The sequence below is a fragment of the Podarcis melisellensis genome (genome assembly GCF_964234715.1).
Source record: "Podarcis melisellensis genome assembly, chromosome: 3".
NCBI classification, from domain to species: domain Eukaryota; kingdom Metazoa; phylum Chordata; class Lepidosauria; order Squamata; family Lacertidae; genus Podarcis; species Podarcis melisellensis.
In genome coordinates, this window is record NC_138530.1 from 59730063 (window position 1) to 59802151 (window position 72089).

Sequence of the window (72089 nt, forward strand, 5' to 3'; positions counted from 1 at the left end):
GCATACCAGATGGAGCTGGTAGACAACTTGTCAGGATTCAACCTTAAACTGTTAGCTGCCATCCGTCCTCCAACTGCCTCCAGACACTCACAAAACAAATAAAACCCACCAGCTATGTACTGCACTGTGACATGCAAGCATTGGTTGTCCCTCCCCAGCTCCCGGGATTTTGAGTTTGAGGCAAGCATCAAAAACCCGGTGAAAGGTGACTGAGTCTGCAGCAGGCTGGATATATATTTCTTAGACTGTGCTAGGGTCCTCCCTTTTCAAAGGGTTTTCTTGTCCAAGTCCAGTATAAAGAAGAAGAAAGGGCTGGGACAGGTTTCATCTAATGGCCCCATCAGCAGAAGCTTTGTGCAAGGACTTCTGCTTCCACAACGGGGCTTCCCTCTACATACTATGCCCCTGAAATTGGCTTTTTTGGAGGAGCAGAGGGAGTCGGGGGATGGGAATGGTGGTTCATAAGTCCATTGTGGGCATGGGGGCTACCCCTGTGCTAGCGTTTCTTTAACCAGAAAAGCAAACACTAGCTTGGTTTTAAAACTGTACTGGACAGACAAAGTAAATTATATGCACCTGCCAGACTATGGGTGCCTCTCGGGTGGGGCTGTGGTCTAAACCAGTGAGCCTCTTGGGCCTGCCAATTGGAAGGTCACCAGTTTGAATCCGTGTGATGGGGTGAGCTCCCATTGCTCTGTCCCAGCTCCTGCCAACCTAGCAGTTCAAAAGCATGCCAGTGCAAGTAGATAAATAGGTACTGCTGTGGCACGAAGGTAAATGGCATTTCTGTGCGCTCTGGTTTTGTCACGGTGTTCTGTTGCACCAGAAGCGGTTTAGCCATGCTGGACTCAGAAAGCTGTCTGTGGACAAACGCCGGCTCCCTTGGCCTGATGGGTGCCGCAACCCCATAGTTGCCTTAACCATCCAGGGGTCCTTTACCTTGACATTTTACCTCTCCTATCTGAGGTAAGACCGACATCAACAAAGGTGAGGACGTTGGGGCTGTGGTGTCCCAGCTATGGAATATCCTCTTCCCAAAGATGTTCACCTGGAATCACCACTGCTACTGTATAGGGGCCAAGCAATAACATTTTTATTTACCTGTACATTTTAATGTTGTTCCTGATCTGTTCTGAGCTTTTAACTGCTTTTAATCTTCGGTTTGTGTTTATTGAATTGCTTTTTTGTGTGCTTTCTACACTGCTCTGAAATTTACTTATGACAATGGTGGCATATCAATGTTTTGATTATTTAAATAAAAGAAGTAGCTGTATTTCCTATGTGAATGGGCCCTATGATTAGGGGAGTTTTTTTTCTTTTTAAATGAATTGTATAAATAGTCTTCTGTTTAAACCTCATGCTAATTTCCCCCGGTAACCTTTCTCAAAGCAGCAGTGTGAAGAAGGGATTCTTAACAAGTTAATGAAAGCACTACATGCAATTTGCTAATAGCTGTGTTGGGGCAGAGATGGCCAATTGGTTGTGAAAAGTCTGATATTTTGAAGCAACCAAATATTTTCTAAAAGGAGCTCTTAAAACATATGGGCACATTTTGCTAGTACATAGCTGTGAAGAATCCACCTGTATTTCAATTAGCCTCCTGCTAATTCATCTGTGATATTCTTAATTTATTCATTTACAGTGATTAAACCTTCAGCAGGTACCATCTCAGACTCGACATTCACAGCCTCTGGTACAGCATCTGTAATACTTGGAGGACTCTCGCTTGCTTCAAATATTGCATCCATTGTGGAGTGGCAAGCGCTGATGTTTTAATATGGATGCCAGGTATGCGCTTCATGTTAGCACAGCAAGCACCTAAGAACTCAATAAGACAGGTGGCGAAAGGTATTTAGCATGCATCTCAGTATTAATGTCAGAAAGCGAGGACAATAAAATGCTGGGAGCATATCCCCCCCCCCTCTGTCAGATTTCAAGTGACTTACCTCATCCAAATGGCAAACTACAACTCAGTGGCTTTTTTTTTTTTGCAAGGCCGAAAAAATAAAAATAAAAAGATTAAAAATAAGCATAGCTACCTTAGCAATGCTTTGAGAGAAAAGCAGGTTTTATGAGACTAACTTTAAACACCCTGTTCACCAAACTAAGTCAGGGATAGGGAATCTGTGGTCCTTCAGATGTTATTGGACTCAAACTCCCAGCTGCCCCAGCCAGGGTGGCCGATGGGAGCTGTCGTCCAGCAACCTAAGGAGAAGAAATCTCCTGGTTGCATATTTGCAGACAGCCCATGCTCCAAGTACCAGGCAAACACAATTGAATGTGTTTGACTTATTTTGATGTCCCCAGCAAATAAGGTTTCACAATGCAAACATCACAGAAATTGGGTACATCCAACTCTTTGTTGAGAGTCTGGGCCAGTGGCGATGATGAAAGTTCTGTTGAGCAGCTGAGCAGCTACACTGCATTTGGATGCAATTACAAAACAGATGTGAAGTGGGAAGAAAAAAATCAATTGTTCCTGGTACTCAATGGCTAATTTTCTACAGTCAGAAGGAAGAATGCAATATGAGGCATTTGAAATGAAGAGCTAATTGTTTCTCCTCTGTTTATTGTTGTAATGCAGCTCCATCCGTTTTCATGAGCTGACACTTATTCATAGTTCTCCGTCTTTCTTCAATGCACAGGCAGCCTGATCCTGCCGTTCTGCTATGCCAGCAGTTGTTGTGCTAGCATACCGTAGCTGCAGTCCTAGGCACTCCCAGTGGGAAGCAGAAAGCAAAACAACACCAGGAGAAACAAGAGGGAATGTGGAAATGCTGACAGTGATTCCAGATGCCTGCTTCCCTCCCGCCCCCTGCTGTTGCCGTGATCACTCTGCTACCACCCACCAAGCTCAGTAGTTTGCACTGCCAACACTTGCCATGGTAGAACATAATATTGTGATAGTGGGATAGCAGGCCCAGGAGCAGTGAGGTGGGCATCACTGGGGTTTGGAGGCCGGGAGGTACCAATAACGGCAGGACAACAACTTGCAATTGAAATGGCCGCAACTTTTACTGATTACAGATGTTAAGTAGGCTTTGGCATAGGCAGCGGGTATCAGTCTAGCCCAGTGGCTGGCTAATTGTTCCACTAGAGTTGATCCTAGTTTAAAGATTCCCCTCCCCAACGCAGATCAAATGGGGCAAACCTACCAGGCTGCCCCTTAGCGAGTTTTATGGCCCATTACTCCCCATTTGGGCCTTCAGCTCAGACTTTCCTCATGGACCCCTTTAACCGGGGTATTCTAAGCCTTTGTTTTGATTTTGGCTAAGGATCCAAAAGTCATGACAGTTGCTATGAGGTAGGCAACCCCACACCTCCTGTAAAATAGATTAGGCTGAGAGGCAGTGATTGGCCCAAGGTCACCAGGTGAGCTGCACCAGGTGAGTGAAGATTAGAAAATGGTCTCCAAGGTCCTGGCCCAACACTCTAACCACTACAAAATGCTCCACAGAATGCATGCATAGTGAGGGCTGTGTGAGGTGGGCAAGCATTTGCAATGGAGGAGGCAATATGGACCATGAGAAAGATAGTGCAGGAGTGAGATCAGTGCAGATAGTGCCTGGAACCACCAATGAAAGAAGCACTGGTAATACTGCACCCTTCAAAATTCACACTTCTCCAAATTTTGCAGTACAGTTTTCCAACCAAGTAATGTGAACAAAAATGTATATACTCTGGTAAAATGAATATATTAGTGAAAATATCATACACAAATGTATTAAATGGGGGGAGATTGCTCTGCAAAAATGTGTATATTGAGAGATATTAACACTAAAACACTGGTGAATTTTTATATGGGTATTTTTTTAAAAAAATCAAACCTATGTGGAAATGTGGAGAATAAATTTAAGAGTGGAAAAACGAGAAGCCAAAAGAATCCAAAATTGACAGATTCACCCATCCTTATGCATGCACACACCATATTTATTTTATTTTATTTAAAGCCCTTCTACTCTGCCTTTCAGGAAAACAGCTTCCAAGGGGGATAAGAACAAACATTAAAATAATCAATTTTAAACAACTCAAGCAATAAAAATGACTCAACAGCAGACAGAAGAATGCAACAGTAAAAACAGTTGAAGATGTGAATGGATGGGGGAAATTGCATGCTGCTGCCTTCAAATTGTAAATAATGGATAGCAGGTGGAAACTTTGCATTTCAGACCCAGAAGTCAGAGATGGCCCAGAGAATTCTACATTCTGAGCAGACAGCTGAGCATTAAGTTGTTATGCTACTTTATTCCTCTGCATAGCACTTTTGGTTCAATCACAGTGGTGGGGGGAGGGGAGCCAGGCTCAACACACAAAGCTCTGCAGATTTTGGTAAAGGTGAAAGCATTTTCAGAGCAATGTTTTGTGGCTGTCAAAACTTTTATATTCAGGCCAAATGTCACTTCTTGCAAATGAGTTCAGCTGATGTCCCTGAGGATTTTCACTTTCCAAGAACGGCTTGTTAATAATAGGGCATGTATTTTAACTAGCAGGGCTGTGCAAAAGCTTCTGGGATGGTGTTTGTGACACATTATAATCTGAACCATATAAATTAATTTGATTCCCAGATGATTGACTGAAAGGTACATATAGTAAAAATAAAGCCCCACACCATCCGGTCCTCCAAAACACTCCAAACCCCAATTCTGCCGTCTCTCAAATGCATTTCAAGGTGAGCTTGAAAATGAGGTTTTACCACCCACATACTTCAAGCTGGTATGTCTCTCTCTGATTAGGACATCCAGTTCTGAGTAAACATGTATTTATTTGTCATTTGTGGCATCTTTATTGGGTTTTAAAGTTTCTTTGGTATTAGAAACCACTGTGGACATTTTAATGGAAAGACAGGGGAGATATATATATATATAGAAATAGTTTATTTTATTTCTAAAAATCATTTTTCAGTACCATTTGACACATTTCCTCTTTCCCCCAATACCTTGTATTTGATGCTCCCCCCCCCCTTTATGTCTTTGTTCTTCTCCTCAGGTTCTGAGTTCACTGTTGTGTTTCTTGCCCCTAAAATATTTGTGTGGGGGTCTTTGCCCATGTCTTTTCGTCCTGCTTATTCTTTTAGAAAATAAATGACTTTATTTTTTATGGCACCATCACTTGCATGAATAGAAGTGGACCAGTCTCATGGAGCTTACAATCTAAAATTTGAGAGGAGAGGGAATTGCCTGCACTTTTCTGGGCATTGTCAGTTTTTCTTCTGTAAAATGGGCATATATATTTTTTGGTACCACCAATAGTGTTTTTTTATTTCTCCAGGCCAATAAATGTTGAGGGCCTGTACCCAATGGTCATAAAAGGTAAAGGTAAAGGTACCCCTGCCCATACGGGCCAGTCGTGTCCGACTCTAGGGTTGCATGCTCATCTCGCTCAAGAGGCCAGGAGCCAGCGCTGTCCAGAGACACTTCCGGGTCACGTGGCCAGCGTGACAAAGCTGCAACTGGCGAGCCAGCACCAGCGCAGCACACGGAAACGCCGTTTACCTTCCTGCTATAAAGTGGTACCTATTTATCTTCTTGCACTTAGGGGTGCTTTCGAACTGCTAGGTGGGCAGGAGCTGGGACTGAACGACGGGAGCTCACCCCACTGCAGGGATTCGAACCGCCGACCTTGCGATCAGCAAGTCCTAGGCACTGAGGTTTTACCCACAGCGCCACCCGCGTCCCTCCCAATGGTCATAGGATCTGTCTTTAATAACTATCTGCCTAAAGTATGTTTCAAAAACCAGTACATACATATTGATGAGCTATGTTATTCTGTTTTTAAGTTTTATCTCCAGAAATTGGACTTTGATCATTTAATACCCCTACCCCTTAATTACTTCATGAAGCAAGGTTTGTTTTAGACATTTACAAGCCAGACACTATCAATTCTCCCTCTATAAGGATATACAATGAAAGTAAGGATGAATTTGCCTAGGCTTTGATAGGCCTGGATATTTTCTTCTGGGTTCCTAAAAGCTTAGGAATTAGCCCCAACATTTACAAGGTTTCTGGGACAGACAGCGGAACAGAGGAACAGACTCCCACGAGAGGTGGTGGACTCTCCTTCCTTGAAAGTTTTTAAGCAGAAATTGAATGGGCATCTAGCAGGGATGCTTTAACTGAGCTTCTGCATTGCATGGGGTTAGACTAGACTAAATAAGATCTTTGGGCTTATGTAACTTCTGTGTACACCAACAGAAACGTAATCAAAAATATTTGGATAAAGTTCGTTCTTCTCTTCCTTGGATAGCATGGATTGTAAATTAAAGTAATGTATTCAGAACATATGCATACCAGAAGGGATTGTGCAAGAGCCCATATTTATCTGAGTTAATCTAATCATGTTTCACCTTTATTTGCTTGTGACCCCTGTGCTCTCTTTTGGCAGGTAATGGCATAAAAACCCCCAAGAGTCCAGGCGAGCATTGCGATTCTTTGCAGGCAGTGAATGAAAGGCAGCCCATTGATTTGGGTGTCATTTCGCAGGGCAGCCATGCAAAAAGAATGTTGCACACCAGAGTCAGATCAGGGAGAGCAGAGACAGTCCTGTTTGATTGGGAAAATATGTAAATGTTATATACCCCTTTATTATGGGTCAGAGAGGCTTGGGAACCTAACATTGTGCTGTTTGTGGTTAGAAAAGCTGGCTAACACCCCCACTCCCAAGAACTACCCTAGCTTAGCCTGTCAGCCAGTGAGACAATTGCCATTGATTCGTCCACAGAATTTTTAAAGTGAAGGAGATGCAACATCTGACTGTAAACACTGGGTTGGGGGTGCGGGATGATGTAGGCAGAAGAAGGGAGAAAAGCAGACACTTGAGGTTTTTCCCCAAGCATGATTCTTTGTCTTCTTGAACTCTGATTTCAAGGTTGCCTAGCAACCAAAGCAGTAACAGCTGGGACACCCTTGATCTTGTTGTGTAAACTATTAAAAATAGGTGATGGAGATGGGCACCATGGAAACAATGACAATTCCAGTGCAGGTGTCTGCAATGCCTCTTTGCAGGTTAATGTCAGAGGTGCAAATTGCAAAGCACCTTCCCTCCTCTAATCTGAGGCTTCGGGGAGGAGGGATTATTATATTACCTTCAATTTTATCTAATCTGAGTGCAATAACATTGCCTCCTTTGTGGCACTGATACCTGATTTATTGTTTTACATAGGTGCTGCCAAGGCTGAAAGGGGAAGCTTTCGGAATTTTAGTTTTCTTTCTACGCTGGGGTTGCGCCACAAACTATTGAATATTCACACCGTTAATCTCTGTTGGGAGCAGGAACATAACCTGGATTTCAAAGTTGAACCCTTCGCTCTGGATTATTGCTCTTTTAATAGTAACTTGAGAGTGCTTCCATTTTATGGAGTAATAACCATATCCTTGGCTGAATGAGCAGAGAAAATAAAGACTGGTCTGCTTGTTGCAAATAATGGTGAGACGTTTAAAGCAAGTACCAGGCAGGGCTATTATTTCATGTGGTCTTGTTTTTCAAAAGTTGAGTGTATCTGTGTGTATGTTCATAAATATCTCCTGAAAAAGTGTGGGGCCCCTGAGATGAACCATTTTCAGATTGATTGGCATGCTTCTCTAAGGCTACTAGGGAAGTGTGAACACAATGGGTCTGAATATTTCTGAATAATCATGCATATTGCTCAGCACAAAAGCCTAAAGCAACAGTTTCTGGAGGCTAGCATTGCTGGTACATCAGCACATCAGAGGTCCCATCCTCTGCCTGAATTAATTTATAACGTGTAGCCGTGCCTTCTATCATGGAATTTTGCATTATGGAAGGAAATCAAAGCGGTTGTGTGGAGGAGCCAACAGTGATGGACTCTTCCTCTTTCCTCACATTATCATTTAGTGGAATTGTTTTTGCTAAACTGAGAATCCTTCATTGGCCTTGTTTAGATTTGGGCCCTAAGTAGCCTTCTGAAGGTCATGCTTTTTAATTCCTAGGTTGAAGAACTTCAAATTGAGATAGTAATGGCCATCAACTTGGCGGACTTTGAAAGAGAATTAGACAAATTCAGGGAGAATAAGGCTATGTTCTACCTCCAGTGTCAGAGGTGGAATGCCTCTGCATACTGGTTGCTGAGATTTGTTAGTGTGGAGAGTGTTTGCCTCCTGCTTGCAGGCTTCCCATAGGCACCTGGTTGGCCACAGTGAGATGGGCCTTTGGTCTCATTGAACAGGACTCTTTATGTTCTTAGATTACTTTATCAAGCACCAGCCAAACACAGCTATATGCCTAAAATGATGTGGGTAATAGTCCAGGCATCTTCCAGTCCATGCCTCTGGTTCTTTTCCAGTGCTCAATAGATTACCATGCTATACTGACTTATGAACATTGGTATTGGCAAAATGCCTGTTGTCTTTGTCCATGGAGTTTTCTTGGCAGGGATACTTGCTGGTTCCTCCTCCAGGTGGATCACGTTTGGTCAATTTTTGACCAAACTGCGGGAGGCAGTGGAGGACAGAGGTGCCTGGCGTTCTCTGGTCCATGGGGTCACGAAGAGTCGGACACGACTAAACGACTAAACAACAACAAATTGGCAAAATGGATCCATCTCAAGGAGAGATACCCAGAATTAATACAAAACCTTATAGTTTCATTTAATGAATGAAGGAGATTGCCACATGCTTCATCCATAACATGGTGATCCATAATTTTGGATCGATCTTTTTCTACAAATCATATAGAAAAAGGATCATGCTAGATGTATGTTGGCAATGAAACCAATATCTGGATGGGCAAAATGGTTTGGCAGTGTTCCATTATAAATAATTCAGTATCTGCCTAGCAACAGCATCATTACTAATTCACAAAGGAAATCTCTTTAATAGAAATTTCATCAGGTAATGATGTTTATTTAAAGTAGTTACAGATCTAAGAAAGTATTGAGGCTGGTGGATACCAAGAGGGCCTGGCCTTTTGGGAAATAGCAGTCTGCTTGAGATGAAACTATTTAAACATAAAAACAAATGGAAAGTTAGCATACAAATGTTCCCCTTAAGCACACTGGCGTTGCATGGTGCAAAATTCTGATACTGATGAGAAGTCGGCTTGTTGTTATTTTGTTAAGGTAAAGGTGTTATCTGGAATCCAAGGAACATTCCACAATGCAACCTTCTGGCTTGCAGAGCTACATTACAAAATTCAAAGAAGTGTGAGTTTTGAAAGGTAGCTGCATTTCAGTTCACATATTGATTTGGGAACTGCAAATTAGGTCAGCTCGCTTTAAAGTATAAACCGAATTAATCTCTCCCCATTCCTACTCTTTATTCTAAACCTTCCACCTTTATACCACTTAGGCTCTATTGATCTGCCTGGCAACTTTCAGCCCCATTTCCCCCCATAAAAATGAAATAGTCATGAATCGGTGCATCTCAAAATTTAAAACAGATATTTCAAGTATTATCAGAAATGCACTGCTTATAGCTTGCATGTTCAGTGACCCATGATTTCGTGCATTTCACCATGTGTTTCTATTCTCCTAAATTCCTCTTGCCACTGCTTACTGAGTATCTCAGTGTCACCATCCCTTTGAGCCTCCCTCTGGTTATTTTCCACATACCTGGGAAGTGCTAACTAAGCACAAGACTTAGGGCCATCCTGGGAAAGAGTGACAAAGCATAAGACCATCTCTACACTTCATCTACCCCCTTCCCCCTTTATACCACATACCTGTCTGGAGGCTCAGTCTCAACCTGCTTTTCTCCATGTTTGGCAGGGAGCTTTTCCTCCCTCAACTGTCCCAGCTGTAACCCAGTTGCCAGTCCTTTTTAAAATTCCACTTAGTAATCCATATAAGTACTGTATTTCTCCGTGTATAACACACCCCTGTGTATAAGACGCCCCCTATTTTTGGGGACTCCAAATTAAGAAAATGGGGTGAGACTGCCCAGAGTTATTGAGCTTTTTTGGGGGGGTTGATTTTCAGAGGGAGAAATTGCTTACCCGCCTGAACTATGCATCGCAAAAGCCACCTATTGCCTGTCCCATCACCAGCAGAAGCCGCCAATCACCTGCCCGCCTGCCCAATTGACACAGCGACAGCCAATCAACACTAGCCCTTGCCGCAGCAACCAATAACACACCCAATAGCTGGTTTGCGGAAGCAACCAATCCCACATCCCCCCTATGCACTATCCATGTATAAGACGACCCCCAATTTTTAATATAATTTTTTTAGTAAAATTTCCTTGTTTTATACACAGAAAAGTATGGTATGTATTCGTCAAAAAACTGCGTATTTTGATTGGTCTGTTGTTTGGATATTAATTCGCACCTTTACTAGTGTGCATTATAAATCTCCCCATGGTGCACTGAGATTCTAAGTTAAATATTTCATTGTGTGTGTGTGTGTTGAGTTTACATGTGCACATTCATGATCATGTGATCAGGGACATATGGCACCGCCTTGCAAGGGTCTCCAATGATTACTACCTGGGCATGTTCTGGAAAAGATTCAGCAGGTCCAAATGTTTATAGAACAGTGGATGGCCTCATCATTCCCTGTAGTTAAAGGTGGTGGTGGTTGACAGGATTTCTCTGCATTTTGCAGCCCAGAGATTGAAGGAGTTGTCACAGATTATTTACACTCTTATTTTTAAAAAGTGTTCTGGCTGCTTTTCCACAGCAAGCAAGAGATCCATTTCCCTCCCCACTGGGTTCTGCACTTTCCCTCCCCCACTGCCTCTCGTACATTTGCTGCATTCAGCATTTTCACAGGCTGTATGTGTTGCTGTTTTCTGTACAAGCTGGCAAATAAACATATGGAGCAACCCAACAAGCCCATGATCTTGCTGATTTCTCTGCCTGCTGGGCAGCATAATGAATCACTGAGTAAACTGCTTGCCTGTAATATTTTAGCTTTATTTTTTAAGAAAACAAAATAAAACAATCAACCTGTGCCAAGAGAGGATTAAAGCCTATCTTAGCCTTATAGCCTGATCTTTAAGGGTGTGTGTGTGTGAAGGTGCTTAAAAATAATAATTCTGTATTACGAAAACAGTCATCACTTCCTTCTTGCTGTTACTCGACAGCTGTCTCCCCACCAGGACTGGGAATTGCACTCCAGAAATTAATCAAATGTGTTGGATAAATTTAGAAAAATGTTCCTTTTCAAGTGTTTGTGTGACTCTAGCTTGGATTTTTCCAGTGTTTGGGGAAATAGTTTTTCCTTTTACCAAACACAGGAAAGCCTATGCTATCTTAATATTTATTTTGAAAGAAACAAAGGTAGACCTGCAGATCCTGGTCAGTTATTACAATGGCAATCTGTCTAAATCATTTTTTTAAATCATTCTTCACTCTCAACTTAGTAGAAAAAATACATATGGAAAAGATAAAAAGCAGGGATGGGGAACTGATATCTGGTTGGACATTCAGTGTTTGAACTAACCCCATCCATGGAAGGGAGTCTCCTGGGTTGCTGTCATGGAAAGATCAGAAGTTGTCTTATAGTGAGTCAGACTCTTCAAACATCTAGCTCAGTATTGCCCACACAAGCTGGTAGTTGGGGGCAGGGGACATTTCCAACCATACGTGGAGATGCCAGGGTTTGAAGCTGCATGCATAGCAGATGTTCTACCACTGACCTATGGTCCCTTCCCAAATTGTCATCCAGATTGGTGCCTTCAAAGGAACCATCATCTCAGGTGGCATGAGGAGATGTCTGGTCTCTACTTTCTAAAGGGTAGCACACTCATTGACTCCAGTTTCCCTACCCAGTGTGGACCATATGCTGCTATCTCACACCATCACATCCACTGGTCTGTCTTGCTCAGTGTCATACAGTATAGTCAAATTTGCAGTGCCTCTCCAAGGTTTCAGGCAGATAGGTCTTTCTCAGTCCTGCTACCTGAGAACCTTGAAAGGGAACAATTCAAATATGCCTAACGTTGATCTATGTGAGCATGATCCAGGCACAGTCGAGCATTTTTACATCTCAGCGATTTCAGAGGGGGAAATTCATACTGTAATCCTAAATTCACTAGGGAATATATTCCATTGAGCTCAGTATGACTAACTTCACTGTAAACAGGCTTAGTTTTGAACTGAACAGCCTATGCTTAATCTTTCCACTGAAATCAGTGAGCTGCAAAAGTGCCTAACTGTGGCTACATTGTGCTCGAAAGCATTAAAAAGGAACAATGGAAAGGCAAAGTTCAAAGTTTTTTTAAAAAATACAAGTGCATAGTTTCCTGACCTTAAAAGAGGTCCCTAAAATGGTTTTTAATTGAAAGAGACTTCTCAAATGTAAAAAAAACCAACACTTTCAATAAGTATTTAAGATATAAACAATAAGTTGAAAAGATGGCTAGGGGTATAGATTTGCTGAAGTGATAACCTACTGGAGTTACCATTTGTCAAAATTAATTACTGACAAAATAATCCTATTAAAGTTGCTGATTACTGCTTCCAATTATATGTAGTTTGTCAATCAAACTAAAACACTTCTAGCAAAAAATATCTCGTCTATGCATGTATTTCAGAGCTGCTAGAGAATCTGTTTTTTCAGTGTGTGTGGTGTGTTTGCAAGCAGGTGTATATAACTTCTTAGCAGAGAACTGGGAAAATAGATTTCTTTATTAAAATTAATTAAGCTCAGTTTAGATTCTGAGCCTAGGAGAATGTTCAGGGCTGCAGAGGAGACAGAGGAGAGAGTTTGCTTGCCAGTCATTTATTGAAACTCACAGCTCTGAAAAATTAATCCACAAGGACGGGGAAGCAGAAGATGAAAGATCTAAAAGCAGTTTTGGTTCTGCACTATATTTTGTTTTTGCACTGTGAAGCTGCTTGAGGGAATGCATCCATAGCAGCATGCCCTGTTGAGCGCAAGCATCCTTCACAAAACAAATGTCTCCTTCACTTGTATTTGATAGGCATGCTTTCTCGCTCTCTGTGTGTATGTCACTTGGGAATTTCTGACTGGCTGACATGGTACTGAAATTGTCTGGATACATCCCAAACAGCCAAAGTCCTGACATTTGGTAAATGCATAATACAGGACACTTTAATTATTAGAAATAATGACTGCTGGACATTCATATACCACTCCCTCATAATATCAGACTCAAGTATACCCCCAAAATGACTAAGGGTCACCCATCCAGAAATTTGATTTTAAAAATCAAATTTAGGGTTGCCATATGTCCGCTTTTTCCAGGACACACCTTCTTTTTCATGGGTAGAGTCGTTATAGCGAAGTTGGCAAATAGTAGTAGGCAAATGGGTCCTCTTTTTTTGTTCTTCAAAATATGGCAACCCTACTTATTGTTTACTTCAAAATAGAGGTCCACATTCCAGCATACAGCAAGTCAACTCACATATTTGCTTCCGGCTCCAATTCGAGATTTGTGAAAATCCAGACAGACAAAATCTCAAGAAGGCTGAATCCCAGCTATGTCTGGGAATTCCTGACATATGACAGCCCTACAGTTTCCCATCTTAGCTGATTGTAAGGGCTGCAATTTGACATCGTAACAGTCAGCTGAACATTGGCTGTCTTCAGGCACTGACAATCAATTGAAAATCAAGGATTTAAAGTTTCTTGCTAAGTCCTTTTTGGCACAGTGACTTTTCCTGTCCTACACCTGATGTCATATGTCAGGGCTGTCCAACAGGTTGATCACGATCTACTGGTCGATCGCGGGATCCTTCCCCCACCCAAAAAAGCTCAACAACTTTGATGAAGCTTTCCCAAGAAAAGCTCAACTACTGTGGTCAGTCAATGGGTTAGATCACTGCCAGTTTTTTTATAGTGGTAGTAGATCGCCGTCTCTTGGAAGTTGGACAGCCCTGTTATATATGACATCATATCTGTGAAGCATCTCGGTGTGCAGTAGGTGGGTCAAAATGGCCTGGCTGGTCAAATGGAGAAGCCTGGTGGGTCCAATTAGGCCCACAGACCGGAGGTTCACTACCCCTGGCCTAGGCACACAATGTTTTAAAGAAGTTGCTGCCCCCCTCCTGCAGTCTTGTAGCACTGGCTGCTGTTTTAACTATGGGTTTAGCTGTATATTATTTTACACTTCATTATGAAATTGTATGTACTCTGCCCTGGGACCCTGTGATGAAGGGTGGGTTATAAATTCAAATAATAAATAAATATTGAGTGCCAGAGTTAAGTTGGATTTGTGAGACAGATCACTGCCAGAAGCTTTCTGTGCAAGGAGACTCACTCCCACATAAGTGGGTATAGAACCAAGCACAAGAAATTAATTGACATGCTTTCCCAAAGCAGTATTAACCTTCTCATAGAAGCCTAAAATTTTGAACACAAGTGGACCCAAACACAAGACTGAATGTACTTCCAGGTCACCCAAAAGGAAGAAGAAGAAGAAAAGTTTGGATTTGATATCCCGCTTTATCACTACCCAAAGAAGTCTCAAAGGGGGTAACATTCTCCTTTCCCTTCCTCCCCCACAATAAACACTCTGTGAGGTGAGTGGGGCTGAGAGACTTCAGAGAAGTGTGACTGGCCCAAGGTCACCCAGCAGCTGCATGTGGAGGAGCGGGGAAGTGAACCCGGTTCACCAGATTACGAGTCTGTTGCTCTTAACCACTACACCACACTGGCTCCTTTAAAGGTAATTTCAAGGATGTTTGCCATGACAGTAGCAAATTAAAGTTTCACAATGCTAAACTGTGAAATCCTGTCCTGTGCAGCATTTGCCATTACAAAGTGGTGGCAGTATAGGTGCTTTCCCACAATGCCTTGTTCCAAAGAAGGGGCCTTTGTGCTTCACCCTAATGGCGAGATGGCCCCAGATGGTTGTATTCAACATAGCACAAAGGTGACACATCTATGCGAGGGTTACTCCCTGAACAATGTAAAATTTCCCCTCACTGCCCCACACCATGCACTCTCTAATTTTTTTCTGGGTTGTTCTCCAGCTTTCCAGAATAGATTTGCAGTTTGCACTGGGAGGGGAGAAGGGAGAAATCCCACTGCACTAGCACTAATCCTTGAACTATTGGATACATTTAGCTGAATATGCTGCTGAGGCCCTAGGATCGGCCCTAGTTTTGCCATTCACAGGGTGGCAAAAAAGGAGGAGGTTGGTGGGGAAGGTGGTGGTGATGACTGGTCCACCTCAGCTCTAGCACTACAATGTCTTGCACCAGCCCTGCTGATATTGGGCAAGGTGTTTGTATTGAGTAAAATACATACATGAACTCCTTCAATAAAGTTCCCCATAGGCTTAGCTATTTTCCAAATGAGAAGCAAGCAAGAGTTTACAGAGTCACAAAATGCAAATGAAATTGCTATCGTAACTGAATTCTTAGAGTGGTAAACAAAAACAGGAAATATTCAATTTTCTCCTAATGCGGCAGCCTTTTTGAACCCATTAGGAGGGGAATGCGCGGTTGCCTTCCGATACAGTTTTGAATAACATTTCCTGCACCTACCACAACACAGTCACAGAAGATGGATTTTGTTAGGCCACAGGCTTTGTGATGTATCAGAGAAAGATCCTCAAGGAAGCAGTTTGTGTTTGGGGCTCCATCAAGCTGTTCAGCTGCTTCAGAAACCTGCAGGGAAGCTCCAGAAGCTGTTGAAGAGTTTAATAAAGAACAGGATCTTTGACACTGTAGTGGCTCTTGTCACAAAGCACAGGATAGATAGGCATGACAAAGCTTTTTGAGAAAGATTCTCTTCCCAGGCATAAGAAATAGGTCCTTTTACAAAAAGCCCTATATGGAAATATTTGGGATTGATAAACACTGTGCATTATATACTCCCTGAAAGTTTTTTTTACATTCTTCATTTGACCTAGCGCTTTCAAAAAGGATTTCATTATACAATTGTGCTGGGGAAAATGTGCTGTCTCTTGGTGTTTACCCGTTCTTAACATCTTAATCCTATGGGAAACAAATCATTCTGGGGGAAAGTTAATCTGTGCTATACCATTGTCTGGCCTCAGTAATTTACTCAATATCCTGCAGCATCACCATTCACCACCTATCATAAGCAATTTAACAAGACTGCATGGTCCCTGACATATAGGGACCATATATGTTGCCATGACATGTCACCCCAACACCATTCTCCTCATACACATTCACTGTATGTATGATTATCATCAGAATAGCACTAAGAACTATGATGATGTATGATGAAGCAATGCAATTTTTATGCATTTAAATTACAGCATAGCAAACTAGGATCACAGCCAATATTTTCTCTAGGACACCGGTCAAGCTCCTTCCTTGGTCCTTCCTAAGAGAATACTGTTTAAGTTTAGGTCAATCTGTTTTGTAGTGTCTCTAAAAATGATGTTTGGAATCCATTTTTTTATTTTAAAAAAAATCACCTAAAAAGGAAGCAATTAACCCCCCCCACCAATGATAAGGTCATAATTTGTAGTTTATGAAAACAACTTTCCAACAAGAGCTAGCACTGGTTCAAACAGAAATCAATATGAGGTTTGTTCATATTGAACAAAGTGGTGGCTGTCTCCATGATGTCATCACAACTATGACATCATGCAAGATGTAATACTATGTAAGAGTGATACCATGGATATTCTTCAATTGAGAGGTTATGAATCAACCTGTGTGCAGTTATCCTTAATTCTGTCACTATGTTGTTGTACTAGAATGTAAGTTAAGATTTTGTTGGAATGGCATAGGAAATATTTGTTAAAGAAGCCAGTCTTAAGGAAGGAGGGCATGACTTGTTGGATAGGGGGAGGAGGGCTCTTCTATGAAGAGGGAACAGAATAACAGTGGGCGCAGAGATGCAAAGAGATGCAAATGACATGAAATAAGCTGGCATTATATCAGCTTGCCTGAGGCTCTATATCGCAAAAGCTTGTATTGTACATTATATGTGGCAATGAAGCATTTGATACCAATTGGCGTAGCTGATTTGATGACACAGAACGTTCATAAACAGTCCAACTGCTCAGAAGCAAAACTATCAGATTCGTTGAAATCTTCTGAGGTAAAGAAAGAAAGATCACGTAGGCCCCAGGGACAGGAGGAGCTTTGTGCAACAGGCTCCCTAGAAGGGGTCCTGGGCAGAAGGAAGGCAAGGGGGCTCAGAAGCAAGGTGCTGAAGAGAGACTTGCAAAGTAAATGAGAAAGAGGAATCCTTGCAAATCAGTAGAAAAGAAATGATCCACATTGTCAAGGAATGCCCACTAGCAGGCATACATGCTGACTGATAGTGTTAAATGCTGTCATGAATTTGACATTATCTGCCTGGTTGGATGTGTATCAAAATGATGGATGGGCATATTTGTATAAACATACTTTATATTTCCTGATGTCTTGGGAACAATAAAATGCCCTGTAAAAATTGTGCATATGGAAACAGAAGGGAAAGAAGGGAATGCTGGTTTCGGTCTTAACTGAGCCCTATATAATGTTATTGGTTAATAATCAGGTAAGCAGCATACCTTGGAACAGTGGCCAGAGCCTATGCATTCTACTCCTGTTTCCCATTGTTGTGAATTGTACCACATAATATAGATTCTTATGCAAACATAAACTCAACAGAAAATGGGAAAGAGTTACAAAGAACAATGTACCAGCACTAGCAGGTTCGGAAAAGGAAGCCGTGAATTGACAGTGCTGATAGTGCTAAAATAAGCACTTTTGCATCTCAATAAGCAATGGCACCTCCAAAGCTTCAGATGCTAAATTTCAATCCCATCCCAAGCCTCGAGAAAGGAATTACAAACAAGTATGGAGAAAGCAATATCAGAAGAGATGAGGACATTCTGAAAGGCAGCCATTTCATCTCTGGAAGCATGAGAACATAGGAAGCTGCCTTCTGCCAGCTTCCTTTGCATTGTCTAGCCTTTTACATGTATACTCTAACTGGAAACATGTCCTCTAACTAGGATCTCGGGCAGAGGTCTTTCCCATCATCTACTATGCAATTCTTTTAACTGACAAGGGTTGAACCTTGAATCTTCTCCATGTGCTTTACTTCTCAGCTAGGATTCCTCTAGTTAGCTTTGCCACAGAATCAATAAAGCAAAGACTCAAAACAGGGATATTCAAATCCCTGGCGCAGAAGCACCCAGAAAATCTCAGTACAGGAAAAATAGCCTTGTTGATAAAATGTTTAAGTAGGGCAAATTAAAATGGAAATGAAAAGATTTATCACTGCTGTATCATGTCAGGATCATTCAACCCTATAACTGTAATCTCGATTCACTTCTTGAGAATAACAATTTGTTCTTGTGATGGAATATATTTATTATTATAGCAGATTAAACATAGATGACAGATTATTTGGGGGAACCAAAACAAGCTGGCAATCCAAACCTATGGAAACATGGGGACCCAAGGTAATTCATATAGTACATGCGTCATTTTTAGCTTCAAGAGTAATTCCAAATGCCCTGCAGCAAAACTTGGAACAAATTCACGCGCTTCTGTTCCCATTAAATACCTGAAAAAAACTATCATTCTCCAAACTTGCTAAACAACATTTCTTAAAAAGCGATTAGCACTTCCAGCAGAGTCCTCTTCATCTGAGTAAGCACCAGAATAACTGAGAGAAAATACATGATGATGATAATCATAATAATGTAGAATTGTTGTAATAGCTCGGAACACTTACAATTTATTATCTTGGTAATCAATGCATTCTAAGGCAGAACACAGCTGATACGCTCAAAATCATCACATTGGGTGGAATTCAGTGTCATGCTCTTCCAATAGCTTGCCTGATGGAATGAAGTACCCTCTCCTCCCCGCACCCCATGCTGTACCGGGGGCCCTCCAGACCCACACAGGGGGTAGGGGGTGGAGGGAGGAGAGTGGAGAAAGTCATTGTGCTGGCTCTCACTAGTGCATCCATGGAGCCTTTCCATAGCATCCTGCTGGTACCTTAAGTTCAGTCAGTTAGAGCAACTCCCTCGTGAGGAAAAATTACTGCATTTGGGGCTTTTTAGTTTAGAGAAAAGGTAAGCAAGAGAAAGGTCATGGTATAGGTTTGTAAAACTATGCAGGGTGTGAATAAAGTGCAGAGAGAAATCAACCCCCCTCCCCAATGCTAGAATTTAGGGCCACTCAATGAAGTGAAAAGTTAGAACATTCAGAACAGAAAAAGAAAGAACTTCTTCCACGGCATATAAACTATGGAATTCGCTGCCGCAAGATGTACTCATGGCCACCAGCTTGAATGGCTTTGAAAGAGGATTAGAAAATGTGTGGAGGATGAGACTATCAATGGCTACTAGACATGTTCTACCTCCACTGTGAGAGGTAGTCCAAATGTTGTAACCTTTCTTCATAGAGGAGTTGCTCCATCCTCATGATAATTTTGTATGTTGTTTTCTGAAACTTTTCTAGCTCTACAATGTTCTTCTTGAGGTGAAGCAACCAGAACTCTACACTGTATTCCAACTCCTATGGTATAATATATTTTTATAATGGTATTATAATATTATTATTTATTAAATTTCTATACCAGATGGTTTACAATATAAAAACACAAAAATACGTACCATAATAACAAACAAAATCAATGGTCCTTTCCACATTTTAAAAGGCCATAGATTGTTTAATTAACCAAAGGCCTGGAAGAAGAGGAGGTTATGAGATAGGGATGGAAGTATCTGCCAATTCTGGTTCTCTCTGTTTTTCCAATGCTAAATTCAGTTCTCCACATTTTGCAGCAATTTGAGAATTTAAAAAACAAAAAACAAAAAAACATTAAAAATCATCAGCATTTAATGCAAATTTCTCCTAAAAACACATTTTTATATGCAATTTTGACTAATGTGCACATTTTGGCAAGCATTTTTCCCAAGATAATGATTTTTTGTATGTTATTTTCATGAATGTATTTTTGTAAACATTGGTTGGAGAACAGCATTGCAAAAGTTGGCTAAGTGCAAATTTCAAAAGATAGCTGTGTTTCAAGTTCACATACTGTTTTGGAAAAAAAATTGATAGATTCAGCTTTCAATGCATCATGAATTAAATTTCTCTTCCATCCCTAGTCTGACAGTTTTGTGGAAACATTCTTGTCCCATCTCCCTTAGGCAGCAAAAAACCTCAGCCCACCAGAGTTTGGATTTGATATCCCGCCTTTCACTCTCCTTCAGGAGTCTCAAAGCGGCTAACATTCTCCTTTCCCTTCCTCCCCCACAACAAACACTCTGTGAGGTGAGTGGGGCTGAGAGACTTCAAAGAAGTGTGACTGGCCCAAGGTCACCCAGCAGCTGCATGTGGAGGAGCGGAGACGCGAACCCGGTTACCCAGATTACGTGACTACCGCTCTTAACCACTACACCACACTGGCTCTACTATCAGGTTTATCTTCTTATGAGTACACAGTACACTTCTTATTAATTGCTAAATATAAAACAAAGAGGCACATTTTTGTATCACACCCTGTAACCTCATAAACTCAGCCCCAGATCATAGAAATTGGCAACTTAAGATGAAAGCTACAAAGAATGGACTTTGGACATTAACACACTTACTGAGGATTTATATTTCTGAATTCAGAGGGATATATTTCTAAATAGACATTATATTTATGGTCCATAATCCACAAATAAATTTTATTCTATTTGAGTATGCTTAGAATTGTATTGTGAATGCCTTTAGACTACTACAGTAGACTTTTGTTCTTAAGTTTAGCTATTTTATTTTAACATTTTTAATTGCTTTGGGCAAACCCTCTTCTTTAAAGTGCCACTTGACATATTTCATATTTTTGAAAAGCTAAATGGGAAGATAATGATAATAAATGATTACTAAAATATTAATTTTCTGTCAAATCATCAAACTTCTGTCTTTCAGTCTGACAGCTGAAAAATTGGTATTTGATATGCCAAAATTTTAAAAAACCCAACATTTTAAAGTGTTTAACTGCTTTTCAGAGTTTTCTGTGCCAGTATCAACATCAACTTTTAGTAACTTATGCTTCATCAGAAAGTTTTAAAAAATAAAACAGATGAGTTGGAAGCTTTGAATATTCAAAAGTCAGCATATTGGATGGGTTTAATGAGCAGTATAAAATATTAGGGGTTTCAAAAATAAAAAAATGTTCACCATATGAAGTCTGCAGATGGTCATTGTTTTTACTTTCCCCAAGAAGATTCATAGGCTTGCAACCTTAGGTCCAGCTACATTTACCTGAATAGGTGTAGCAAAGGTGATTAGGTCAATGAAGATTGTTGATAATGATGACCCATCTTGTGAGGGAAGCTGAAACACATTCATATTTTAATACAACCAAGGATAGCACAAAATGGAATTAATCTATTGTTACTGTTACAAGCTGAGCTGGTATGTGTGTCAGACATATCAAAGTGGCAGAGGAAATGCGTTGCATACAGAATGTCCCATCTGAGACCACTGCAGAGATAGATGGTCTAACTTACACGTGGTGTGGAGAAACTGGACGTTGGGAATTTTTTCTCCCTCTCTCATACTATTAAAACCTGGAGTCATCCAGTGATGCTGAATGATGGAGGATTCAGGACAGGCAAGACAAAGCACTTCCCCACACTGAGCACAGTCAAAGTCATGGCACTTGCTACCACAAGATGTGGTGATGACCACAAATTTAGATGAGATTAGGCAAACCCATGGCAAATAAGGCTATCAATGGCAACTGGTCCCAATGGCAGCACACTTCCTCCATTACTGAAGGCAGTGTGTCAGTCTTAATGCCTGGGTACAGTGGTACCTCGGTTTAAGAACAGCACTGTTTAAGAACTATTCGGTTTACGAACTCTGCAAAACCAGAAGTAGTATCCCAGTTTGTGAACTTTACCTCGGTTGTCAGGAGTGCATGCAGGAGCCAGGCCCTGTGACCAGTAGGGCCCCGCAGGACTGGGGCCTTCCTAAGTTTGTTCTGGAGAGGCAATGCGCAGCCACACAGGTGAGGCCACTTGGTAACTCACTGCACCTGGTGGCAAGAGCCGGGAAGGGATATAAGGCCAGCATTTCCCTTCAGTTCTTTGCCACAGCAACACATTCCCTGCCTTGCTGCATTTGGCTTCTTGACTCCCTGCTTCTTGATCCTCGGACCCTTGCCTTCATGACTCTTTGCTTCCTGACCCTTGGACCCTTGGCTTCCTGACTCCTGGCTTCTGGACTCCCGTTCCTGCTCCCTTCCCACCATCTTGCCCTCGATCCCGGCGTCTCTAGCCGGGATTTTGATTGCCCTTGAACCAGACTGTGGCATCAGTCTAAAAATGGAATCCGAACCATGGAAGGGCACTGGTGGCAGGAGGCCTCATTAGGGAAAAAAGTGCCTCGGTTTAAGAATGATTTTGGTTTAAGAACAGACATCCGGAACGAATTAAGTTCGTAAACCGAGATACCACTGTACTGCTTTTGAGGGTTGTCTGCCACTTCCTTATTATGTGTGCGTTTGACTTCACAGGGAGCTTTCTGAAGTTCCTAAGCTCTCCCTTTCCTTGCCCTCTCTCCCACCCAGAAATCTAAGACAAGAGCTGTGAGGAAAATTCCATGGAATTTCCAGACACAGAGCAAGGGAACTCAGCATCATTGGGAACTGCTGCCTCAAGGTGCCCCAGAGTGGTGGTTCCCAAAGGCTTCATTCATGCCTTACCTTCCCCATCAAAACAGGTGTTTCAAAAATGCTGCAAATACCACATGACAGGAAAGCATTGCTCATAACAGAGGCAATGGCAGTAGTGAGCTATACTCAGCTCTTCCTCCGTCACATGCAAATGACAAATGGCAATTTTAATTATTCACTATGTTAAGTAGCTAACATCCCTTAATGTCTAGCTGAGTGGTTGGATCCAATTACTGAAGAACAAAAGATCCTGACAATACTATATCTTCCAGCACAGAGAGTTTATGAAGACAGTTGTCATCCATTATTTGTACATTTCTAAATTGTTTGGTGTAAATAGGAAAGCATTTAGTATAAGAAACAAAAAGCAGTTTCTCTTTATAAGAAACGTGTGCAGTTATCATGTGGCGGTTTGAGGACAAATGAGACAATATGAAAGACAGTAACAGGAAGGACAAAACATTTTGAAGGCAAAATCCAGAACAAAATACAACTGAGAGGGTGACTAGTAATAGGCAGAACTCTCTCTCTCTCTCTCTCTCTCTCTCTCTCTCTCTCTCTCTCTCTCTCTCTCTCTCTCTCTGTGTGTGTGTAAGTGATGACAGAATAACTACAGCCCTATCATCTCTGTCAGGCTGGAAACTGAGGGACAGTTTTTCCTTCACAACCCATTGACCACAGTTTGTTATATATTTATTTGCATAAGGTCTTTGTACACCACTAAATCAGTCTATAAGCAGTGTTCCTAAACATACATATACTGTATATAACATACAAGGGATAAAGTGCATTACATTATTATTAATCATAAGAACAGAAAACTTCCTTAAAATGCCTGTTGAAAAAGAAAGGTCTTTATCAGGCACCTCTTCGCTGTGTGGGCATTCCACAAAATCAGGCCCACAAAATTGAAAGCACAGCATCTGGTTTATATGAGCCATGAATCTGAGCTACTGGAGACCATTAACAGAGGCTTCTTGAAGAGAGCTCAGTGATCCGGCAGGGGCAATAAGGGATTAGACAGTCCCCATGGTATCCTGAACCCAAGTTTCTAAGGGCCTTGTAATTTAATATAAGAATGTTGAACCTGTCCCAGTAACGTATGGGCAACCCTTGCAAGCTTTTGAGCCCCGGTGTTATGTGATGGTGGTAGTCTGTCTCCACCAATAGTCTAGCAGCAGCATTTTTCACCAGTTGGAGTTTCTGGACTTTCCATGAAGGTATTAACCAAATTATAACAGCTCTAAGGTAGTGTAGTTTCAAGGTCCATTTGGCTTCTCCTGACACTTGCTCTACACCAGAGTGTACAGGTTCAGCCCCGACTGCCAGTGAACAGCAGGCAACTCAAGCACTTAATATCAATAATAGAAAATGCAGTCAAAAACAAAGGTAAGGAAAACATATTCAAAATATACAAAACCATTTATTACAAAAATAATTAGCATGGCCAAATCCCATACTGTGCATTTTAACGGAGGACAAAGGTCTCCACCAGTGGCCTAATACAACATTAAAAGAACTCCAAAACAGAACAAATCTATGAAAAATAAAAGAAACTAACGATCAGCACTACTAGAATCAAGAACAACAGTGTCTAAGGAACAACAAACTAATATTCACCAACTGGATTTCATTCCTGCATAGAAAACCGTAAAAGAGGAAGACAGAACAATTAGCTTCAAAACTTACCACTTCAGTGGGTTAATTTTGTGGTTTAAAGCCTGAGCACGCAAATGTTTATATGATTTTAATTAGTGACTGTAGAACATTGTCAGTTTGTTTAGAATGGCTGTTTATGACAGAGGTTTGAAGAGAGCTGTTTTTCTTAAAGCTTGATATACAAGAATCAAAGCCTATTGGTTAATATCTGTTTGTTGTTAAGAAGACCTGTGCTCCAAAATACATTTGGATTATGTTGAAATTTGTTAAGGTTCTGTTATTGGGAGGTTTTTTTGTATTATGACAATTTTTGTAATAAAGAAAATTGCAGGTTTTGTACACATTGTCTTCCCTTAATTTTGTTTTTGGCTACATGAGTTTTTATCACATATTAATTTTGCCGTGGTTGATTGAATAATTAAGACACCTCTGAGACAGCTGAACTGAGCTTCTCTTGAGTTTTCCCCATTCACTTCAATGGGACGTGTGCTGCAGAGAGTCCCAGAAGATTTATCTAATATCATACTGCAATTCTCCTCAAGTAGCCTTGTAAAACTGTACTGGGGAAAAGAAGGCTGGAATAACCACACATTTTTGACCAGCTGAGATGTTTATCCTTTCTTTTTAAGAAAGAAGGGAAATGAAGAAAAATATAAAAGATATGAGATAGCAACTAGAAATGCTAATGCTCCACTCTATATCTCAGATGAAAAGAAGAGTTGCTCACACAGCATGTAGCTAAATACAGAGGAATCTTGAGAACTGAAATAGGATTCTGAATAAAATGTGATTATTGTATAAATATTCATAGATGTGAACAAGACACTCTAGAAGTTAGTTTGCTCATGCCAAATAATAGAACAAGGAGACCATTCAAACAGGAAGATCCTAGATTGATTGGCATGAGCAATATCTTTTTTTCTTTTTTGCAAAATACAATTGCCAAAATGTGAATTATGTTATTATCATGACAGTGTTTTTAAGCCAAGTAGGGGGAAATTGTATTTGTGGCTCTATGCATGAAACATAAAATATTTCCCTTTCTTTTAACCTAGCAGCATAATGCCAGTATCAACATATATGCATCCCATGTTTCAGACAAGGGAAGAACTTGGGCTGCCTTGTTGTCTCTCCACATGGACTGACACAACCACAGTTTGCTGCAGAGGGTATAGTGTTGGATTAGGAGCTTGAAGCTCACTGGGCCACCATGGGTCTGTCACTGTCTCTTAGCCCAGCCTGCCTCCCAAGGTTGCTGTGAGTATAAAATGGTGGAAGAGAGAAGCATGGACGTCCTCCTGACCTTCTTAGAGGAAACATGGGATATAAATGGAGGAGGAGTATCAAAAAGATGATTTCAGCGAAGGCATTGACCGAAGAAGAGAAAGTTGAACAAAGGATGTGTATCAGTAGGAGGGACATCATAGGAGTCCAGACAAGAAACTGCAGGTCACTGCAAAGGTTTAAAAAGCTGAGATAACAATAATCACAAACATAGTTTTGCTTGCTTGACTAGCACATCATGTTTCAATTATTCTCAAGGGTATTGGCACACATACATTCCAGTCCACGTTTGCCACACATTTTTGACTTTTCCAATGACTGAAAATTATATATAAACAGATCCAAATGAGCACACTTTCCGATCTTCCAGGGACAGGGACTTTTTATGTCATTGGTTACTATTTTTACTAAATCTTCCCAGGACTGGAAGTCTACGAATACAGAATAAAGTGAAAAGTCAAGGAAAGAGCCCTGCTGTGTGTGGAAAGTTAGAAAGAAGAATCACTGAAAGAGAGACAAAGGTGGAAGTGAGAGCAATAGAACTAAGAGGGAAATTTTGTAGACATACCCTGGAGATGAAATTGTGGAAGGCAGAATGGTCATAGTGTTAAAGGCTTCATAAAGTGAAGAATGAGAGCGTAGATCCTGCCCTTATATTAACAGTATTGTCCCTTTACCATTTCTTTTTCAATAATAATAATAATAATAATAATAATAATAATAATAATAAATTATTTATGCCCCGCCCTCCCCAGCCAAGACCGGGCTCAGGGCGGCTAACAACCAATAATAAAAACAAGTTGATTGAAATACAATTTAAAAAGATTAAAATACAACATTAAAACATTAGGATGCAGCCTCTTCATAGGAGGAGAAAGGGAAAAGAAAGAGAGGGAGGGAATCAAACTGATTCTAAGCCGAAGGCCAGGTGGAACAACTCTGTCTTACAGGCCCTGCGGAAAGAAATCAGATCCCGCAGGGCCCTGGTCTCATGAGACAGAGCGTTCCACCAGACCGGAGTCAGAGTTGAAAAGGCCCTGGCTCTGGCTGAAGCCAATCTAACTTCCTTAGGGCCTGTGACCACTAAGGTGTTGCTATTTATGGACCTTGAGGCTCTCCGTGGGGCATACCGGGAGAGGCGGTCCCGTAGGTACGAGGGTCCTAGGCCGTGAAGGGCTTTAAAGGTCAAAAGCAGCACCTTAAATCTGACCCTGTACTCCACCGGCAGCCAGTGCAGCTGGAAAAGCACTGGGTGAATATACTCCCATGGCAGAGACCCTGTGAGGAGCCTCGCTGCAGCATTTTGCACCCAATGGAGTTTCTGGGACAGCTTCAAGGGCAGCCCCGTGTAGAGCGAATTACAGTAGTCAAGCCTGGAGGTGACTGTTGCAATAGGAGATCTGGTCCTTTTACCAGGTCACCTGCATCCATGGGTTATATCCAGCTAAGTTAAACTCAGAGCAGACCATTGAAATTAAGTCATGCCCCAATATGCCCATAGTATATATTTCCCCCCCATAGAATCATAGAATTGGAAGGTATATTCAAGGGTCATCTGGTCAAATCCCCTGCAATGCAGGAATCTCAACTAGATCATACATTACAGATGGCCATCGTACCTCTGCTTTAAAACCTCCAGGAAAGAAGTCCACCATCACCTTTTGTTGGAGTCTGTTCTGCTGTTAACAGCTCTTAACTATTAGAAAGTTCTTCCTGATGTTTAGTCGGAATCTTCTTTCTTGTAACTTGAAGCCACTGGTTTGGGTCCTACCCTCTGGAGCAGGAGAAACAAGCTTGCTCCATCTCCCATGTGTCAGCTTGCAGCAGCCTATGCCTTCTCAGTTCTGTTTACAGGAATTCAAGGAATTCAAGCCCTTTTTGAATTCTCACAGTATTCCTATTATCAACCAGGGCAGCCAAAGCTTTCTCAATACCCAAACCAGGCCAGAAGCCAGACAGAGATATATAGTGAAGTTGCTGTATTTTTATGCTGGATTTATTGCAATTCACTTTGCACATTATTTGTGTGTGTGTGGGGGGGGGGGATGACGACTCATAGCTAGATAGATATTAATATCCCAGTAGGCAGGCTATCTGTTGGCATCATGCTATACAAACAAGTATGTTTTATAAAATATGTTTCAATAAAAGGCATAAAAAGATGATCATATGAAATAAACAATTGAATACTTCAATTTCTAAAGTAACTATTGTTTTGGAATCTCTCAGCGTTTTCTAAAACGCAGCCTCTCAAAGGAATCTCAAACTAGTCTTTGAACAATCATTATATTGATATTGGAATAATCAGCATGTCTGGAACATTCACCATAACTTCATTTAAGTGCCATGTGTGGGCTTATAAACAGGGTACAAAAAAAATAATAGGTAAAGGAACAACAATTCCTCTGGTATCTGTCTGCTTTAACAATCAAGGTAGCAAATTTCTTGACTTTTTGAAGTTGTAATGCAGAAATTTCCTACTGTAGCTGCTGATGTCTTACCATCCCCTCATACTATAGAGTCTAATGTAAACTATAAATTTTTAAAAAATGAAATAAAAACAGCCCACCACTGGAGTGTCATAAAATAGAAAAAGTAAAAGCTATGTAATGTACCCAAAATGCATGCTTATTGAATCCACTGAGGTGATAATGATCTGGGCATTCGGAATACATTTTGTTTTTTTATTCTTCGTTTCTTTAGTATACATAGCTGTATGTTTTTATTTTTTAAACATACAAGTTCTAGAACACTGTTATATTATCTACGTGTGCATGTGAAGAGTGTGAAGGGGAGAAGGTATAAACGAAATAGGATTATTCAATAATTTTTACATCTTGGCTTTTGTTTCTGTTCTGAATAAGAGTGAAGAAGAGGTCACACACATTAGTGGCATGGAAACTGGGCAAAGCAATTTAAATCTGGGCAAAACTGGCTAAAGTTAAGGACCACAAATAACTTCAATCCAAATCAAACCTCCCTTGACACTGCAAAAATATTTAGATAACTTTTTGCTCCATTGTTTTGCATGTTCATTTGCTCCTCTGCTGGTGAATTCTAGCCAGGTTTAACACTAAATTGAACTGACACAGCTTATAAACGTATATATCCAAGGTGGAATGTTATATTTAAAAAATCAGACAGAATGTGGAAAAACTCAAAGACGACGGCTGAAAGTACTGCACTTTTGCTAGTGGACCCAGAAAATAGTTTTAATACCAAAACGTCAATTTAAGAACTGTTCTAAATAACAACCCCACTTCCAGATTAAGAACAGGCTTGCACATCATGGCAGGCATTTTGCATAAGAGTCTAAGAATTGTGTGGGCTTCCCATCAGATATACTACGTCCACATGGGATGTGTGCTACACATGGCCTCTGGGGTTTTGTAAGAATATAAGAAGATGCTTGATGGATCAGATCAAACACCCATCTAATCCAGCACCCTGTTCTCATAGGGGTGAGAAATGAGACTAATGCTTATGAGAGAAGAGCGCTTAGCCTGATTTAGTTATCTGGACAACATCCTCCCTATTTGTGAGTTTTTAAGTTTGTGCAACCAAATTGTACCACCCCACCAACCCCTATCTCCACCGCCCTCACACACAATGTATCTACTGAGATTGTGACTGCTCTCACTTCTGCCCATTAGGTTCAAGGAAGTGCCGAGGCCCAGAGCCATGAAGATGCCCAACTGTTGAGTGAACAATCCTTTTAGCTTTGCTTTTGCAAAAATCAAAGAAAACTTCCATTTTTTAGTGTGCTTTTGTATGGACCCATTAAAAAAACACACACCTATTTTGTCTCCATGTGTCCAACATTTGTCTTAAATATGAATCAGAAACAAAATAAATGAGGCCCAATGAGGAGGCATACATTGCAGTTTCAGGAGCATCTGGACATCCTGCATTGGCCTGATATCAAGAGGGTATGCTCCAAATTCAGGCGCCAGAACAGCAAATAAGAAGCCCCAGTGTGTCTGTATTAACAATATGGAATAAAGGGAATGTCTAGGGTCACCACTTACATATTGCCAAAATAGAGGATGAGGAAGAACATAAAATTTGAATCTGCTAATTTACGTGGATATGAATTATTATAGAAATAGAAATGCATTGTGCCTTAGTGGAAAAGACTGATCAAGTAGAATCATAGAATTGTAGGGGTGGAAGAGAACCCTGAGGAACATCTAGTCATCTAGTCAATCCATCAACGTGTGTATCTCCTCAGTCTGCTGTCCAGGTGCTCACTCTTTAAGAGCCTCCTCTAGGGCCCTTGCTCTCTCTTATTGCTCTTGTTCTTTCAACTGGACTTGAACCAGACAGACAACATGGCCATCCTAGGCAGGTCAGAAATCCTCTTAGGCCTTCTTGGCTCCTCAAAGGAGACCTCAGAAGCTAACCTACTTTTTCAGCCGGAACTCACCGGAACTCAGTTCCCATTGCCATTGTAAGAGAACAAATGAGGTGTTAATGGTGAGTTCCAGCACCTCTTTTTCTACAAAAAAAAAAAAAAAAGCATTGGGTGTCACCCAAGTGTTGGGAAGCTTAGTTACTTCTGGCCACAGTGTGACTGTACTAGCTATTTGTGCCAATCAGTCAAATTGTGTTTTATTTATATATTCCATCCTGCTCATTAGAATCCTTGTACAGAATGTTTCCTGGGTACATGTTTGTAACCGGTGCTTAAAATCTAGTAAAGACTTAGCAAAGCGACGTGAAATATAATCACAAGCACAAAATGCAGCCTTGCATTTCCCTTCACTTGTTTGGCATAGAATAATGACAGCATTGGCAATGCAGTTTCATACTGATCTCTCCCTCTCCCTTCACCAAGCCCTTTAAAGTGGAGTGTTAACAGTATTCAAAGTTGTTTCAAAAGATCAGAGCACCTAGAATCAAATACCTGTGATCACTGAACAAAAATGGCTTATCATGCTGATTCTAACTACTGGAGGCAGTTTTCAAATGGCTGAATATTTAGGGATATGAGTCATACCCATTAAATCATTATTATAATAATTCTGTCCCTTTTGATAATCAGATTCAGAACACTCCCTGCTCCCCTTTGGACTACCCCTCTTTGAGCTTGTTCATATTTTATTTCCCCATAATTTTTTGTAAGAGCACTCAACGACTACAAGTTTTGTGGAACTTTAGATGCAATGATGGGGTTTGTTAATCATTGTGTAGTTCACCATGGGGGAAAAAATGTTTTTAATTCAAAAAACCCTTCAGTGGGGATAGGGGAAGGAAGGGAAGCAAAGCAAAGCAAAGAGGGCAGTAACTGTGGTCTCTAGCAGGGTGGAGATAAACACTCACAAGTCTGATGTTTATGTCAAACTACCATGCACAATTTGATACACTTATCTCATATTATGACCTCCTGGAATTGGGATGAAGGATCACTTTATTCACATAGAACAGGATATGCAGCTATGCAGTAATAAGCCATGGATAGGTATTGGTGCCAGTATCTGCAGGAAGCACCCCTGATTGCCTGCTTTTGTGACACTACCCTTGCTGATCTAGCAAAGCAGATCAGTGCTAATCACAGTCAGCCTGAGTCAGGCTGAGCAGCTCAAAATTTCCCTTACCTGCCACTGCTGGTTGGCATTTAACCGAGTGGATGCCAAGGTCTGCCTCCTTCTCCTGTCCTCAAGTCAACAGGTGATAGGAGGTTGGGTTGTTAGTATCCATTCACCCTTCAGGTGCCTCATAGTGCTCACAGATGTTATATTCCTACCCATCTAGTTCCTGCATTGCCTGCGTAACAGGACCAAATTATACAGAACAGCTTAAAAGAAGGCAAAGGTAGTGAGGATCAGATGAAAAAGGTGGGCCTGGTGGCCAAGTCAGCATCCACCTTAAACTCCTACTCAAAGGACAGTCATCCATAGTCCTCACAGAGCCAGTAGAAGCCACATTGAGTAGAAGACAGGGGAAGTTCCAGGTAGGCCCACCTTAAGTAGCACAAGGTCCCACCCAACCTGATAAGGAGTATTGCATGAGGATGCGATCCTAGAGCATTATTACCCTAGTCCCTACCTAGGGGTGGGGGGAGGGAGGGACAGATTCAGCCCCCTCACAGCCAGAGGAGTGACAAGAGGTTCAAAGAACAGGTTCAAAGAAAAATTGAGGCTCTTAATTTCTTATTGAGACCATAAAACGCATGCTAGGATAAAATCATAATAACCCTATTACATTAAACATAACTTTTCAATCCTGAGTCTCACTATCATAGGACAAATAATATTATATTATTATTCAAGTGCAATGTTTGTGTTATCTTTAATGAGTGTGGGTAATACATGTTGCATTGGTTACTTATTAATGTGTTAGTTAATTTATTTATTTATGGTGGGTTATTATATTAACTTAATTCAGCTTTATAAAAAAATATAGAGAGGAAATACAGTAAATAGTGGCTTGGTCACCTGTCCTTATCCTCCCATTTAATATGGAGACTTACCACACAACAGAAGGACATGTATAATATAATGCAGGGTAAGCAGCAGAACTGAATTCTTCATCCTGAACTAAATTGACCCTGTTCATGTTGGCTCAGGATTCAGCTGGAATAGGTTGAGGCAGCCCTAGAATACCCTGGATCAGATCAGCTCCACCCAGAGCAATCCAGGGTTATCAAAAGAGGTGCAGTCTAGTGGTGAGGACTGGGGAGAGAGGTAGGCAGATGCAGGAGCCTCTTTTTTCATTCCCTCCTGACCACATGTTGGGTTTCAGCATGATAACTCTAGAATCAGGACTTGGATTGCCCCAGGTTGGATTGAGGGCACTCCAAAGGGCTGGACTGGGCTGTGAATTGGACTGTGCAGAACCTTAGTAAGCAGTTCTCTGTAAATATCCATAGACCTTCTAAACATTATAGGGAACACTGGTTGCTTGATGGATACCATTTGTGATCTTCTTTTTAAGAATGAATACAGGCTCAAATATGAATACAGTTTCTTCCTGTCTTTTATAAATATTTCTTCTGGGGTCACAGAATAAAAAGCAAGATATGGCCTCACTTCTCTTTTTGGCTTCCTTAAGTACACCTGTTGATTGCAAAGTGGCTTTAAAGTTTAAAACCAAAAGGTTTGTCAAGGTGATCATTTTCCATCTTTGTCTTGAATCATTTCATGTATGTGCTACATTATTTGAAAATCTAGATCTAGTGAAGTATAAAAACTCATTTGTATATGGGCATCATTGTAGTATTATGAGAAACTGGAATGACCTTATAAAGTGGATGGGTGGGTGGGTTAAGTAATAAACGATGAGTGCCATAATATGATCAGATTAATTGATTATAACTTGTACCCTGATCAAATCTTTATTGCCTATTTGCACAAATTTGTTTAGCACAATTTCGTTTTAGTGGATTTTCACTGGGATCGTGTTGCTGTTTCCTCCCTCCTTCTCTGTCTTGTGAGCACCAATTTAGCCAAATGAATGGGAAAGGCGGGATAAAAATAACACACCAAAATAATAAATAATAGAAATCCTTCCCCTCTCCTAGGAGCCAAGACATTCACTCTGGTGCTTCCTGACACGGGAAAACAGCAGGAGCCAGCTAATGAGGCAAGTCATCCATTATCATTGCAGTGCTTAGCTTGATTTAGTTATCTGAATCAAAATGACATATTCAGGAGGAAAGCTCCTGGGAACTTGACTGAAAATGTTATGTTGATGTAGCCATGCATTGATCTGTCAGTAAGTGCCTCTTGGTTACCATGCCAACAATGAAAAGGCGCAACAACATCAAAAACCAGCCCAGGGGTTAAAGGGCAGCCTTTAAGGAAACTATTATTGGGGCTGATATTTTTTCATTATCAACAAGTTTTGTTAAACATTGAAATGAGCTACACAGCCCAAACACTCATATGAAAGGTTTTGTAATACATTTTTGTTGTTGTTCTTGCCACAAACAATTTTCTTCTTCTCCTGTAGGATTATTTTAACATCCGCAGCCCCAGCCTGTGCGACAGGTTGCTTATTCACTTTGTTTCGAAAGGGAAACAAATACCAAAAGCAGTGGTTCAAATATTCATTGCCGTGCAAGCTACACCTACCCCCCAAATCCCCCTCTCCTTAAAGGTTCAGGAGCCCTGTCCTCTTGTGATCCTGGCCATCAGACTACCAAATAATTTTCTCATTACTGGATTTCATAAGAGACCTTATGCAGAACAATAAACCAGACGTTTGGAGCTTCTAACTCTTCAATCCATTCAGGCCTGGCAGGCTTCTGGATTTGGCCTGCTAGGCCATTTTGGGTAAACCATGCTCACTTGTCAATCACCTGATGTTGTACACCATCTGGTACAGGGAACTGTTATTTCCAGTCTCGGCATGTAGTGCAAGGCTTGGAGATAAACTTTTGACTGACAATATGGGGTCCCCACTCACCTGTCAAAAATGACCCACACAGACCAGGCCAGTTCTGGATCAGGTCCTTGGGCTGGTCCTTCCACCCGTTTTGTAAACTGTTCATTAATCATCTGTGCATATACCACCACAGCATCTTTTCCACTTGGGCAGCACCTATGCAATTAACATTTTGTGTGGATGATTTCTTCAAAACAAACAAATAGAAGGCATGCAGTGATCTGAATCAGGACCTTGGCAGGTAGAGTTTGCTCTGCACTGGGCCCAATCCACATTGCCTCTCTGCTATGCCCTCCATGTGATACACATGAACATCCTCCATGTGAGTAAATGCATGCATCAGACTATGAGATATAAGTGGTGCTACAGTTGTGTGTGCTGTCGGCATGTACCATTGCCATGAGTTCATTGGCTGTCTCAATGTGTGAGAATTATGTGGATATCAGCAGCAGCAGCACAGTCCCAGCACAGCTAGAGTTTTCAGGGACGAGTGGGTGTGATTCCATTTCCCCACTGCTTTTTGTTTATTTGTTTTGTATTTTCTGTGTGTACTTCATTCACTCACAGGCTGAGTAGTCATTCCACAGGTACAGCAGCAGCTTACCTCCAGTTTTGGCATGATGCAAATATAGGATTTTTCTGACCCAAATTGTACCTCTTGTCAGATACAGTCATATCTTAGAAGTCAAATGAAATCCATTTCGGAAATCCGTTCAACATCCAAAATGTTCGGAAACCAAAGTGCAGCTTCTGATTGGCTGCAGGAAGCTCCTGCAGACAATCGGAAGCCGCAGAAGCCCCATCGGACATTTGGCTTCCGAAAGAATGTTGGAAAACTGGAACACTCACTTCCGGGTTTCGATTGTTTGGGAGCCGATTTGTTTGGGAGCCAAGGCATTCAAGATCCAAGGTACGATTGTATTAGTTAAGGGAAACTATCACACACACACACACACACACACACACACTTATTTATTTATTTATTTTTCAAAGGGGGGATTTTAATACTAAGGATGAATTACAATAATAAAAGATAAGTGATTCCCTTTTTGCAGTCTCGGTATTAAACATGACACTGTGTCACTGTTCAAAGTAAAATCCCTTGGGCTGTGTGGATTTTGAATTCAAAGCCTGTCTCATTTTGAAGGGGGGGGGGAACACTTTTCAGCTCCTTTGCAGTTCTGGCATTCAAATCACCTTTCATAATAATACTTCTTCTAGGAATCATTTGCTACAATGTTGAAATCACCAATGAGCAGTTCCTTCGAGTGCTTTCTAAAGTAGTTGCGAACTGTGGGGAAGTTTAAATTTATGTGATATGACAATTTGCCCACTAATTGTCAGGGATGTGAAAGGATTTCGACCCAGGCTGGATTTTGCTACAACACCCCATTTGTTTCCATTGAACCAACCATTGAATTTTGTGGTTTAGTCCACAGATCTATGAACTTTTCTGAGGGCTGGATAGTTCATTGTCCTTATGAGGTGAACCAAGAGCTTGCTTAGATCAGCTTCAAAGCACATTACATCTGTTGTACTGGGTAGCAAAAGCTTTTAAAAATTGCTTCGAAAATGGCTACTCATCACTTTCTGTGTAATACTATGCATGAAGGGCTATGTACAACAAAATGGCTTCCCCCATCAGCCATTTTGTTCAACATACAAAGACCCTTCTTTTACAGAAGAAGCAAGATGTGGTTGCTTTGTGCATTGTCTGGTGTGTATGCAACCAACAACAATTATATAAATATATCTCCTAACATGTTATGCATAGATTTTTTAAAAAATACCAAAACTCTCCACTAAAAACACATGAAACAAAAGGTTCAATAACATCATGTTACTATACAATAATGAATGTAGCTATTGACTACATTCAACCATACATACATTGATTACATTCAACCATACATACACATACATACATTGACCACTCCAATATTAATGGTCTGGAAAGGCTCAGGCAAATAAATGAATTTTATACATACACAGAAAGTTGGCAGAAGCCTTATTCATTCTTTTTTGGGGGTGGGGGTCGGTTTGTTCTTTTTTCCCTAAGTCACAAATTTTAAATAATCTTTATTGTGTGTTCAGACCCAGAGACCTCCCCCCAAATAAAGTCACATTTGACTCAAATTTTAGTTTTGGTTTTTGGCAGAATTTAGGCCACAACTTTATTGATTACACAAAGTGACTGGTTGCATAGGCTCTGGTTCGACTAGCTCCCTGCACCCTTGCAGGCAGCGCTGACCCGGGGCACCAGCATAGGTCAGCCAAGGGTGAACACCCAGGTAGGGAAACAGCCGGGAACAGACTATGTTCACCACCCAGATGCGCCCCCCTGGACTCAGGCATGGGCACAACCCCCTCTCAGGGGTTGACCAAACAATTGAGTCCCTGGATTCCTTTAACGGAATACCCTTCACATAGGGATGGCAAGACCGCTCTCCCATCCCTATCACTTGAACCAGAGCCTATCCGCAACCTTACAAGTTGTGACAGTTTGCTACACGGCAGGCAAAAACCCAAATGGCAACAGCCAATCAGCCAGGTGGGGAAAATTCCTGCTGTGCCCCTGTCCCAACGACAGACGACAAAACGGTATAGCAAGGTCAAGCGCAAAACCCTAAAAGTAGGGAGAGGTAGGCGGGTGTTCCGAATGCACGAGCCGAAAGAGGAAGCTCTGGGCACGTGCAGGGGTATATATAGGTCCCTCAATCCATTTGGACTGTGCCCCATTGGCCAGATTGAACCCAACATTAAGGGACCTACCAATCGGGTGTTGTGGCTATCCAATCTTACCCACCCACAACACAGGAGTTCGGTCTCCAGGTCTCACACAACACATGCCCTCTTTTAGGGAGGACATGATTTGCTAGGAACATCTATTACTCTCCTTTTCCTGTCTTCACTGGTATCCGTTGAGGACCTGTCCTTGGCCCTTTGCTTTTCTCTCTCAATATACAATTCATTGAAAAACCAAATACAGAGAGAAGAAAATATGGGTTCTATTGGATTAATTTTTTAAAAAAATGCATGTCTCTTCCCAAGTCTATACTGATATTTGCATCCTGTCACACTCCCAGTGATGTCACTGGAGCATTATAGGTCTCAGAATAATCAGTGTCTCCTTGATTCTACCATGACCCTTCCTCATATGTCTCCTTTTCCCCATGTGGTTGTTGTTGCTTAGTCATTTAGTCATGTCCAACTCGTTGTGACCCCATGGAGCAGAGCACGCCAGGCACTCCTGTCTTCCCTTTTCCCCATATCTGCCTACTATGGTAAGAGTCTTGATGAAGACCATCCATCAGGAATGCTATGGCTGCTGCAACCAAGGAGACTGCATTTCCCACTTAGTAAACTGTGGGGGCAGCCCTTCACATCATGACTGCTGCAACCAAATATAAATGGGGGGGGGGAGCAGGGCCAGATTTAGGTTTGATGAGGCCCTAAGCTACTGAAGGAAATGGGGCCCTTTATATGTCCAGCTGTCCTTTCTCAACAACAAATTGTTGCTGTTTTTTTGTGTTGAATATATGCTATATGGTAATTTATAGATATGGTAATATCTAAAGCCATTTGCACATAAGAAAATATGTATTTTATCAAAGTAATTGTTGAACTGAAATACAATTAAGAAGAAGTATATTAACAGTGAAATTTTTGGGGGCCCCCAAGAGAGTGGGGCCCTAAGCTATAGCTTGTTTAGCTTATACGTAAATCCAGCACTGGGGGTAGGGAGGTAGAAGCAGTGATCCAAATCTCCTCCTTTTGGTCCCTAGGATCCTCAGAACTCTAGGTGGCCTCACAGCCTTAGAGATTGTTTCACCCCTAGGGCCTGGAAATCCCCTTTCCATCACAGGACCCCTTTCCTAGTTTTATTTCTGAGATGTAGGATTTTCCTACCTGCATCCCTATCAAATTGTCTATAACATGCCAATTCCATTCCTTTGGCCACACACTTCTGTAAACCTTACTATCTTGCCACTGGCGGTTATCACTAGACTTCATCTCTATACTCTCTGGCTCTAATTACAACTAGTCCAATTTTCTTCCAGCTTGTCCTTTCCCCACTTCCACCCATAAATTTCCTGGGATCTCTTTGCCAACACCAGTCTTGCCTTTTATGTAGCCCCTCCAGGCACCTGATTAATGCTCCACAGCTACTGGCTTCCAACTCCTTCTTCCTCCTATTTACATTTGAGTAAGCCAGAAAAGAAATGTAATGGGAGACAGCAGCTCCTTTGTCCTCCAGACACAAGCATTTTTAAGTCTTAGGGCATGGGTAGGCAAACTAAGGCCCGGGGGCCGGATCTGGCCCAATCGCCTTCTAAATCCGGCCTGTGGATGGTCCAGGAATCAGCGTGTTTTTACATGAGTAGAATGTGTGCTTTTATTTAAAATGCATCTCTGGGTTATTTGTGGGGCATAGGAATTCATTCATCCCCACCCCAATAGTCTCCCCCCCCAAGGTCTGAGGGACAGTGGACCAGCCCCCTGCTGAAAAAGTTTGCTGACCCCCATCTTAGGGCCATCACTATGCTAAACAGTCCTGTGAAGTAGATTATTCCTACTCTGCAGACGTGGGACTGGTGCAGAAAGATTGATTTGTTCAACATCTCAGAAGAAGCTCATGGCAGAAGACAGACTTGGACTCAGGAATCCCAAGGGTCAAATCAATTCTAGTATGCGTGGGATACCAACTATGCCACAAAAAAACTCATACATTTTTAAAATGAAACTTTACCAAAATAGTCCAATGCATTGGCATTTTTGAATGTCTTGACACTAGGTGGACTTCACAGAAGCTAAAGACAGTATGTAATATATCTGAAACTAGCTTTGCAATTTAGCTATGGCGTGAGTTGGCTCCTCAATTCCATCTTTCCACATCATGAGATGCCTTTTGAACTCATGCTTTCTTTTTACTGCATGCATCTCTCAGTAAACAATAAAGCTGTGTGATCTTGCATCACATGTTGCATAATGTAGAATAATTATAGTAGGGAGAGCTTCCCTTTGATGAGCATTTCTGATCCAGCTGCCTCTGTAATGAACACCAAGTACCATCAAAATAGTATGTCATGCACTTCTCCAGTCATGCCTGAAAGTTTATACTTCCCCTATGATCTAACATCTGGAAATGTATGTCTTGACCGTTGCTGTCTCTTTTCTAAACACATTGATAGATTGTTTCTTGACCTGAAATATATGCAACGTGTTTATTGCTGATTTTGCAGTTTACTCAAACATTCTAAACACGTCGTTTTCTATTTTCGTTTCTTTTATATTGTTAACTGCATACCAAATAAATTCGACCCAGGAAAATCAAGGCTTGTGTGAAGTGCAATGGTACATAAAGCAACAGCTCAAAGTCAGACTGTTCCTTTCCTTCCAGGAATGTCTATTAAGTATAAATATTTATAAACTAAGTAAACTAGATTAATGACAGCTGAAGCATTCCTGGGGACCAGGTCCTTCAGAGCAGGAAGTTGCAAAGATGGTGACTTTCACATTACACATTCTCCTTGTTTCTCTGCATAAACTCAGACTGCAGAATCCCATTCTTCAGATCATAACTGCTTTCTCTTCTATTACAGGAAATACACCCTTAGCTACTTCCTTCTCTATTCTCAGACAAATTAATCATCTATAGTTGGACAAATTAAACTGTCACCCTAGCCTAAATTAAATAGTTGTCACAGGTCCTTATTAACATCTGATAGCATCTCCTCACCCATGGGGAGCGGATTCCGGGTTATCAAATGTAGAAGCTGTTGTGGTAGCATCTGAAGAAGTGCATTAACATCTCTCTGTTTTGCTCGCTGAAGGGATGCAACAAGCTACCAGACATTGAACTCCTGCAGTTGTGAAGGCTGTGGAGGAAGAAAGTTCTCTACCAGTTGTCTACACTTTTTCACCAACTCCATCTGTTGAAAAGACTATAACCCTTGATATTGGATGGCAACCCACCCAACAACTATCACTCAAGCTGACCACATGGTGAAGCAACTTGTCATATGTCTTAAGTAGCTCTAGATAATTCAGACTGTCACTCCAGAGGTGTGCTCAGCAAACATGAGCATATATACCAACTTTGGTTGATAGGACATCTATGGTCATTTCAAGATTGGGATATCTTGGCCACAGTTGTCCATGCACTGGTGGCCTTGTGATTGGATTACAGCAATGTGCTCTGTGTGGGGCTGCCCTTGGGGTTAATCCAGAATCTGCAGCTATGGGAGTGAACTACTGCCAGCATATAACATTTTGCTTGTGGGATTTCCATTGGTTGCTAATCTTCTACCAGGCCAAGTTCAAAGTGCTGGTACTAACATATATGGCCCTATTTATCTCATGATAAATACATGTTTGTTGTGGGTGCCTGTTTTGTACTACTTTAAATGTATTGGTTGCTTTTTAAATCTTTTGACTGTTTTTAGTACTTTAATTGTACATCACCTTGAGATAATTGTGTAGAAGGCAATTATTAATAAGAATAAAAAATACAACACTGTTTCAGTTTCCTCTGTCTTATTTTTCTGTTTTGGACACCATTTGTAATCCTGACATTACCGTTAAGTTTCTTTTTCACCTATTCCCATTTACAACTTCTATTATCAACAGAGGGCACCTTCTCTTGATTTTTTCCACATTTTTTGTGGTTGCCATCATCTCTCCCCTCCCCCCCATCCTGCAGGCATTATGGAAGATGCAAAATGGTGGGCAGAGGGTCAACACAGCAGCTGCTAATTTGCAGTGGCAGTTTTGAAAAGGGGGTGGTTAGGAAAAGGAAAAAAATCAGACTGTTTGCATAAAGAACTACAATTTGTACAGAAGTGAAAAAGCAGGTGTGTCACTTGTGCTGCAGCTTTTACATACCTCTTGTAACACGCAAAGCTGCTACCAATCTACTGATTTAACAATGCAACATATTCTGTGCAAACCTTTCTCATTTATTATTTTTGTGGAAATTTTCAGACTTGCCTTTCTGGACAATCAAGTGCCAAAGCAGATACGCAATGTTCACAATGGTAGGATTTTCCAAGATGTTAATTGCCCATCATTCTGCATTTAAAAGTGCCATCAATTACCATCTGATTACCTTGTAAAAAGCAGCCTTTATTGTTCTATTTGCATTTTTTTTCCAATGGAGAAGATCAGCAGGGCTTAGATTCCTAGTCAGGGTTAACTCCTTCCATCCTAACACCACAGTAATCTTGGCACTGGCAGGCACTCCCCCATATGTTATTTTGCCTTCTGGGTTGAACAGCTAAGACACTGTGTGGGGCAACCCGCCCATTCCTCCTACTTCCCTGAACATAAAACTAAGCCCTGCTGATTTCACCACTGGGAAAACAAAAATAGAAGCAAAGCCCCTTTGCATTTTAATGAGAATTGGAGATATTAGAACAAGTCTCCTGGAGAGAGTGGAGGGCAAATTTGCAACTCTAAAGACCTGCCTTAATTGCTGCATTGTTCCCCATTCAAATGCACAGACTGAATGCTTATCACCCTTGGTCTAATTGCATACCATCTTGCAAATCAAGTCGGCTGTTTCCCCCCATGGATCTTCAGAATGTATTTGCAGCCTTGCTGCCTGTTCAGTGCACTTTTTTCATGGTGTATGCAAATATGTGATTTTCACTGCAGGAGAGGTGGGGAATCATGGCTATTGGTTGCATCCCTGGTGCCATGTTCTGACGGCAAGTTAAGAGTTGTTCTCAGTGTGTGCATTAAAATTGGAAAACTCCCTTCCTGTACAGACCCACAAAAGCCTCCACTTGTGCATCTTTAAGAAGTTTCCAGTTTCCACAAGCTGAATCAGATAATTAAATAATCACTTGGAACCTAATAATCCTAGAAAGTCAGGTTGTTCTGGTCAAGAAGCTGAGGGACTAGTTATTTGCTTTGTTAGTCATCAGTAAATGTCTTCAATCTCAGCTCATGTTAATTTACCTTCAACTAGTTGCACGGCCTGTTGTCTTTGTCCATGGAGTTTTCTTGGCAGGGATACTGGAGTAGCTTGCCGGTTCCTGCTCCAGGTGGATCACATTTGGTCAGAACTCTTCACTATGATGTGTCCATCTTGGGTGGCCCTGCACGGCATAGCTCATAGCTTCTCTATGTTATTCAAGCCCCTTCACCACGGCAAGGCAGTGATCCATGAAACCTAGACAACATCTTAAAAAGCAGAGACATTACCTTGCCAACAAAGGTCCGTACAGTTAAAGCCATGGTTTTCCCAGTAGTGATGTATGGAAGTGAGAGCTGGACCATAAAGAAGGTTGATCGCCGAAGAATTGATGCATTTGAATTATGGTGCTGGAGGAGACTCTTGAGAGTCCCATGGACTGCAAAAAGATCAAACCTATCCATTCTTAAGGAAATCAGCCCTGAGTGCTCACTGGAAGGACAGGTCGTGAAGCTGAGGCTCCAATACTTTGGCCACCTCATGAGAAGAGAAGACTCTCTGTAAAAGACCCTGATGTTGGCAAAGATGGAGGGCACAAGGAGAAGGGGACGGCAGAGGACGAGATGATTGGACGAGATGATACAAACATGCATTTGACCAAACTGTGGGAGGCAGTGGAAGACAAGAGTGCCTGGCATGCTCTGGTCCATGGGGTCACGAAGAGTCGGACACGACTAAATGATTAAACAACAACAACAGTTGCATGGCCTGAAGGAAATTATATAACTAATGAAGATAAGCAGTCAATAGCATCAGATACATGCAACAGTTCTGACTGAAAACAAACTGTTGTGTTCTTGGGTTGCCTGGCTAGGCAGAAGATTGCATGGAGAACAAGTATCCATATATATCTCAAAGTGATTGCAGGTCTTACTGCAGCCTTCACTCATTTCCTTCTTTCCTTCACAGGAAATCACAGAGGGAATAAAATCTGGACAAAAGAACACTAATATGACTGGCAGGCTCAGACCTGGTTTCCTGCTTTGTGCCATCTTTCTGCCACTGTCCTTACCAAAGAGTGAAATGTTGTTGTCCCCTTCTCCTTTCTTTTGGCATGATTATTAATTAAACCTATTGGTCACTTTGGTTACAAAAGAGACTCAAAGAGACTTACAACAATAAATAAATACGCTTTAAACAGAAAAAAGATATATTTTTAAAAGGCAGGACTAAAATGTCCCACTCATTGAAGGAGGCTGCAGATAATTAAAAACCAAAGGCATGGTGGAAAAGAAATGTTTTTGCCTGTAATTATGATGCCAGGAGAGGCCTCTCTAGGGACAAGACTTCACAAGAAAGACCACCACTGAAAAGGCTCCATTCTCATGTTGCCACCCTTCAAGGCCTCTCATGGTGGGGGCACATGGAAAAGAGTCTCTGTCTCTCCACTCTCTACCACTCTGTTTCTCCACTGTCGGTGAATGAAAATTGGTGTGTTGGGTGCAGATTAGGGAAGGCCTGTCTGTTTCCCTGACAGGGACTGAAAACTACACCAGACCTGAAGGAAAAATAAACAAAGAAGGCCAAGTATAAAAAACAGGGAGGAAAAGTCTGTCTCCATTTTCTGCCCCAGATTATGCAAGCCCAGAAGGATGTAGGAAGTGGCATTTTTTACTTATTTGGAAATAAGTAAAAAAGGTAAATCTGGATTAAATTGAGGTGAAAATGTGGGCTGGCATCTTGATGCCAACAGTTTTGCATGCATGGTAGAAAAAACTTGCATACGTAAGGAGCACCCATTCCACAAGAAGAACACCATGCATAGTGGAGAAGGCTTAATATCCTTACATTTAGTGTGAGTTTATTGTGCTTATTTTTTCTTTTAAAAACATATGCCTTAAAGATCAATTTGGATTTTTTTCTTTTAAAATTTACATTGTTTGTTTACAAATATATGACACACTAAATTACTCAGGCACCATCTGTTGGCATTGTCTCTTTTTGCAATTTCAGAAAACTTTTCCCTTCAGTATCATTCTGAGAGCAAGACACACAGCCTAAAATGTGCATTTACATATCACAGAACTAAGGGGTGCGGGAAATAGGTTTTGTTTACAGAGAATTAGTCTCAAAGTGGCAACAGAGCTGAACTTGCTAGCCCTCTCCTTGTAGCTGCCATTTTAGTTTCCCAGAATGCCCAGGTTACTGTGTAGTTCAAGGCATTATGGGGGAAACTGGGCTGCCACAAAACTGGCAAAAATCGCATGGAAGAAAATGTAACTTGCATAGCAGCTATGATTTGCTTCTTTTGCTACTGGTATCTTTGGCATCTTCCATGTGGTATATTGCAACCAGTCTCAGCAGCCCAGTGCCATAAGAAGACTGTGTTGACTCAGACTATTTCCCTCTCATAGAAGAAAATGGGAAACCCTTAAATGGATATGGACAGCTACCATTGTTTTCAATTCCATAAGTCACCAGTGCAGCACTTGTGGGAGCCAATATGCCTGCCAGTACTTCCTGTAGCACCTAAGAAAGATCTTAGCAAATATCCCCTAACAACCCACAATGCACGAGAGGATGTTTGCTCTTCCTGCTCAGTTTCTATTTGCACTGGAACAGCCTCCCCTACACTGAACACACACCCTTGAACTTGCCCACATTTCATTGGATCCTAGGACTGGACACCCATTCTCTCCTCCTCCTTGTCCATTCTGAACAAAGGAAAGGTGTGAAGAGATTCTTTCTATGAGCAAGTGTGGAAGTGGCTGATGTTGGTACCTTTTTCTCATTGATGGAACGGCTGATAGGGACCATGCCTGCACTGTTTTGTAGTCCTGCCTCTTTTTCTGTTTCGTTACATGTGGCAGCTGTTTTGCATTAATGCCATGTCTCCACAGCAGTGACTAGCACCCACAACACTTTCTGACAATTCAAAGTGTGCCCACTGACCCCCAAAGGTGAGTGATCCCCGCCGCATCAGGTACATAATATATTACAAAACATTTAGCAGGCTTTGGCATAACCTAACCCTAAAAATGGAATGCAGGGTTCTAAAAAACAAAACAAAAAAGAGAGGAGAGAAACCATTGCTCCTTGAAACACGGGTTGGTTGGTTTATTTTAATTGAAAAGAAAATAAACAACCAGGTAAATCTTCCACATCTTGGTAAACTAGAGAAGCAGATGTGAACAACATTAATGAGTAGTAAATCAACCGCTTATAAATGGCAGGAGTGAAAATCAACTGCCCATTACATTTCTGTTTAAGAAAAAAATGTTTTGCTGGGAGGAAAATGTTCTTCCTTCATAGAAATGTCATCACTCTTCTTGACTATAAACAGGCTGCCACTGGAAACGTGGCCCATTTGTCTCTCATTCTACAGGGTAACTTTGTCTGTGGAGAAATACATCACTTTTCTCTGTAGCCATGAGCCAAGCCGCGCTTCAATTGATCCAAAATCCTTTATTCTCTAGCAACATATCCTAAATGCATCAGCTCACAGGAGACACTTTTTCTATAATCCCGGGAGGGGTGTTTTTCTGAGTGTGATCTTTCCTTGTAACGTAGATTTGTTATTGCTACAGTTAGATGTGGCTAATTTTCAGTGTTGTGAACTATGGGATGCTGACCAAAGAGTAAAGCCAATGCAGTTTATTCCTTTTCCTTTTGATTATGGCTGCTGCTGAGCCTCTTGGATTTTGTAACACACACACACACACACAGTGAAGAATAAATTCAGCTTCCAGTAAATGGCATTTTGCAGTTGAGGTGATGCACTGTAGCAACTCAGAACATGACTATGCCATTAAAATTGCTTAAGAGCCTGTCAGCTGTGGAATAATTAGTGACAAGGATGTAAGCCTTCCCTGTTCAGAATATTCTAGGCAGCCTGGAACTTGGCAGAGATAATGTTGCCAAAGTTTGTAATTACTTGTTTTGAAATAGACTCATGGAGCTGGAAGAGATATCAGCTCAGAGGTCTTCTATTTCAACTTTCTGTTGGTGTAGGAAATTTGATAGGTAGTCTTACAGCCTCCATGTCTAAACCTTCCACCATCCAAGGCAGTCTTTTGGACTGTCAAACAGCTTGTATTATCAAGCCACTTCCTTGTATTCTGAACCAGTTGGTTAAGGTCCTACGTGCTGGAGCACTAGAAAAACAAAACAAAACAAACTCAGGTGTTTTATTCATTGAACTGCATTCCTTTTCCATGACAAGCACAAATACCACCTGATTTCAGACTGAGAATGCTCCTTTGCCATCACACCCCCAGAAGAAGACAAGGTAGAGTAATGGTGGAAAGCTTATCTTTATTTAAGTATAGCACTAGAAGATCTGCTAAACAGCAGTCAGGTTATGAGAGTATGGGCAGGTGGGTTGAATTAAATTCTGTGAGGGAAGCACCCAGCCCCATTTCTTGGGCATGTTAAGAACTGCTTGCTGTGGCACCATAGGGAAGGACTGGAAGAATTTTTTCTCTCCTTGCTAAGTAAACCTTGGTTAGTACATGGACACAGCAAACTCACCCAGGCCCTGCTGCTCAGCATTCACCAAGATTTGCATGCTAGGCATAAAGGGCACCCTCAAGGACTCTCAAACTCAAGTGAATGTCTGTGGAAGGTGACTCAAGAGTGCCTTTAACCTAATGTTGCCTCAGGGTACCTGTAAATTAAGGTCTCAAATTTCCCTTATTCTTCCACACTGAATGCCAAACAAGACCAAATTATTACAACAACAATAAAACAGCCCTACAGTGAGAAGTAGGTGAAAAAGAGGACCCCCCCCTCAAGGGACAATCAAGGGCTTCCCTCAAAATTCCCCCACCCCAAGGCAACTGACTGAAACCCATACTGTAGAGGGCACTGCAAACAGAAGAAGAGATCTGTGTGTGAGAAAGAGGCTGAAAAGGCTGAAAAGAAGCCCAAAAGTCTGCCTGTAATTGGGTACCTCTGTCTACATGGGACAAGGTACCCCTCCTTCTGGGAGAGACTGAGTCATACCTTCTCTGGTGAGAGCCAGTGTGGTGTAGTGGTTAAGAGCGGTAGTCGTGTAATCTGGGGAACCAGGTTCGAGTCTCCGCTCCTCCACATGCAGCTGCTGGGTGACCTTGGGCCAGTCACACTTCTGTGAAGTCTCTCAGCCCCACTCACCTCGCAGAGTGTTTGTTGTGGGGGAGGAAGGGAAAGGAGAATGTTAGCCGCTTTGAGACTCCTGAAGGGGAGTGAAAGGCGGGATATCAAATCCAAACTCCTCCTCCTCTTCTTCTTCTTCTTCTTCTTCTTCTTCTTCTTCTTCTTCTTCTTCTTCTTCTTCTTCTCCTTCTCCTTCTCCTTCTCCTTCTCCTTCTCCTTCTCCTTCTCCTTCTCCTTCTTCTTCTTCTTCTTCTTCTTCTTCTTCTCCTCCTCCTCAAAGATGGGAGTGTGTGGCAAATTCACCTCCTCCGAGGAGTGGAACTCCGAGGAGTGCATACATACAAAAACATCTGTAAGCTCCTTACTCTCAATGAAACTCTCGCAGATTGATCTGCAAAACTGCATGAACTAACTACAAGCTGCTTTGTAGGTGCAGATATTCTTTAAGGTTAGCTGCTTAGCCTAGATGATATTGTTATTGATTGCTTTTAACTACATGGTCAAATCAGCCAACCAGGCAGCCTTTTGTTTGGTAACTATCCCCTCTGGACTGGTTCATGAGAAAGTACTTGCTGCTCCCCTTCCAGACCTAAAATCCAATCTTTTCCTTGGGTGTGTTCAATCTGGCAGGGAGGGACCAGTGAACTTTCAAAGCAGCCCTTCTGACTTGTTGATGCTGGTGGCTTCTCCCAGGAAACAGTTTGATATGATGTGTTGCAAGTAGCACTATCAGGATCCCATGAATATATTATTGTTTCAGGTTGGGAGAGATCTCTTGGATAGAAACCTGAAAAAGAGGCACTAAATATTTATGGGTTCCATGAAGGGCAATAAAAGTGTGTAAGTGTGCGTGTGTAAGTGTGTGTTCATATATGGAAGGCACTACGTATATATGGATAGTATGAGCATGTTGCTATAAAGACAGTTCATTTTGACTTTGCTGTCCATGCTGATCCTCTCGGTCTATTTGGGCTAACAGAGATCACCATTGAAATTAGCCTCATGCTCATTTGGCTTGGCATGTCAGGAACATTCAAACAGAGCATTCACAACATCCGACCTGACAAACTTGGAACCTGCAACAAAATGCTGAAATGTGGAGTGATCCTGCTCAGAGTTCCAGCCAGCCAACTACTAGCCACACCCTTTCCCAAGATACTCTCTTACGGTGCACCTCCCCCGGTTTCCAGTTTCACCCCCTTAGTAAGTTTGCACTAGTTTACTCAGTCCTCAGTGAGTTGCTTATGGATTCCCTCTCACACTTTTTCTTCAATGTGAAGAACTCCATCTTGTGCAGGGCTGGTTCTGTTTTAGTTACATATAGACCCACAACCAGAGAATGAGCTCACTATGGGGTAGGATGTAGGATACAATTCCTATCATTTGTGAACTCTTGTTCCAAGATTTCTAGCAACCTTTCTGAAATATGCCATAATTTTGCAATGTATGTGTATGATTCATGTCATTATGGGAAAACAGCGTTATGTATTCTCACAGTGTCTACATCCTCCAATATTTTAATCATTTCCTGCCAAACCATCTGCAAGTTTTTTTTTAGGGAAATACATATGTATGACAGCCAAACCATCTATATCTCTATGATATTTTGACCATTTTGCAACAAACTATATTCATATTTACAGCTGAAACACAAAGGCAGAGGGGATGATGGATTGTGTACACTGTTTAAAGAATACGGAATCCATGATGCAGTGTGATCACATCATGGGCAAATTTTCCAGAGCCCATCATTTTTTAAAACAAAAACAAAAGAAATGTCTCTAACAGGGGTGGAAAACTTCCCGCCCTCCATGGGCTAACTTTGACTAATGAGTGGGGTCACTCGCCTGTCAATCACCTGATGTCATTATGAGCTCAGGTAACAACTCCAAAGTGTGCTGATTGGTGGCTACAGTGAGCCCCTTTGAAGTCCATTTGCAGGTGTGGATTGGTGTAGCATGTCAGAAAAACACTCTGACCAGAACATCTTTATGGGATAGGGAAATGGTAGTTGTCATGCTAGCTGGTTGATAGTCATCAAGCAGCAACTGGTGGTGGACTTAGTGGTTTTACTGGCGGCCCCTTTAGAGAGCCATATCTAACTGGAAATCATGATAGCTCAGTTGGGTTTGGGGTTCAAGCCCCATGTTAGGCAAAAGATTCCTGCATTGCAGGGGGTTGGACTAGATGATCCTCATGGACCCTTCCAACACTTCAATTCTATGATTCTATGTGCATTACTTCTGTTGTAAAGCATGCAATAAGCAATTCTTTTCTCCCACTCACCCTCCATGCTTTACACTTGCGTCTATATTCCTGATATGTTAGGACAGATGGGAACTACTCTGAGCACATGTCATTTCACATTAGAAAAGCTCACTTAAATCAAAGCACCACTACTCTGCTGAAGTTTGTGCTGCTGTTTTATCTGTTATTCTATGGCTTTTATTATAATGCATTGTTATTTTTTTCTGATTTTATATTATGCTTTATGCTCTTCAAATGCTGTAAGTTGCTTGGAGACTCCTATGTGGCAACAATAAATTGAAACAACATATTCAACAACAATAGCAACTTCTGCTGCCCCGGTGCTAAAAAAGAAGAAGTAAAAAGTAAAAATAATGAAATGAGCATCAGTAACCAATGCACATGTCTGGCCAGCTCTCTCCTGGGTGGAATTCAACTAATGAGTCCCATCTGCAAAAACCCTGTGCAAGGACTTTTGCCTGCACTTTTGTAAACATTGGTTGACTGGAGCAATGCATTGCACATTTCAACTACTGTGAATTTTGAAAGATGCCTGTGCTTTGGTTCTCATGTTGTTTCAGAAAGTGCAAGTTTGATAGATTTTCTGAACTGAATTGAAGTTCTTTTCCACCTCTACCTTCCCTGGAATTGTTCTGTATGTTTGTTGTATGATACAGTGAATAGGGTTGGGCCCTTTCCCAGAGTGCCTTGAGGCTGGCCCAACAAGTCCCTGAAGTCTGGTTTGAGGAAATTTCAAAAGCACCTCCACATATATTATCCCCCACAAAATCTGCAGGCTGGACTGACACTCAAATAAAAAGACTTTTAATGTTTGAGAGTCAATAATACAGGATTTCCCCCTCTTGCATAAGTTTTCAGAGGTCTCCCGCTCTTACATAAGTCTGGTTGTCCTGCTCCCCTAAGAAACTTTGTTAATACAGCTGTACCTTGGAAGTCGAATGGAATCCATTCTGGAACTTTGTTTGACTTCCAAAACGTTTGGAAAGTGGCAGAAGGATATCTCTAGGTTTGTCTGGCAGGGCAAAAAGCCCCGAATAAAATTTAAAATACTAACTGATGCAAAAGAAAGAGGGGGGTTTGCCCTGCCGGACTTAAGGTTATATTATGAAGCTGCCGCTTTCTGTTGGATGAAGGATTGGTTACTATTGGAGAACACCGATGTCCTAGACCTGGAAGGGTTTAACAACGTTTTTGGGTGGCATGCATATTTGTGGTATGACAAGGTAAAGGTTCATAAAATGTTTAGAAACCACATTGTCAGGAAATCAATTTTTATGGTTTGGACTAAATATAAAGACTTGTTAGAAAGTAAAACACCGAGGTGGTTATCACCAGTGGAAGCCAAGGCCCGAAAAAAACCCAATATGGAGGCCGGCTGGCCGAAATATTGGGAAATCATAGAAAAAGTTGGAGATAATTGGAGGTTGCAGAGCTATGAAAAATTTAAAAATAGGGTGCAGGACTGGTTTCTGCATGCTCAAGTTCAAGAAGTTTTTAAGTCGGACAAAAAATTAGGATTCCAGGTGGAAAAATCGAAACTAGAGACGGAACTGTTAGAACCTAAGACTAAGGTACTTTCGAGAATGTACAACTTACTGCTTAAATGGAATACACAGGATGAGACAGTCAAATCAGCTATGATAAAATGGGCTCAGGACGTGGGTTACAACATTATGTTTGAAGACTGGGAAAGGTTATGGACCACCGGATTGAAATTCACGGCATGTAGTGCCTTGAAAGAAAACATTATGAAAATGATATACAGGTGGTACATGACCCTAGTCAAACTTGCTAAGATATATCATCTGTCTGATAACAAATGTTGGAAATGTAAGGAAGCTGAAGGGACATTCTTTCACCTCTGGTGGACTTGTCCAAGAGTGAAGACCTTCTGGGAAATGATATATAATGAGTTAAAAAAGGTATTTAGGTATAACTTTCCCAAGAAACCAGAGGCCTTCTTATTGGGCATTGTCGGCCAGAAGGTGTTAAAGAAGGATAGAACATTTTTTATGTATGCAACGACAGCAGCAAGAATACTTATTGCTAAATATTGGAAGACACAAGATTTACCCACACTGGAAGAGTGGCAGATGCAACTGATGGAATATATGGAATTGGCTGAAATGACTGGCAGAATCCACAACTTGGGAGAAGAAGCGACGGAAGAGGACTGGACTAAATTTAAGGACTATTTACAAAAACACTATAAGTTGTATGAATGTTAAAATGGTAAACTGCACGACTTAGAAGTATTGGCTCCAGCGATTAGATCTCTGAAATAGAAATTAAGCTAATAGTAAGAAAAGGAAGAAATTTAAGGTATTATTAAAGATGTCAAAAGGTATAAATAATTGACAAAGAGTATTGTAAATTTAAAATATTGGAAAAATATAAATTAAGAAAAAAGGTGATAATTTGCTGACATTCTAAAGAGTAAAGAATGCATGGTATGGGAGATGTGAGGAAGTCCGATTGGTTATGTAAAAATATTTTTGAAAGTGGATCTTTTCTTTTCTATTTTTTAACTACTTGTTTATTCAACCTTTTTTAAGTGAACTTTAAATTCATGTTTGTGTACTTGAAAAACCAATAAAAATATTTATAAAAAAAAAAAAACGTTTGGAAACCAAAGTACAGCGTCTGATTGGAAGCCATGGAAGCCTTGTCAGACGTTCGGCTTCCAAAAATAGTTCGCAAACCAGAACAGTCACTTCCAGGTTTGCGGCGTTCGGGAACAAAAACGTTCGAGAACTAAGCTGTTCGAAAACCAAGGTACGACCGTAGTTGTTCCTGTTTATTGCATTTATATGCCACCCTTTCCCCAAGGAGCTCAAGGTGGTGTACATAATCCCACCTGCTCATTTAATCCCTACTACAACGCTGTGAGGTAGGTTAGGCTGAGAGGCAGTGACTGACCCAGTGTCACCCAGTGAACTTCATGGCTGAATGGGGATTTGAACACTGGTCTCTTCCAGGTCCCAGGTTGACATTCTAACCACTGCATCACAGTGGCTCTCTACAAAGCAATACTTTGAATGTTGTTGTGTCTTATCTTCCCAGCCTGATTCATGATGGATGCAACTGCACTTTGCATGTCTAGTCCTTTGGAACCGTTTGTGGATTCTCGCAATTGCATTCAGATGTCCACCCTCCCATCCCACCACTTAGGCAAGTCGGGTGTAGTGGTTAAGAGCAGTGGACTCGTAATCTGGGGAACCGGGTTCACGTCTCCGCTCCTCCACATGCAGCTGCTGGGTGACCTTGGGCCAGTCACACTTCTCTGAAGTCTCTCAGCCCCACTCACCTCACAGAGTGTTTGTTGTGGGGGAGGAAGGGAAAGGAGATTGTGAACTGCTTTGAGACTCCTTAGGGTAGTGATAAAGCAGGATTTCAAATCCAAACTCTTCTTCTTCCTCTTAGGCTGCACATTCTTCCGAAACTGGCTTCAACTGCTTAAGAAGAGTGGCAAGTCTCCAAGCTCATATTGTATCTTGATGGACATCTTTCAGTCTGCTTCGGAATTAGAATCTTCTTCCTATGGGGTGGGGATGGGTCTATGTGTGGAACGTTTTGGGGGTGGGTCTATGTGTGGAAAGACATGGCAAACTAATTTTCAATTTGTTTGTGGGCAGCATTCCCATTTATAAAACAAACAGGCAAATCCCTTCAAACAGAGCAAATGCTCAGAGCTAAGTGGTGTATTTCCTCAACTGATACCCGATGACCTTTCAAGATGAAAGGATAATAGTCTACATAGAGAAAGGAGGGGAAAAAAATCTCTGTGCTGTTTGCAGGGTTTAGAGGTCACTTTGGCGATGCAGACAAAAAGATACAATGGAGGCTGCAGAGAGAAGTGAAGTGGCAAACATGGCTGTTTTTATATATAGATAGACAGATAGTTTTCTGAGCTCAGCCATTCACCACTGACATTCAACATTTAACAAGCTCCTCTGTTCTCAAACCTAAGGATGTGTTCTGTTTATTGTGTGTGGCTGAGTCTCTATTTATATATTGGTTGCCTATCTGCATTCTCCCCCTCTTATCCTTTTCTCTTTTTTTCTGAAGGCTGATATTAATTGGCCCATCCATCCCCAAAGCTGTTTATCCCATCCAACATGCTGGCTATCATATGACAGAACCTAAAGAATATGATGGACGCCTGATCAAACAAAGCAGGATATTATTCCCATTGAAATTTGGTGGCGACATGCACCTCTGTTTACTGTTACAATTAGAGCCTTTGTGTCTCTCCCCCCCCCCCCTGCCTGCTTCACTTGGGATCCTGGGAGTCAGCTTGCTTCTCCCATTGAGAAATCCCACAGGCATTTCTCACACTCCCCCCACCCTCCTTTTTAAAGGCAGCATTGGTCACAGAGATGCCTCTGTCTTCAAGAGCACAAAGCTTTATTTCTGCAGAAATAGGAAATGTCTTTCAGCGTTGTAGGCTGAAAAGTGGTATTTCTGACTATTGGTATTTACTGAAACCTTTGATTACAGGAACTGAAATCTGCTCCTGCATGAAATGAATTGTTTTTAAGAAGGGTTTTCCTTTATTAAAGCAGGGTTGGAAGGAGCTGTTTCCATGTGGATCACTATTTAAGACAAACAAACAAACATCTCTGGCCACAGTAATATGAGAAACTAAATGCTCTCTGTACACAAGTGTGCAGCAGGAGGTAACCTTCATGAGAACTGAGGAAAGATAACCTTTTCTGATAGCTAATGCTCCAAGTGTAAACTCTAAATTGGTAAACAGTCAATTTAAAAGGCAAGCCTAAGCATTCTGAAGTCTCCTTGAAAGCCTGTGTAAGAAACTCTGTTTTCCCTTGAGCAATTTTTCAATTTTTTTTATGAAGGTGAAGGAAGCAGAGTTGATGAAGCAAGATATATAGTCTGGTGCTGTGTGATGTTGGAAATTCAAAGTATTTTGCACGAGCTTTAGAGTTTGTACTCTATTACAGCCTTCCAGATTATTTTCTATATTGCCACCAGAGACTATTTGGGAATACCCAGGGGCACTCTTTAAGGCAATCTATATTTTACTTCTTGAAGGCTGCAATCCTGTGCATACTTCATAGGATTGCACCATAAAACATAATCTGTATACCACATTTCCAGGTAGTTCAAAACATAACATAACATAACATAACAACATAACAACATAACATAACATAACATAAAACATAACATAACATAACATAACATAACATAACATAACATAACAACATAACATAACATAACATAACATAACATGACATGACATGACATGACATAACATAACATAACAACATCACATCACATCACATCACATCAAACATAACAACACAGCATAACATAACATAACATAACATAACATAACATAACATAACATAACATAACATAACATAACAACATAACATAACAACATCAAACACAATACAGATAACATCAAAAACAGAACAACTACTCATTCAAAGAGCTAGAAAAGACTTCCTGCAGCCAAAATTCTGGTGAAAGAGAAAGGTTTTGCAACTGTTCCAAAATTGTGTGAACAATTCCCTTAATGACATGCTAATAATTTCCAGTGTTGACTTCTTAAAAGATGCAATATAATTACTTGCCTATTTTGTCTACAGTTCTGCACAGCTGGAGTATTTCGGACATAAGTACATGTATTCATAATCTGATGCAGGTCCACAATCTTTATTTCTTTTACAATGCACTCCACAGAAAAGAAACATGCTGTACTTCACTATAGAATGTCATTTGGGGAACACAACGTTCTAGCCACACACCCATCAAAATAGATTTGGAAGCTTAGTGTTCTGAAGGAAGCAAACTGCAATAGTTATATTTTAAAACACCCACTGGATTACAGGGTCAGCAGACAGACAAGAGGACTGGGATTCAAGTGGCCGAGCAGATTGAAGAGGTAGGTTCATCAGCCAAGAACTGATTAGCCTTTCTTGAAGTTTCTGTCTCCTCTCCCCAGTCTTGTTCAATACTTCTTCTTGTAAATGAATCAACTGGAAACTTCTGTCAGGTGTGGAGAATCTATTTCAGCTTGAAGGGAAGACTGGAACTTGGCCAACCTTCTGGGAGCAGCATTCCAATGGTGGATGGAGGAGCAGAAGGGGGGGGGGGTAAAGAAATAAACAAAAGAAAAGATTGTACCTTTATCCCACCCTCCATCATCACAAATGCACATGCCAAAGCATAAACTCTAACAAGCCTGATAATATAAGGAAGGTACCATATTGTACACATTGTATACAACACAAACTACTTCAGTAAAATACAGTGAAACAAATCTACATTTATCTGAACTATAAATCAGAAGATGGGGGAAAATCCATTTTGACAGCTCAGTCTTTTTCAGTTCCATCCATTAAATTCAACTGTCTTGGGGAGGAGTGATAGTACCCAAACGCAGGAGAAGATACCCTTGTTCTTATGCTTTTTTTGGCCACATGCACCAGACATCAGGCAGACATCACTCTCCCCCTCTCTCACCCACATACAGGTAGTCACACACATACATATACTATCACATGTAGGCAGGGAAGCATGCAGACAGACAGGCACGTGCAACACACATGCACACTTATGCAACAAAGTCAATAAATAAAAATGGGGAACGATGTCTGATACAGTGTCTCATCAAAACCAAGTCCCTATAATTTCAACTTTGGGGGAGAAAAAATGAAAGCACATAGGACCACTCAGTCTTTGAACCAGACCCCAGACACAACATTCCAACAAAGCTTCTTTCTGAGTCCCAAAGTTTGGTGGTCTCTTCCATCGCTTTTGCCCACCCCACTTTGCTCCTCTTCCTCCTCTCCATCTTTGCCCACGAAAGCAGCCATTGCCAGGGTCCTGTTGGGCTTGGACACAGAGCGTGGAACAGAGGACACAGTTATAGGCCAGGTAGATTGGCAGGTCAGTGGGCATTGTAACATTGTAAGGACAAGGGCCAACAGGGCATTACTGTTTTTAGTTACTATTGGAAATATAATATTGCATGACAACAGGGGTTTGGCAGGTCAGTGCAGTTTGCCTAGGGCAGCCTCATGGACTAAATGGAGAGGGCTGGCAGGCCTAATTGGGCCCATGGGTTGGAAGTTCCCCACTGTTGGTTTTTTTTAAGCGGGGAAGGGGTTAAGTATTTGTCACATTTTGCTATTTTTGCTGAGGAATTCAGTGTTAAATATAGTGCCAATGGAAAATCTGTCCATTCTGCAGAAAAAATCTTTAACAAATGAAATAAGTTTCTTAAAGCTTTACTTGCAGAACTTGGTTTTTAACATTACAAATATGGCAAAAGATACATTGGTCTTACAAACTTTTCTCACACTGCTCCCAGTGTGAGCCTTTAAACATCTTTAACCAAAATGTACCTGTTACAGTTCCAAGGGGTTGCTCGTGAGCAAGCAGGCAAATATCTCCCTGGCTGACTGCGAAAGTAAACCTTATCTGTCCGGAGCACCACTCGCCCGTGGCTGACTCAGTCACTGGCAGAATCGGTGAGTGGGTGTTTCTTGAACTTCCTCCAACAAAGAAGCTCCTTTACGCCTAGTCTGCGCCGTCCCTCTCTGCGCGAATGCCTTCTGCGCAGAGAGGGTGTGGGCAGTGGAGGACCCCTTCCTTCCTCGCTTCTCCCAGGCAAGGAGTCCTGGGACCGCCTCGCCATTTCCAATGTCTGCGCCTCCTCTCCACTGGACCCACGTTTATCCTCTTCCCCGGAAGAGGAGCTACTTCTCCCGATCCCTGGAGGCTCTCAAAATGCATCTGGCTTTTGCTCTCTCCCTCCGGCACTGATGGCAGTTCCCTGACAGCACCTTTCCAACCAAACATCAAAATACTGTTTCTCCCTCTATCTCTTCCTGCTTGCTGGCCCAACACCCAAAGACTGACTATGTGCAGCATCTGAGTCGCTGTGTAATGCAAGCAGCCTCATTTGCATATATAAACATTGGTCACTGTATTCAGGTTACAGCCTCTCTTCACTGCCATGAGAGTTAACTTGGGACAAAGTCTTAAGACCTAGCTTGCCCCAAGTGTGCACACCAGCCCTATGGAAAAACACTGGCTGTGTACCTAAAACATTTTTTAAAGCAACTTAAATACAATGTAACTAAAATGCAGCATTTTATGTAACATTAATTATTATTATTATTATTATTATTATTATTATTATTATTATTATTATTAAAAGTAATGTGACATAAAAGAAAGAAAAACACAACAAAATACTTGAAATTGTGATACAATACCAGCAGGAACTTGACAGCACTCAGTTCCAGCACCTCTCAGGTAGGCACCATTGTCATTCTAAGAGAATGAGGGAAGCATTCATGGTGAACTCCAACACCTCTTTTTAAAAAGATATAGTGCTGTACAATCTGATATATAAGGAATACAATTATTCCAACAAAGGTACAATTATTAACAAGTCATCATACTTTTTATCAATGGATTCCAAATACTGTTACAGTGGTACCTTGGTTTACAACCATAATCCGTTCCGGAGGTCCGTTTGTAAACCAAAACAGGTTGTAACCCAAGGCGTCCTTTTGCCAGTGGGGCCTCCAAATTTTTTTTGTTCATAATCCCCCCAAAATGGGTTGTAATCCAAAAAAAGATTGCAAACCGGGACATGTACTTCTGGATTTGATGTGTTTGTAATCCAAAATGTATGCAAACCAAGACATAAGCAAACCAAGGTACCACTGTATATCCATACACAATCTGTGTCTAAAAGCAATCCGTTTGTCAATTACAAGAGTTGTCATGTCTTCTATCTATGGTATTATATTTCCAATTAATCAATATCAGTCATTTGGCAGAAGTAAGAGTGCAGAGAGGCCATCTATACTGACCCGCTGTCAAACCACAGATAGTTGGTATATAGTTTAAAATGATATTATCATCTGACAATTTTAATCCCCCCCTCAAAGTAGCATTTATGCATCCTATAATTTTCCTCCAAAAATCTTTAAGTTTCAGACACTGCAGAAACATTGATACAATGAAGCATTGTCCTTATTACATCTACAGCAGTGTGTGGTCATAGTTAGTCCTTTTCTATACAAACATAGCAGAGTCCAATAAATTCTAAATATATTTTTTTGTTTTATAAGATGTTAAACCTAATTTTAACATTCAAAGCAAACACAGCTCATTTTGTAAGATGTTTTTCTTTCACACACTCATGTATCTTGAGGAAGTTGTAAAAAGAAAAGAAAGACTGATGGCATGACAAATACATAGTGTTTTCATTTCACCTTTGCTGTGGATTGAGGGAAGCTGTCAAATGTGGCTAAGGACATAACAATGAAACAAAATACTTTTGTTATTTTTTCTGAGATTCTTGATTCTTTGTGTTGCTTCTAACTGGAGTCTCCTAACAACCTCCTTTATCGTGTCCTAAAAACCTCCATCCCCATTAAATCTCTCAAAACCTCACCTGGATATTACCGATATAATCTTTGAAGGCTGCCCTGTGTGGTGAAGGTTTTTTTTTAAAAAAATATTTAATGTTTTATTATGTTTTCCTTATGTTGGAAACCGCCGGTCAAATGGGGGGGGGTTTACAAATTATTATTATTATTATTATTATTATTATTATTATTATTATTATTATTATTATTTACCCTAAACTGCCAGAAATAAGTAGCTGGTTCTATGGTCTCTTCTAAATCTTTTAATGGGGTATTTAAGAACTCAAGTATGTCAAGCCAGGGTTCAAATCCACATTCAGCCATGAAGCTCACTGCGTGACCTTGGGCTAGTTGCTGGCTCTCAGCCTAACCTACCTCACAGGGTTGTTGTATATAGAAAATGAGGAAGGGGAAACCATGTACACCACCTTGAACTCCCTGGTGGAAAAAGTGGTATATAAATGGAACCAATAAAATAAATAACTTTGTGGAATACCAGCATAGCTCAGCACAGATAGAACTGTTTGGTTTGTTTGTTTTTCCTTTTTTCCTTTTGGCCTTAACAGCCATAGCCAGGCATAACTGTGTCCAGTTGGACATAGCTAGCAGGGAAAGAGGGAGGTACAGTTTCTTCCCCTACCTCTTTCTAAAAAAACAGACTTCCACAGCATCAAGTTTCGGCAGCACGCTGCTGCTCAAGCTCCTGTAGGCTTATGCTAATCTCTGGGATAAAGGTGTTAAACAGATCATATAAAATGTAGAATATGCTAAAAATATCAATAAACGACATGCATAAATGAATAATAAAAATGAATGTAACCTTCTGTTATTCACGAACTGTAAATTCCTGGTATCACCTCTAAAATGTGCTCAGGTTGGGGCTCTGATGACTTCCAAGAGATGGAAAAGCAAACACTTCAGAGTTTGTACCGGTGCTGGGGGATCTTTGCCAAGAGATCACTGACCATCAGGATCATGATGGCACAGAGGCTGCCTAGGCAAGGTTGATGAGCCTTACTCCCTTGCAGCTTCACAACATCCTTCCCCAACCTGGTGCTCTCCAGAGGCTGTAGATGACAAACCCCACCATCTCTGATCATTGGCCATGTTGGCTGGGGCTGATTGGAATTGTTGCCCAAAACATATGGAGGGCACCAGGTTGGGGAAGGTGACCGTGGAAGATCAGTGGTGGTGAACAATGGATCTTAGCAGAGGGAGAGTCTGTAACTCAGAGTTCTTGGGTGCACTTCCTGGGATCTCTAGTCAAGATAATCAGGTAGGAGGTGAGCGAAACATTTTGCCTGAGACTGGAGAGCTACTTCCAGACAGAGCAGAGAAGACTGGGTCAGAAGACAAATAACCTGACCTCCTAAGGCAGCTTCAGGTATACCAAGCCATCTTCCAGCCAGGGACATTTGCCTGCAATTCCTGGTCTTCTCCCTGAGGAACTCCTGTTAAGGTTCCAGGGAAAGCTTGAGGTTCCTCAGAAGACAGAGCTAGTACACAAGACAAATAATTTTAAATAGCTGAAATGGATTGAAATGGTGCTCCCTCTTCCTCCCCCTCCCTTTTTCTTACATATCCTTCCTTGCAAAGCATTTGTGAGAGGAACCTGTAGTAATTGAAGAATTTGCTACAGGCTAAGCTCTTAGTATACCAATTAATGATTGCCATTTTTCTATGGCTGCTGAGGAGATGACTGCTAACGAGACAGTGTGCTGTGATCTTTATTTTTTATATGTCATCTAACACAGTGAGGTAAATAGTTCAGCTAAATACAGAAGGGGAACTATTGATAGACTCACAAAAGCTTTGTGTGCAGAGTAGTCCTCGACCGAGCCTCAAAATGCATGCAAGAGGCATTGTCATTTTAGAGAAGAAGATTTCCTCAGGGAACTCATTACTTAGGTAGAAAAAGTCCCTTCCAATTAGAAACACATCTGTGGTTTATCATGGATTCCCAGTACTCTTTATTGTCCCTTGATACCCCAAAGCAACTTCCAAACAGAACAGCTCTTGAGCCTGTAGAGCTTTGCGATAACTTCTGGAACATTCTCCTAGCCTTGGGAAAGCCTGTAGGAGGACTACACCTCAGTTCCTATGGTTGAATTTTGAAGCACAAAAAATGAGCTAAGTAGAGGTGGCAGTGTAAGCCTAGACAGAACTGCTCATGCTTTTTTGGGGAATGAAATTCTATGCGAAAAAGAAAGATGAGAATGGAGCTCTTAAACAATACAAACTCAAAATACAACAACAAATTTAATTAGACTTTGATCCAACCATGTGTTTGCTAGCCTGCACTGCTTGCAGAAAAAATCAGTGCTGTTGGCAGACTGGTGATCTAACTGGGATCCCAGGAAGGCACTGGTTGTACAAGCCAGCATCTCCATGTGGGGGAAGTCCATAAGGAACCACTGTGATTTTCCAAGAGCAGTTATCTTTTTTGAGCTCATGTGATTGTTTGGCAGCTAATGGTGACCCTCAATAACAAGCTGGTCTATCCAGGATCACTTTTCCATGTGACCCTGGATAGATCACAAACTCACCAGCAAATCTGCATGATCCTGTAGGTGAGTCCAGAACAGAAAGCATCTAGGTGACTTGAGGCCACAAGTTGTTGAATTCCAAACTGCTCCTCAGCTCACCATTTTTGCTACATGCTTCATGGTCCCTGAGGCAGTAGCAATGATGCACCCTTTATTTCTCAGTGGCTGCTCTTCCTTTCGCTAATATCCCTCATAATGGGATCCAGCAGCATTTCTCTTGCTCAGAATGGAATCATGATGACACAACATAATTTCAAAGCCAGCAGTAGGTTCATGACCCATGATTCTTTATGTTCCAGTTAGTCCAGGAGTAGCCAACATGGTGCTCTCCAAAGCTCCTTGGACTACAATTCCCATCAACTCCAGTCAACATGGCCAATGGCCAGGGATTAGGTGTGTGGTACTCTAAGGACGATGGGACGCAGGTGGCACTGTGGGTTAAAGCCTCAGCGCCTAGGACTTGCCGATTGAAAGGTCGGCGGTTCGAATCCCTGCGGCGGGGTGCGCTCCCGCTGCTCGGTCCCAGCGCCTGCCAACCTAGCAGTTCGAAAGCACCTCCGGGTGCAAGTAGATAAATAGGGACCGCTTACCAGCGGGAAGGTAAACGGCGTTTCCGTGTGCGGCTCTGGCTCGCCAGAGCAGCGATGTCACGCTGGCCACGTGACCCGGAAGTGTCTCCGGACAGCGCTGGCCCCTGGCCTCTTAAGTGAGATGGGCGCACAACCCCAGAGTCTGTCAAGACTGGCCCGTACGGGCAGGGGTACCTTTACCTTTACCTTTACCTTACTCTAAGGACATGTGGAGGGCACCACATTGACTATTTCTGATCAACCCTTGATTAGCACATTCAAGCAAATCCTCATGCTGCTTGTTTCATGATTCATGTCTGCTGCTTGTTGTCACAGCAGGCCTTAACATCCATCTCTCCTCCACCACCTATATGGATTATCATGCCAACAGTAACCAAATGATTGTGAGCTATGAGTACCTTAATAGTTACCTTCTTTAAAGCTCAAGAGGACAGAAGGAGGAGAAGACAGAAATCCTAAACCCTTGTGAAAAAGGAGTGAAGAAGCCCCAGTGCCTCCTTCCTTCTGAAATAGATGCTGAATGAAGCTGAGATGGATAACAAACATGGATGGAACCCTGTTTTCTAGCCCCATGGTTCTCCACTCATGTGATTCTCCGAAATGATGATAATCAATTGGTATACTAAGAGCTTAGCCCGTAGCAATCTTTTCAGTTTTCAAATGCATTGTAAATTCAGCCCCCTGAACAGGTGGGCAATCTAATTGTAGATTTTGGGGTACAGGGGCAAATTTGCTATTGTTTTGGGAGACAGCACTGAATTTTCTGACACTGGGGAGGAATTTTATATTCCCCCCTCCCCTTTAGAAGGGTGCTGCACATCTCTGCACACTTAAAGCAAAATTTGAATGGGTTCATCCTCAAGCAAAACATCTAAGGGATTTGAGCAAAGCCAAATCAGTTGCTATAAGACTAGTAAGGTTTCACCAAAAGGTTTCATCTTTAAATGAGCAGGAGGCAGGATTTCATAGGCGGTACTGCTTATAATTTGAAATGTTGTCTAGACAGACAATGATGAACCTCAGGCAAGTTCAAGGGCTGTAAAGTCTGAACAATTTCACAGCCTCCCTGTTGAGGCCATTTTCTTTTTTTAGTGCAAACTATACTTATGCGCCTTGAAGTTCTGGGCTAACTGTCATGTGGCTCACATGATTTCAAGGCTATTCTGTGTCAATGCACCTCTACTTCTTAGGAACAAAGACTGCATAGCTGAGTAATGTTTCCTGAAGCATCCATTGGCTTTGCGCAAGATTGAAAGTGCTCATGTTAGAAATGATTCCAGTCCTCTATTGAGAACAGCAGCTTTCCAAAGGCCTCTTAAAGTCTTTGGAGTGAGGTTCATTTATTTTACTTTTTATTACACTTCCAAGCTGCCAGCTCATTTCTCAGAGAAGAAGATGACTCTGTACATGTGGGAGGGAGGAATTTAAAAAATCATTGTAAAGGCTACAGCTCTTACTTGTACAGTGAAGGATGGCCTCCCAGCCAAAGTGACAACCATTGAGAGAGAAAAAAGAAACTGCCAAGAATCAGCAGGAATGCTCTTCTTAAAATCAAACTCCGTAGGGAATATCCTATTTTGCAAAGCTAGGAGACCTTTCCCAGCCTGAGGGCCGCATTTCATTCTGAACAGCCTTCCAAGGGCCACACTGGTGGGTGGAACTGAAGGAAAAAGTAGGTGGAGCAACAAATGGAATTCTTCCTTTTGTACAGTAGGGCTAGTTTATGCACGCATTTGTACACCTCTCTTCCCTCCATCCAGACAAGCAAGAAGCTCATTGGTGTGCTCTACCACTGAGCTATGGCTCCTGCTCTGCCATAGAAGCTACTGCACCAATTCCTTCCCTCCCAAGTGACCTCTGAATTATCCTGCCAGTGAAATTCTGGACACACAGCAATTGTAGTCAGCCCATATTCTCCAAGGCTTTCTGTACTTGGTAGAGAATGTGCAGTAGCTCATTCTGCTCCAGGGTAGAAAGGGAATGGGGTGGGCTCTGTTTCATGGAACAACCACACATGCTGTATATATGCTGGGCCAGGTGATATCCAACTAAACCATGTTCAGAGTAGACAAGTCCATTGATTTTTCAGTGAGTCTGCTAAAGTTGGAAAACAAGTTTATTTCTCCTCAGTATGCTACTTCCTACATTTTAGCAAAGTTTCCAGGTGGTGCAATAATGCAGAGGGTCTTGAATTGGCCATCCTCAATTGAAAGAAAGCCTACATAGTTCTTGATTATTTTGTATGACCAGCATGGCATATTGCTCATAGTAGGTGATTTTTTAATATGACAACAACTGGTGTCTTTCTGGTAGCCCTAAGGCAAAGAAGCCATTTTTTGGACAGCTGGGTGACAGTCGCTCTTACACAAAATAATTTCATTTCCACTAATATTAAGGAAAAGGGAGAAGCACTGATGAAGTTATAGAGAATGACATGCCAGATATTTTAGCAGGCTTAGCAACATGACATTCAGAATTCCTAGAGATGTGTATGATATCACCCAGAGTCCAAGGTGACTGATATCATAAATGTCTCATATAGATTAAGTGTTGCTAAGTCAATTTGCCAGGCATGCTTTAGCAAATTTGCTTTGTTATAGCGGCTTGGTATTTAAAAAGATGACTACAGAGCTTATGATGAGAAAATAACATTTAAACCGCTGGATTTCATCTTACTGTAGAAATCTTGTTGAAAAATAGATTTGAGTAGGTAATGAAAGCATGGGAAGCATCTGAGAGTATTGCTTTATTTCCTACAGCAGAATACTGAAAATGTGCTCCTACTGGGGCAGAAAAGACATAAATTAAAACTGAGAAACAAAGTGATCTTCCTATCTCACAACTAAATACACATAATGCTTTGTTAGAAGCTTCATTGGTTATAAGGAAATGTTATTTTGTGGACTGTGCAGCTACAAAGGATGGTATTCAAAGCTCAGAGCAGACCCATTCAAATTAATGGAAATGACTATAGTGCCATTGATTTGAATGAGTCTACTCTGAGTAGGACTTAGAAATATAGAATTGTAGAGTTGGAAGGGACCATGAGGGTCATCTAATCCAATCCCCTGCGATGCAGGATTATTATGTTTTTGCCCAATATGGGTCTCGAACCCAAAAATCTGAGATTAAGGGTCTCATATAACACAAGGTGTCAAAAATAAAATAAAATAAAATGCAGCAATCCACTTTGGAGGAATTTATCTACTTACAGGAAAAGGAAAAAAGCTGTAGCTGCTTTTAGACGCCCCATTATAGTATAAGACAGACATTTGGCAATAATAGTTTAGATTTTGACCCAAATTAAAACTCAAATCAGAATGACACAGAGTGGATCTAAAACAGATTGGGCTGCTTCCAAAAGTTACAGATATAGATACACGTTGAATCATGTGGTTGCTTCATACCCGAGTGGTTATGTTCTAAAAAAAGAGAATCTTGGGAGACAACCTAGTCCCACCACTCTACTGCCTGGCCCTGGTCCTATCTTGGGTTGTTGTACAACTGACCAGTGTTTTCCCACCTGATGTGGTCTCTAATCATAGGACAGTGTCCATACCTCCTTCCCAGCACACAAAGACACACATTTTTATGAACCAAGATCTCCATTTTAAAAGGAAAACATGCTTCCATTTTCACATCCTCCCAATTTATTGCCAAGAGAGACAGATATACCCCCGTTACATAATTCAGTATCTTCATTTGCTTGTATGAATTATTGAAGAATCAAATTCAATTTCTGCATTTTGTCTTTCCCCCAAATAACTTGTAAATGTTTGTTAAACACTGCTTATCATACATCACTAAGCAGAGCACATCTCATTCAGTGAAAAACACATAATCATATTATGTGCCAAAATCTTCCGGAAAGCTTTTCCCTTGCAATGGCATATTCTTTAATTAATGCAGACATCATGGTTTTCTGCCTTAGAGGTGAAAAATATCATGCCTGCCAGTATATATAATATCTTCTGAGGGACAAAGCTTTAATAAGGAACCAATTGGGGAGATCTGGCAGAAAAACCTATTTTAGAAGAGGCACACGAGCCCTTAATTTGAACTTCTGGATTGCTATTTAATAGTGCCACTTCCTAGTTCATGTTCAAATATTTAATAAGTAAACCCAAAGGTCTGTAATGCACTAAAGCTCTGGGTTAAGAGGACAGCAGCCAGGGATTCCAGGGCTTGAAGCATGGACCCCTGGGAGTGGGGCAGATGCTATGTGTGTGTTAAAACCTTTCTCAGGCACAAAATGGAGGAAGGTAGTACAACATACTGCTTGCAACTGGTGACAGTTTGAAGCCTCAGGACTCTCTGAATACTGCTGGATTGTAACAGCTCCCAGAAATCTGGTCCATTGACCATGCTGGTTGATTCTAATGGAAGTTGGAGTACAGCAACATCAGGAGGAACTTGCCCTCCAGCCTTTGTCTGATCAACAGTCAATTGTAAATTGCTCCAGGAATGATTCATGAATGAAATAAATGCCAGCAGCAACAACAGTAGCAAAGAATGGGTAGCCAGCATGGTAGCCTCCAGAATTTGTGCCTTATAGCTCCCATCATCTCTGACCATTGCTCAGCTGTGATTAGTGGCTGTTGTACTTCAAAACATCCCAGGAACATCACATTTGTTACATCTGCATTAAGCCACCACCCTCAGAATTCTAGTACTGTATCAGGGGTGACTACTGATAGGCCTGGTTCTGACAGAATCCATGTTCTGTTTTGTGGGGAAATGTTCCCAGTACTCACTGATTAATTTCCATTTGTCACATGTAGTATTTCCCAACACATTAGACAATAAGCTTGGAACTCCTGAGTTCTGTTTATGAAGCCAATGTGTAAATACTAGATTGGGAAAACAGGTTTGTTCTCCCCTGAGCACATTTTGTCTTTGCTGGTTGAACTGTCTTATGAATCTAATGTGTATGCCAAGCATATAGTGTTTGCGGAAACACAGAAGAGTCAACAAAAGCTAGGAAATTATACTGAGATGCATGAAGTCATCTTTGCTTCTGGTAGAGTACTGGGGTATTACTGACACCCCACTGCATGGTCAATCTTTTCTCCTGGGGTGTGGGAGGCACTCCCCATCCCAGGACAAAAGATTGTGGAATATAGAGCCTTTTCATCCAAGAACAGAAGTTTTGTAATGCTGATGAAGCACTTGAGCAAACTCCTCAGTGTAACCCAAGTAAAATAACCAACAACATCTCCCTATCTCTACGCCAGATATCTTAGTTTATTTTCTCAGTGGGTCTGGATCTTACTATAATTGGTCCAGAAATCTTACTATAATTGGTCCAGATCTTACTATAATTGGTCCAGAAACCTTGACAAAAGAAGATTCCACCTAAACATTAGGAAGGGTTAGGGTTAGGGTTAGGGTTAGGGTTAGGGTTAGGGTTAGGGTTAGGCATTGTTGGACCAATGGACCATCTCATCACCCCCACCCAGGATATTCAAAGATCAGGGGTGATAGAGCTTGTAGTCTAAAGCTTCTGGAGGGCACCAGGTTGGGGAAAGCTTCAGTGGAGCAGAAGATAACATAATATATACCACTGGCAACAGGAAAAAGTAACAGTGTAACATAATGTAGCTCTGAGCCTTCCAATTCTCCAGGAAATGATCCTATTCTCAGGAGCTTTTTGATAGTACGGTTGGAAATGAGGCCACAATGAAATAAGGCCAGCTTATTTTTAAACTATATACTTTAGAGTCAACATACTGAGGTGGATAATATTAGCTGCACACAACTCCTTTACTCTAATTAAGAGTAAAGGAGTTGTGTGCAGCTAATATTATGTGTTGTTGTTTTCAAAAAAAGGACAGAAATGATCCTGTTCAGATGTATGATAAAAAATACTGCTTCTTAGCAGGAATCTGCAGGTGCTATGAAATTTGACATTTTACTGCAAAATGCTGACCATACGAAGTGAATTTATAGTGTATCCTTGAAAGAACAATTAGCAACCAGACTCAAGTCACTTAAAGAAAAGTAATGTTTCTTTTCTTTTTTGCATTCTGTGTTTCACTGGTGCTAGCCAATGTTAAGCATGCGCCCATTGGTTGCTTATGTGGGACTACTTTAACATTTCCTGCATTTTCTGGTGCCTATATTTAACCCAGTGTGAAAGGAAAAGGTTCAGTATATGATGTGGTTGACCTGGGCAGGAGCAATAGCAAGCACCATTCCATTAAAATCTCACCACCTTTGCTGTTATAATTGGTATTTTATAGGGCTGTTGAGTGGAGAGGGAAAGTTGGTGAGACACAGTACAAGTGGACTTGAGGGGGGTGGGATGACCAGTCTTCACAGTCGAAATGTATCTCTTGGATTGAGGTGTCCTCCTATTCATTTTAGATTTTGTTGTTGAATTATGACTGTCTCAACTGCATTTCTTAAAAATATCATTTCAAGCCTGCAATGGGGGAACTAGGAGCTAGGGAATCTCTTTTAGATCCCTTTAGTTTTATGCATTTTGGAGATTTCTTAGATAGAGAAATAGGGGAAACATAAGGATATGCACCTCCTTGAACCCTAACTAAATTGACTACAAATTAATAAAATGGAAGCAGGAAAGGCAAAGGGTATAGGCAGGATAGGAAGGTGAACAGAGCTGACTGTATCTGAATTGACCTTTCCCAAACAGACCAACATTGAACTGCAGCTTTCCCCCCTTTAAGTGTCTTATACCATTTGTTACCTGAGGGGGAGGTTTTCCCAGATAATGTGTCAAGCAGGATAGAGAATTAGAAGGATCAAAGTTTCCTGCCATTGGTGATGAGTGCAAAGTGTATACAGTGGTACCTCTAGATATGAAGTTAATTATTTCTGGAGGTCCGTTCTTAACCTGAAACTTTTCTTAACTAGAGGCGTGCTTTCCCTTGCTGCAGCTGCGCCGCAGGCACACGATTTCCATTCTCATCCTGGGGCAAAGTTCTCTACTCGAAGTAACTCTTCCAGCTTAGCAGAGTTTGTAACCTGAGGCACTTGTAACTCGAGATACCATTGTAGAGTGAAAGAGGAATGTTGTGTGGACATGTTGTCCAGTGCTGGCTTTTTTACTGGGGGTACTCAAGGATACACAGTACTGGTGCCATTTTTTTCTAGAAGAAAAGCACTGGTAAGAGCAGTTATAGATGCTAACACAAGCTGATGCGTTTGCTATTGGTTGCAGTGCCTTAGTTATGGAGATGTCCTTCACCAGGGCTCTGGGGTGGCCTATCAGTGGACACATCCTGGATGGTTTGATTGTGTTACAAACTAGGCAGTGAAGAATGCACCTGCTTATTCCAGAGTTATGCTCATGCCTCTTTCCACAACTAATGACAGTCACTGCTAGCACCTTTGCTAGGAGTGTCCTGGATGCCTCAGCCTACCCTCCCAGACAAAATAGAGATTTTGAGTCAAGGTGCTTAGGGAGTTGCTCGAAATGGTATTAAGGCTGACCATAACAGCGTCATGCTTCCCTTTTCTCACTCTTATGCAGCCTGATGGAATGGTCATTTCAATCCATCTCACTTATACGTCACTTATAGAACTGGAGTCTACTTCATAGATGAGAAATATGCCTTATAAGAAGTCTTTTCCAGTCCTACTGCAACAATTCAAACTTTTGCATGAGTGGCCAATTTAGATCAAGCTGCTGCTCACCTCATTTAGCCAGCTAAAGGGCATATTATTTTACAAATTTCAGATGAGTAGTTCTACATTATTTGGTCTCAAATATACTCCAGGTAGATATTTCAGTATTGCTCATCCGAATCTCAAAGCTGGAAGTTCATGAAAACCTTGTGAAATAAGCAACCCTTTTCTGCAGGGAAAACAAAATTAATTATTTAATATTGCGGCATCATTTCCTGCACAAAACAAAAATATGCACCAGTATTACTCAATGCAATCAAGCAATGAGGCTGATAAGACACGTATGTTATCCTTTCATTTCACTGAGTCATCATTGAAACTATTGTTCCAGCATGGCACTGAAAAAGCAGAACTGCAGGAAGTGTTGGCTTTTAAATGATTCATATGTCCTGATTAACTGTGACTAATCAAATATCCTTTATCAAAAGGAGGTTTCTTTGTAATGTTCTGATGCTTGTGTGAATGCCTTCAACCGGCATGGGTCTCATTGAAGTTGAATCACATTGCTGCTGAAATCAAATTACTTCCTTCCCTATATTTTTACTTCATCTGCATTGGAAATACAGAGTCTGATTCTTTCTAAAAGTGCTAAAGTTATTTATTGATGGTAAAATCTAACACAGTCTTACCATGGGCTGTTGGGACACTCATGAAAGCTACAGTCCGGCGAGAAAAACTATGTGATTGGCCACACCCTCATTGATCTTGCATTCAAAGGCTTACACAAGGTCTTGCAGTTCCCACTTTGTTATCACAAAGCGTGAGTGAGTCCTTAGGCACCTTGGGGTAAGAGTAAAGTTCAGGCTTAAATATAGAATGTAGGAACTATCCAGGGTGCTGAAACTGCAATCTCTTGAGATCCCAATCCAAGCAGAAAGTTGCTCCTGTTTAGTACTGTGGTTTGGTAATCTGTCTTTTGTGCTAATAGTGTATAAAAGCTAGACTTTATTTTAACTCTTCAATCTTATTCTTTTGTATTTCTCAGTATTCACATTGCAAAAACTAGTTTCATCATTATCAATGGGAAGTTCTCCCTTGAGATTAATTCAGTATAGTTTGTTTTTCCATGTAATCTCATAACATCATACTCTAAACTGTCAATCCAAATCTCCTGGTACCACCTCCTAGATCTGCGAGATGGCAGACCAAGAGAGAAAGGGTCTTTTCTGTAGAGGTCCCACATCTTTGGAATTCCTTCTCAGTAGGGCTGTAGTAGGCAGCTGATCTTCAGGATTTTTGTGAAACATTGAAAACTCTCTTGTTTTGAAAGCTTTCTCTGAGCTTTTCTTTTTGGTCCCACTTCCTGGATGGTGGCTGGAATAGTATCATGTTATTGAAGTTCTGGATCTGTTTCATCTTCGTAAATCTGCTTGATTTTTGTTTTTGGTAATATTGAGTTTTATACTTTGGCTTTTATTGTTGTAACTAGTTAGGACAGGCTCCATATGGAAACAGGGGTGCCAGCTCCTGAGGACCAAGCAATTTTTGGGTCACTCCCCAATGTCCAAAACGTGTGGAGGTGAAGCATGGAGCCAACCATGGCATGGCTCCAGTGGCCAGCTCCCACTCCTCCTTTTCCTTCCACAGAGGGGAAGAAGGGTCAAAGCAGCCTTCTGCTGGTGGCAGCGCCAGGAGGAGGAGGAGCCGCTGGTCATTGGAGCCACCACATTTGGCTCCACCCCTAGCTCCTCCCAACATCCTGACATCTTGTGCATGATGTTGTGGTGTCACACATGCAATGTCCCCCATCACCCTGGCACAAATGTTCACCACTTATAAAAATCCATACAGAGCTGTTTAAGTTTATTGGTTCCAAACCACTTTGATCGCAAAACAGTGTTGTGATACAGAATCTATTTCAAACGCCCATGTTCAATTTTATCTAACTAAGCATATCCTAATGAAATACTTAGATAGGATTTAATACTGGTAGATCAATGTTTTGAATATTATATTTTTTGAACAAGAACAAAACTTATTTCTCCATTGCAACAGCATAGAGAATAGAAAAGATTGCCTGAAAAAGTTTGTAGAACATCAAGCTTATCATAGCCCCAACCCCATGCATAGTTAGGTTTAACAAAAAAATAGAGGTTAGTTTCTAGAGCTTAAGAGGAAACTTAAAGTAACCTTTATTTTAAACCAAAGAATATGTTTACTTTCTCTTCTGAAAATAATGGGTTGACTTTCTTTATGCATGCCCAATGAATTATAGACTCTTGTTGTAAACCTGACAGGTTCTCTGCGGGGAAAAGGATGTCTTAGCCTAGCAGTAAAAACATAGGGCTTGTTGAATGCCCGAGAACAGATGGGATGACTACAGTATTAGGAGGGAGAAATGGAATAATCCTGGTGAAGTGAAAACCAGTTTAAGGAAAAGACACAGGAGATTTGATAAGGTTTGAATTACTGTTACATGTTATGAGCAATAAATGCACTGAGGCAGGTCAGTAATAGAGTTTTCTTCCCACACTGCTATCCCTTTAAAGTGATTTGCTCTCTCTGCGGTTTGGTTTCATTAAGTAGCAGGTATGAAGCTATATAAGGACGAAGCAGAGATACCAGCACGGGGTAGGGCTAGTTACTTCACTGACTGGATGAGTGACACTAAATGTGGATGTTGGAGGGAAGGGAGGACTAACTATGTTTTCATTCACAATAGCACCTTTGGCTTCTGCATTTCTAGCACAACTCACAGAAGAT